A 72,089-nucleotide genomic window follows, 5' to 3' on the forward strand; every position below is an offset into this window, starting at 1 on the left:
AAGGTTAACGGCCTCGTACTTTAGGGGGCAACTGTTATAGACATTTTTGTGCCTTACAGCTCCAAGCATGAAATTTCCATAAACCAAGGGCTCCTAAGTCCCTAAAAGTGTTGTTCTAACCCCTAAAGGAACAAGGTCAACAAATTACAGCTTCTCCCAGAAGTTCTCCACCAGAAACTGCTCAGAATAAGTCAAAACAGGATCATTTCAGCTGCTCCACTGGCTAGGTGCGTTGCATAGCACCTAAACACTAGCTAGGTGCATTGCAACGCACCTAAATTCACTATGAGGGTGCGTTGGGCGAGAAATGACAAATGGCAGTGTCATTCCGCGAGGTGGAGAGACAATGGAAGCTTCCAGAATCTTCTCCTATGACACTTGCCTCACTGAATTCGACCAAGGATGAGTAAGAGGCCTTCAGTCTCCAAGTGGAACCAAGAACTGACAGAGAGAAGACACTAATCAAATCACAAGCTAACTCATCCTCCTTACACACATCTATATATGGATCCCTCATCCCAGAGATCCAGAGGCTGGAATTTTGCACATTGTAAGGAATTGTTGTTGGTTTTGAGACAAACATCAGAGTATTGGGTGATCTATGCTTTGTTGGAGGTGAAGATGGGCTTCTTTGCTAGGAGGTTGATGCTGGGTCAGGAACCATCGAATGTAACCCCTCCTGGATCTTCTTGTTTATCAATAAAAACTATTTGAGTTTTTCCTCCATGCTTTTGTATCATTGATGCTTGTTACATTTGTATGGTTAACTTAAATCTGATCCTAAGTTGTTTATGAATATAGATCTATGTCTTTGTATAGTGTTCTTCTTCTGTGATCTTACAGGTACTTGGTGAAGCTGGGCAAGTAAGGGAGCAGGTAGCTAGAGACTGTCAAAGAAGAGAAGGATTTGATCAAAGGATTAGCGCAAGACACAGGTTGGTTCTTTCTATTCCTCTCTGTCTATAGTTCATAAAGGAAATACAAAAGTAGTTTTTCTCTGTTTGTTTCTAAGGCAGTTGTCACACCTTAGTGGGATAGAGCAGTTCTAAATAGACACTTTTCCCGGTAACACTCATCACCTGGCAAGAGTAGACCATCAGGTTATAAAACTAGAACCATAGTCGAAATCAAAGTCATACCTTGGAACTCATCATCCTAACTTCATCATATAACTATCAATTATAGACATATATGGATCGAGGATCTTGATTTATGCAATGCTCTCAAACATAATTCCTTACTAAGCCAACATACTCAACCTTACATACATCAATGGTGAATCATCACATCAACAAAGTCAGCTCACCAAAGTTCAGAAGTTAGATCACAACCAATGTCAAAGCCATCAATAACATAGTATCAATTCTTTCAACCAGGAGACAGGTGGAGCTCATATAAAGTCATGACTTCATTTATTATTATGCCAACAAATTGTCATCAACTATGCATTATCAATCCAAACTTGATCAAGCCAATCTCATAATATAAGTCATTTATGTCACTAGGTGCAAATGCATATACCAAGGATGAGTCATGCGAGTTCCATTTTCATGTTGAATCACAACTATCATTACCTCAACCACTGTGCTTGGAACAAGGAGGTCTATTTCATAATACCAACATAATTCATTGTGCCCACATAGCATTGACATCAAGGCAAGTCAACAATTGTCAGATCATATCATTATACATCAGGTTAAGTCCAAATTTGCTATCGTAGATAGATCTATAGTCAAAGCATATCTCAATCATCAATTCAAAGTTATTGTCAAGAATCATGACAACACATTGTTCATCTATATCAATCATCCAAATCATGCCAACCTCTTGTAACACGAACATAGTGCATATCTATATGTATGTCCCGGTCACCTGCAAACACAAGTATGTTCATATTATGGAAAACATTAAACCTTTTCCTACTTGCAAATCTTTTTGTTATCTGCCACACATCTATAGGATTGGCATCTCCCAGGTGAACATCTAATTTCAAGTATAGTGATCAACAACTTAACCTAACAACTTCAAAAATCAAATTACAATGGTATAATATGTCAGAGACACCTTGATTCAAAGTTTAGATAGCTTCAAATGATGGTCAACTATAGTAAAACCCCTGGATGTTCCCTTTAGGTTAGCATGGGAGTGTCTTTAGCTATCTAGACGCTCTCTCAGCCTTAGCATGCATGCGTTTAGGGATGAGATCTCCCAGGTATGTGACTGCATCCATAGCATAAACCCTAGTTTCTATATGGGCTTCAGATCTAAGACTCTGTTGCAGATCAATACTGTCAGATGCACATAAATCATACTTTAGCAACACAGAATGCAAATGGTAATCTGAGTAAGATTCTTAAGAAGAGATTCTCCCTCTAACTAAGGATCTACTTCATTTATCTTCATTCATGTCATCATCCTGTCTCTACTAGATACATGCAACAACAAATCTGTTAGATCATAAAAATATATCTATCATGGCTATCAGCATCATGAAATCAATCTTTCATTAAAGGTTAGACTCAAAGAAACATATAGATGCAACATCATATCTTAAAGATTATGAACACAATATCACTTTCTATCAAGTCACTTCATCAGGTTAGGACATTCAATTTAACCATATGCCATCAAGACAAGACCACAGGTAGTAAGAGATCTAGAATATCAATCTCATAGTTATACCTCTAACATCAAGGTTACCATGCTTATCATGATCAATGAGATCAAGTAAGGTCATTCAATAAAAATTTATCAAAACAACGAGAGTGTCAATCTCTCTTTCCATATGCGTTCATCATGCTTACAAGCATTATCAACAGACTCATGTAGGAGTCAATGAGTTATCCTTCTATATGAAATCCATCATGACAAGTATCAAGAGTATCATTTACTAGAGTCAAGGTGCTAGCCTTCTTTAGGATCAAGATATCCAACATATAGATGTTAGCCAAACATCAAGTATATCAATGTATCAACATTAGATAGCCTCATAGAATTCAAGAAGATCAAAATTTTCAACACCAGGTGCATCATTTCATCATAGGAAACATATATCCAAGTCACTTTCATATGCATGAATGAGCCATCAAAGAAAGAGACATTCTCATCATGCCTTAGGGATTACCGAGCCATCCAATGTTACAGCTATAATGCAACATACCATGCATACCTTGTGGTATTCAAATACTTGTGCACCTTTTCATAGGCAGCTAGTAATGCTTATCACCTTTTCATCAAGTACCACTTTACCTCTTCTGACTCTAGCCATCCTTCCTACATTACACATGATCCTCAAGAATGATCTACTCACCCATCTCATCAAGGAGGTTAGAAAAATTGATATACACAAATACATATGTAGGAAGTATAAGCAATAAACGTAATCATCATATCCAAAGGTCTAAACAAAAGTAAGAGGCATCATAAGTCGAGAAATACTTATCTTCAATGAGAGGTGATCCCCTCCATCTTGAACCAATCTTCAAGAACCATCAATATCCATGGTCCATATACAAATGTTGCATTTAGTTATCCAACCAAGCCTGCTAGGGATTATCCCATCTAGGGCTTCATCTCCCACAAGTGCTTAAGCATCTTCACATTGACCATACTAGGTTTCATATCTCATATTGTTTCCATAAACTAGGGTTTTCTCTTCAAACCCTAGAATTCTTTTAGGCCTCCACCATCCTATTTTTTCTTCCATCAAAGGTGTCATCATTGGGGTGATCTCCATGGATTTTATTCAGCCCAGCTCTAATACCATGTTAATTTTTCATAGGGCTACATTGTTCTTTGCTTTGATAATTGCATTTCTTCATGAATACATTAAGTTCACCCCATATCATCATTACATTATTCATATATACACCATTATTAATCAGCATATGCAATCATATAGAAAGAACAACATCATCATCATCATCAATGTAACAGAACACAAAGGAACGATAAAAGAAAAGCATACACACACGTAGAGACACCAGGATTGGTCTGAGACTAGGGAAAACCCATTATGGGGAAACTCTTACAAATATTCTTCTTCTTAGATCATCATCAAATGATTCAGAAAAAGAGAGTACAATTATCCATAACTTTATCTATGCAACAAAACAACTATGATATCCATGAAACATATCTAATCATGCTTATAATCAAAACCCTGATTCTGAGGACTATAAAGTGTTTTCATTGTCTATCGTAAACTACTGGATAATGTTGAACATTGTTGTCACTAAGTGGAATCTTTGGAATACAAAAATATCATCTATGAGTCCCAGAAGTAGGGAGGATAATTTGTGCAAGCATTTATAACAAATCTGGACACTCTCTACATAACTGGATGATTGCGTCTGGAGCAGATCTGGACGCTTCCAGGTGAAGTGGATGAGGGCATCTGAGTTCAAACATACCCACATCTACTTCAAGCCTTGGACACTCTCATAATCCTACTATATAAGCATCTATGGCAGCCTAGACACTCTCAGGACCACTCTGTGAGAGTGTCCAGACGCTCCCATAACTCATTGTGCCAATGCCCAAGGCTCCCTAAGTGTTTTTAGGACCACTGTGTGCCAGAGTTTAGGGACTAAAATGTCTATTTATGTGCCAGCGTCCGAGATCCAGAAAACCCTAGATCAGAGTGAGCTTCGACCCTAAGATTTCTAACCCTTCTGCAAACTTTCCTCCGACAAACATGTGCGAACCAAGACAATAAGAGAAGAGAATATCGCTTGATAAATGTGTCCAAATGAGCTTGAGGTATATTATATTTATAGTCTTTAGTGAGGGTGCACTTGGGGTTGAGGTAGGCCTAAGTAGTTACACATGTGGTTAGGGCCAACCCATTCCATAATACATGTATGAATAAAATAATTCAAAGCTCAACTTTCACTTGTCCAAATAAGGTGATCTTTAGGTATATTTTAGTCCTCTAAAAAATAGGAATCTAATGAAATCATTATCTCAGTAATTTCAGTTTCCCAAGGTGGAATTTGACCACAGTTACAAAAATTAACAAGTTGTACCAAGAAACTATTGTGGACCCAACACTAAAAAATCCACCTGATGTACTCTTTCGCTCTGATGGACTTCCCCCAATCTGCATCTGTGAAGCCAAACATCTTCACTCTCTCTGTCCCTTTGCACCATAGTCCAAACTAGATAGTGCCTCTAAGGTACCATAGAACATGCTTAGTTTCCCTCCAAAATAGTTTTGTTGGCCTAACCATAGCTTGACTCAGCTATTTGACTGCAAATGACATATTTGGTCGTGTGTTTACAAGATACATGAGTGAACCCACCAACTGTTGGTAAATAGTAGCATCCACTTCCTCACCTGAAGTGGCATCCTCTTTCCTCGAGTTGGTCGCTAGAGAAGTCTCCATGGGTTTGCACTTGTCCATGCGAAACTTTTGAAGTATCTCATTGTCATACTTGCCTTGAGAGACAAGCAGTTCCCCATCACCTTGCCATAATTCCAATCCAAGGAATTAGTGCATGAGACCCATGTCCTTCATCTCAAACTCTATTGAAAGGTCCTCCTTACAAGATCTTATCAGCTGCTTATCACCAGTCAAAATCAAGTCATCAACATATAAGAAAATAATCAACCATTTACCTTCTACCAAAATATGATAAAGGTTTTGATCCGCTTCACTTTTGGTGAAGCCCAAAGCGGTGAGATAGATATCGATATTGATGTACCAAGCACAGGGTGCTTGCTTGAGACCGTACAATGCTCACTTGAGTCTGCACACACAAGATTCTCAATCAAAAGTCTTGAAACCTTCTGGTTGCTCAATATGCACCTCCTCCTCAATAACTCCATTGAGGAAAGTTGTATTCACATCCATCTAGTGGATCTTCCACCCCATCTGTGTAGCTAGAACAAGGATTGATATAATAGATGAGTACCTTGCTACAAGAGCAAAGGTCTCCTCGTAGTCAATCCCCTCAACCTGAGAATACACCTTGGCCACAATTTTGGCCTTGCACTTTTCTATGTTGCCATCTGCTGCATACTTCACCTTGAAGATCCATCTCGAACCTACAACTGATTTGTCTATTGGTCTTGGGACCACTTCCCAAACATTGTTGTTTACAATGGATTCGTACTCCTCCACCATTGAATCAACCCATACATGTTGCTCTATTTATTCCTCGAAAGAGGATGGCTCAGTCTATACTAGCTCAATCATTAGAGCCATGTAGCCATTGTCCCAATCTAGTGACCTTCTCTACCTACACTGATTTGAAAGAGCACCCACATTCTCCCTTGCATCTTGCACAAGTACCTCATCTTCTCTTATCCTTTTCCTTCCTTCTCTGGATGGTTCTTCTTGAGTGGTTATCTCCACTCTCTACTCCTCAACTTGTGGTTGCTCCACAACATCTTGAGGCTCCTCCTTTGGAGATAAAATCTCCTCCTCTGGTGGGATTTGAAGCTCCCTCTCAGGAGAGCACTGCATGGTTTTGTCTTCATCAAATTTTACATCCCTTCGCACAACTGTCATTCTGAGGGATGGAAAGTGCACATGGTAGTTGTGGGTAGTTTCTGTGTATCCCATAAATACCCCAAACTTTGTTTCCAACTCTATCTTCTTCCTTGGTTATTTGGAGACATGGCAGTAAACAAAGGCTCCAGAAATCTTGAAGCATGACACATTCGGCTTCCTCCCCGAGAAAGCCTCCAACGGTGTAAATCATTGCCAAGAATCCGATGAGGACTCTTGTTCTGCAAATAGACCACTTTGTTGCATGCTTCAACCCATATGTGCAGAGGTAGGCTTTGGTCATGCAACATCACCCTTGCTTCTCCCACAATGCTATGGTTCTTCCTCTCCGCCACCCCATTCTGCTGTGGATTGTGGGTTATTGTCAACTCTCATCGAATGCGTTCTTTTGTACACAAATTTTTAAACCCATTCGACACATACACACATCCATTATCGCTCTGGAGATCTTTCACCTTCTTGCCCATTTCTTTCTCAAACAGGGCCTTAAACTCCACAAACTTGGAGAACGTCTCGTCCTTCTTCCGCATGAAGAAGATCCAACACTTCCGCGATAAGTCATCAATAAAAATGACAAAGTATTTGTGACTGGAAGTGGAGGTTGTTGAGAAAGGTCCATAAACATCAGAGTGGATCCTTTCAAGGACTGCGTGTGCTATGTTGTCCTGATCATGGAAACTGGCTTTTGTGTACTTCCCCAAGGTACACCCTATGCATGTATCATGCTACTCTAGTGCTCCTTTAGGGAGGCCTGTATTTATCTACTGCGTGATCTTTAAAACGCCATGATGCAAATGGCCAAGTATTTTATTCCAAATTTCACTGACATCGCAACTATGCACCTTCTCTGCCTTTGTGCTCAATGCAGCACAATCCTCCACATCTAAGTTGTAGAGGTTCTTCACATGAACCTCAATCTACTTCACCTGCCATGTGGTTATGTATCTCAGGAATTCCTTTCTTTTACTGAAGATCACATCATAACCACGGTCTTCCAAAACTGCAATGGAGACAAGATTCTTCTTTAGACCTGAAACAAACATCACATCCCTGAGTCTAATAGGGGAGCTTGACTCTCTCTGAAATGTGACTGTACCAATCTCAAACACATTGTACCTTCCATCATTTCCCATTTTTATGTGCACTTGGAGATCTTTCTCCTCCAAATCACTGAAAAAAATCTCTAATCCATGTCATATGGAACAAGGCACTATTGTGTAAGTACCACGCACTCCCCATCACTGCGTTGACCATGCATGCAATGAGAGTAAAGTCAAGCTTGAACTGTGAAGCCAAAGCTTTAGCTCCTTCTCCTCCTAAGGTCTTCTTACTTGTCTTCTTGTGTGGAAACTTTGTGGCATAGTTCCTGAATTCATGACAGTGAATGCACTTGATTCTAGACAAGTCTTTCTTCTTTCCCCCTTGACTAGATTCTACTTTGGATTGGGATTTATTCCCTCTCCCCTTCTTTTCCTTTCCAGCTAAAGAATATTTCACCTCATCCTCTCCTTTAGATGAAGTCCCATCTCTGGTATTCCACCTTATTTCCTCCTATATCAGATTGGACGATAAGTGCTCCCAACTCGGTAGTTTCTCCCTCCCTTTCACTAAATCTTGATAGCTATGCCAACTCTTGGTAAGGCCTAGAAGGGCTAGAGCTACCAAGTCTTCTTCAGAGAAATTAACATCGACCCCGCCATGTTCATCTTGACACTATGTAAAATTGCTTAGATACCACAAAATTGTGTCACTCTTCTGCATCTTGATACTTCGAAGTTTGTCCTTGAGTGCCAGCTTCTTGTGGTCATTAGTATTCTCCAACAATTATGTTATTTCTTTCCACATTGCAAACAAAGTTTATTTTCTATGGATATTCGAGATAATATGATCTCGTACTCCCTCCAGTATGATTCTCCTCTCCTTGGACACATCTTTCTTCCACTAAGAAAGGTTTTGGGCATTAGATGCTTGAGGTTTTGCAACACATGTATTGATGTATTCTAGCAACCCATTATCATACAATATTGCCTTCATGCGATCCTTCCATGCAACAAAATTTGACGTGCCTTCCAAGGCATACTTTAGCCTTAGTCCACTGAATGCTATCTTCTCAGCTCTAAAGAAATCCTGCTACACTGATCTTGGAATTCGAACCTCCTGCAATGACAACTTGGAAATCTCTACTCTACAGTGACTCCAACTATGATACCATGTATAAATTAATGTGTAGATTTGAAACTGCTCATGAAATTTACTAAATCACAAGACTCGAAGCTACTCTATTGATCTGTAGAATTTAATTCACCATCTATAACACAAATCATATACATGCAAAAAGGAACATCACACATGCACAAAGATTTATCTAAGGGAAGCAATTGCTCAAAACCCCTTCCTATATGTATTGCATTAATTAGAGAATAGAGATGAAATACATATGTTTTCTCAAGCTTGAGCACAACCTGCAAGTGTATAGTCTATCCCTCTGCCTAACTGACTGACTCTGGCCAACACTTAGCCAATTTTCAAGCCCTCCAAGCTCCTATTTCATTTCACTGCTCCTTGAGGAAATTAGCCCCTATTATATAGGAACTTCCTACTATTGAATTGTGCAATTCCTTAGGTCCTTCCTCTTACTGCATGCACCACTTGTACACATGGTAATATGCTACAATTGATAGTACACTTCCTTCGAATCTCCATATCAACTGGGTAACTTGAATTCTCTGCATGCAACAATTATTTTGGGGTGATTGATCAGTTAACTAGTTGATCACTGAGTGTGGTTGAAGTTCCACTTCCACAACTTGACCTCCACTAGTTCTTCTGACAGTTAGAACTAGTAAAACAAAAAATAACTGAAATAGATTGTTACAAATTAGAAATCAATCATATTGAACTGAACTCAAGCTTCCCCAACTCAAATTAACTGATTTAAATGAGTGACAAGTTCCATGTCACCTCAGTTAACTACCTCCAAGATTTCTATAGAAATAGAAATTTGAATTTTCTCTAGTTTGACCAAGGCAAAGTCAAATTGAGATTTTCTTGCTGCATTTTCAACAAAAATGGTAGTATAAAGCAATGCAATTGAGGAAAATTACCCAAAATACTTACTTAAAAATGATTTATAGGGATAAAATTTTGTTGGATCATGGATTCCACGCATCTCCCCTAATCCAGTCAATGCATGTATAGCTCCCTTTAGGAAAAGACCACTACTCAACTTTGAAACTCCAAGATAGTGTCTTTGTCACCTCGTGTATGCAAGCCCAATTTTCATCCATGATAATGGGAGAGATCCAAAGGATGGGCTCATTGGGGAGGAAAGATCAAGATGACTAGCCCTGCCCCACTATGGATTATGGAAACAATAATTTAACAATGGTATTAGTTATAGGGTTGAAGCGAGCGTAAAGCAAGAGTATGAAACTAATCACAACTAGAATGGCCTTATTTGCACTTGCCTTAGACATCTCCCTATTTCCTACAAGAAAGTTCTCCCACTTACCAACTAGCATAATGAATGTGGTGTGTTGTACATCATGGTGTTGTAGATCATGAGGTTGAAAAGATAATCAAGCAGAGGGTGGGATGGTCATGCCTCCTCCCTTGATTAAGCGGGTTGATAGTAGTGGATCCATACCCTCGCACATTTCTTATGTTTGTCACCCATCTGAAGAAGGCTTATTGATCCTTATGGCACCTTGTTCTCGATCCTTGGAAAGTAAGGGAAGACAATCTTACAACAAGGGATAATATTTGATGGAGGACTAGTGGGAAGAGAGGGATAAGTTTTCCTCTAATAAACCTAGGTTTGCTAAGAAGTAAAAAACCTTATTCCCTGAGGGAGGGGGATGAGAACAGGGATATGGGAGAGGAGAGAAATTGTAACAACCCTAGTTAAAAATCCATGTAAAACTATATAAGACCATGGTCATGGGACATGTATTCCAAGCTGAAAGGAGGGACAAACATCCTAGTGGGTGTTCATTTTGGTTATTATGGCTAAAGGAATTTGGCAAAGGCAATGGAAAAGGATTTGGAAAGGAAAAATGGCATTTTTGGCACATTTATTTATGAAAATAATGGAAATTAGGAGAAAAGGAAGGTGAAAGGTCATAGGTTGCATGTGAGGAGGAAAATGAAGGAAAATAATGGAAAATGAAGAAAATAGAGGCCTCATTGATAAAAAGGCTTCTAAGGATCAATTCATGAACTTTTGTCAGTTCAGTTTTGGAGCTCTCTCATTATTCTCTCTCTCTCTCACTCTTGGACACTTGGAGTTTTCTTGGAGCACTTTGGAATTAAATCAAGAAAGGAAAAGGAGACAAGAGGAGGGAAGGAGCAAGAAAGGAAGAGCAGGATCATGCAGCTATAGCAGGATTCTTTATAGGTATCGATTTGCATGTGTGTTTTCCTTACTAGATTTGGCATGCATGGTACTGCATGTGGTTCATTTGTTGTTATGGCATGGGTTTTTCCAGGTGTGACAGTGTTTTCATCCTAGCCTTTCTATTTCCAAATAGTCATGGTGTGATGGGGTTCTCATGTTTTGGTTGAGATGGATTTTTGGATGGATTCGAAGTTAAGTGAGGTGGATCTCCGAAAATAAAAACCCATGGTCTAGTGATCCGTGAACTGGACTATGGATTACGGTAAATCCATTGGCCTAGTGACCCCTGAACCGAACTGTGGGTTTCGGTAAAGCCAGGTATTGTGTGCCTCGATGGGCCTAGGAATCCTCAACCAGTGAATGGTGGGATATATGGTAAATCCTAGAGGTGGGTGCTCTCCATCAAGCCTAGTAATCCCAAGATGGGATATATGGTAAAGCCTAGAGAGTGGGTCTCGGTTTAGGGCCTAGTGATCCGGTGTGGATTGTGGTAAAGCATAAGAGACTAGGAGACAGGAAAATTCCTCACAATGTAGGTGGAGAAATCCGTTGGCATCCATGCTTGTTTTGGCCCAATGATTTGGTGGAGATCATGGTAAAGCTTGTTATTACATGTTTATTCTGTTAGCCTAGTGATACGAGATGGATTATGGTAAAGTGTGGTTTCTATTATTGAGAGTGATGTGGTTTATCCTTGGGATGCTCTGTGTTATCTCAAAATCAAGCTCTGGAAGGCTGCAAACCAGGAAGACTTCAAGTAACTATTTCAAACCAATCTTTAGACTAAGGCTTAGCCTCCTCAGCCTGAGAGGGCTCTCTCAAAGGGTTAATGATTTAGATTAAAGATATGAATAGATGGCTAACTCTATGGTTTGTAATTGTATATGTTTATAGGTTGAAAGATGAAGGCTGGCTACCATTGGGCTATGGAGTCAAAGTATGTTTCAGTACCACAACAAGATCAGCTTAACATGAAGTCAGGGCATTCAGCATTTGAATATTCAGAACACAACACACATATGGAACCACAGCTCATAAGTGCACACAGGAAGTCAGAGCACAATCAGTGAATTCTGAGTGATTGTACACCTATGCAACTGTAAACAAAACTAAATAAAGGACAACACACATTCTGAATATAAGAAATCCTTCATGAATCCTGAGTAGTGAAGCCAAAGCATTCTACCTAGCATGGAAGTCAAGGCATTATAGAGTTCAAGTGTAGAAATGACAATACAAAACAATGAAACATAGTAAGTTTATCTATGAAAGAATTCAGAGCATCAATGATGAATTCTGAGTATCATAAGTAAACACCACTACAATGTAAGTATTGGAAGATGCCATCATAACAAGAACATACAAGAACTCTTCATGAATCTTGAGTTGTCTAAGTAGAAATCTGCATTAGGTTAAAAATATACACAGTCTGCACATAGAGCAGCAGCTGAGCCAAAAAGTCTCCAACCCTTTGCTAATTCGACCTCTTGCTCTATATAAAGCATTTACAATTAGGATTCCATCATCCCTCATCAAGAGAATTCGAATTTTCCATCAGTGACACCTATTCTAACCATAAAACAAACCATTAATTAGAACTAGCTGTTAACTAGGAGTGCTAGTGACCTAATACAACTAGGAGTGTAACTCCTTATTATGATTACAACAACCTTATCTAAACATTTAAAGCATTCTTTGACACCTAACACTCCATGAAGTCGAATTTGATGAAGCCTCCCACGTGGTCATCTGACTGCTGAAGACAAACCCTAGAAATTAGGGAACATGTTTCCCTGTTTTTAGGTTTAGGATCCCTGAAAATGGCACGTGGGACAGAGCCTTTATCTCTTCATCCATGACACATTTTACGAAACTGAAGGAGGTTTTTGTAGCCCATGTTGTCTAGAACAAAAACCTCTCCTGGTGTTTTAAAACATTCCTCCAGCTGTTCAGAATCTGTCCTTGAAAAACACGTGTCAAACAGGAAACTGTCCCTTGCTCTGTTCTGGCTGAAAAATAGGTCTTGGGACAGAGGTCATAACTTCTCGTAAAAAATGTATTTGGAAAAACTGAAGGAGGTTTTTGTGAAAAAATCCATGCTGAACAAAAACCTCTTTTGGTTTTTTGAAAAACTACTCCAGCTGCCCAGAATAAGTCTTTGAAAAAAAGTTGTCAAACAGGAGATGAAAAACTGCACCTACAGTAGTTTCGTAGCGCAACTTTGGTCACCCTTTTCTCCCATCTCATAATCAATTTGAAGAAAGTGGAAGAGTTTTTTTCACTTTAGTATCTTAGGAATGAAAACCTCTTTCACTTTTCAGAGATACGTTTTAAAATGCTCAGAAACTCTTCTAGAAGTTGACTGGTAAAAACAAGAAGACAGTTTGACTGATAATTTGACTGATAAAGTTTGGAGTTCAAAAATGTCTCTCCTTTTTTGCTTTTGGTCTCCACAAGGATCTTCTTTGATTACACAAAAATGTATTGAAGTGCCATGTTCTTCATGTGCTGTAGACCTTGTTCATGCACCCCTGTGAAAATAAAACCTCTTCAACGCTGCCTGAAGTATGATGAACAATAGTAGATGTGATCACTTTTATAACAAATGGCTTATGGTTCATATATGCTTTTCCTTTGCCCGTTTTTCCCTTGTTGGATGCTTGCATTGTGAAAATGATCATTCTTCAGAAACTCCCTTTCAAAAAAGGTTTCCCTTTTGTCCCTCAAAATTGGTTAACTACATCAAAATAGGCAGCTACAGCAAAATAGGCAGCTACAGCAGTTTCGTAGCGCAAGTTTAACCACACATTTCTCCCACCTCAAAATGAAATTGAAGAAACTGAAAGAGGTTTTTGTAATTCAACATGTTATAAAGAAAAGCCTCTTTCAGTTTGCAAAATTGAGTTCTCAACTGCGCTGGAAAGCTTCTGGAAGTTACCTAGTAAAACAGTTTTTTCTGCTGAAACAGGCTGCTACAGGGGTTTCGCAGCGCGCTGCGAAAACACTGATTTCGTAGCGCAAAACAGGATTTTTACACTGTCTGCGCTACGAAAACGTGGATTCGTAGCTAGTTTCAAAATTTCTCCGAAATTATGTGAGATATGTCTTCTAAACACATTGTGAGGCTTCTAGGACATGGAATGAGGCTATCAAACTTTATTTGAAGATGGAAATGAGACTCTAACCCTATGAATTAGACTTTAAAACATAAAAATGACTTGACCATGACTGATAGAAGAATTGAGAAACCATGTAAGTTGTCCAAACTTTTTAAGGAAGTTTTACAGTGATAACAGTGGCTCCACTAGGGATAGTGTGCCCTTGTGGTACATTAAGAACCTGTAGCTCCAGTGCCGCTATCCATCCTTTAGAAGAAAACTTTGAACTTCTGCCCAATTTGCTCCTCAAGCCTTTAATTATTTCTGAATGAAGAATTCCAACTGCACCTACTGAAACAGATGCTCAGTCAACCTACCCTGAGCTTATTTGCACATTCCTACCTACCCTATCAGCTGCAAGCTCCACGTGTAGCTCAAGCAACATGATATTTCCAATAAAGCCAATCAATTGTCCTTTCTGATATGGGAGGCTCTTGATTGCATTCAACCTCAAAATAACCATGATAGTGAGATGACCAAATCAACTTATAATGTATATGATCTTCATAATGCAAATGAAATTGAAATACTGATGTGCAAAACTTTGCCATATATTCACTTATAGGGTCAAAAAACACATGGTTATTTTGATAATCATCATAACATCCTATCTCTTCAGACAACTGATCCTCAGCCACAAAAAATTCCTTTGATGTGCTATCCAACTGCCTTTCTGCATGATTCTCATAGACAATGTAATTTTCCTCACTATTGTGATCATTATTTGAAGTAAGTTGCTGCAAGGAATTACAAAATTGAACAACCTTTTCCTCTGCCTGAGGGCTATAAAAGCTATTTTCCAGTACTTCTTCTTGCTGTTTGCAATCAATTTCATACTCATAATGATCTGAAGCCTGACAAATCTGTTGCATCTCTACATCAATCTCAGAGGATGTAATATGATTTTCATGCTGCATTTCATGAGATGTTATACTTTCTTCTTGGTGCTGAAATGCATTGTTATGAAGAGCCTCTAAAATTTCTTCATCCATAAATTCATCATCATCATAACAATCCTCCAAGTACTGAATAAGACTTAAAGAATGTATACAGCAATCTTTGAGCAACAATAAGGAAGGATGACATTCTTTATACATGTCATAGAACACATCATGGAAATCAGCGAGAGAATATAATGAACCATTTTCCAAAATTTTATACCAAGACCATGCTTTTCCTTCTAAAGTGGTCATAAACATCTTCATGAGACAATCCTCGGGAAAGTGAACCTTAAGACTGCGTACATGCATATGAAACCTAACCAAATGAAGAGCAGCATTGTCTTTCTTTTCATCTTTGAATATCGGAAGATCCTCTAACCAATCAACCTTTGGCATAGGATTTGGAAAACCAGGGATATGAGACCGATTCATAGGAGCATACCTGGCATTCATTCTTGCAGTGGAACTCATCTTGAAACTTCATCAAGCTACTGATCTTCTAGCAGTGGAGTCACCTTCCAATTTGTTATTTGATGTGTGGAGTCGCCAAGGTAGTTTTGCAGCCTCAAAAAGATGTCTAAGCTCCTGCTACCTTCAGAAGTTCAGCCTCTTAATTTCGGGAATGAATAGACTTCAGGCTCCCGGCAGACGCACCAAATCAAAGGGAAAATTCATAATCAAAGGTCCCTTATGAACTCACTCAGATGAGTAATCACTTGAGAAGGTTTGAGTGGCATTTAGAGGCCAAAATGTTATCACCAAAATAGGACCCTGATAGGCTGCTGATCAGACTATCTCGGTGTAACTATTTCAAACCAATCTTTTAGCTAAGGCTTAGCCTCCTCAGCCTGAGAGGGCTCTCTCAAAGGGTTAATGATTTAGATTAAAGATATGAATAGATGGCTAACTCTATGGTTTGTAATTGTATATGTTTATAGGTTGAAAGATGAAGGCTGGCTACCATTGGGCTATGGAGTCAAAGTATGTTTCAGTACCACAACAAGATCAACTTAACATGAAGTCAGGGCATTCAGCATTTGAATATTCAGAACACAACACACATATGGAACCACAGCTCATAAGTGCACACAGGAAGTCAGAGCACAATCTGTCTTTTCATAAGCCAAAACAGTCCTCTGTTTTATAAAATATCCAACCCTTTGTACATCAGCTCTTCCGCTATATATAGAGCTCTTTACACAACTTAGATTCCTCCTCCAGCATGAGGGAAAATCGAATTCATCCTACTATGACACCTATTGATACTCAAAACTAACTATTAAATGCAAATGACACCTAACTAGCAGTCCTAGAGACCTAATACAACTAGGAGTGTAACTCCTTATTATGATTACAACAAACTTATCTAAGCATTTAAAACATTCTTTGACACCTAACACTCCATGAAGTCAAATTTGATGAAGCCTCCCACGTGGTCATCTGACTGCTGAAGACAAACCCTAGAAATTAGGGAACATGTTTCCCTGTTTTTAGGTTTAGAATCCCTAAAAATGGCACGTGGGACAGAGCCTTTATCTCCTCATCCATGACACATTTTACGAAACTGAAGGAGGTTTTTGTAGCCCATGTTGTCTAGAACAAAAACCTCTCCTGGTTTTTTAAAACCTTCAGCATTTGAATATTCAGAACACAACACACATATGGAACCACATCTCATAAGTGCACACAGGAAGTCAGAGCACAATCAGTGAATTCTGAGTGATTGTACACCTATGCAACTGTAAACAAAACTAAATAAAGGACAACACACATTCTGAATATAAGAAATCCTTCATGAATCTTGAGTAGTGAAGCCAAAGCATTCTACCTATAAACATATACAATTGCAAACCATAGAGTTAGCCATCTATTCATATCTTTAATCTAAATCATTAACCCTTTGAGAGAGCCCTCTCAGGCTGAGGAGGCTAAGCCTTAGTCTAAAGATTGGTTTGAAATAGTTACTTGAAGTCTTCCTGGTTTGCAGCCTTCCAGAGCTTGATTTTGAGATAACACTCTGGTTGGTTCTTTTAGTTTGAGTCCCACATTCATGCTTGGAATATGGCACGGGGGTGAATGGTTGAAGAGATATTTGGCTCAGCCATTCTATGGTCGGGTGGAACGTGGTAGTCCCATACCGGGTTGGCTTTTGCATTCATTAATAATAGGTTCTTTCCTTGACATCTTATGTGTAAATGTATTGATGTATATGTGGATTTTATGGTTGATGTATCCTTGATATTTCTGTTGTTATTATGTTGGTTATAAGCATGTATTATGACAATGATGATGTATGGATCTCCTCATGTTTTGATTTGTAAATGAATGAACAATGTATCTATGACCTAATAGATGATAATGCAACTAATGATATAAGGGAACAATGTTTCTTAGCAATTCTCGGATAAGTATGAGACCCCTATGCTTAAATTTGTTATTTACACCTGTATATTACATATTTGTGATATGTTTGATGAAATGCTTGTCATGGTTAGTAGGGGTCTAGTCAAAGGCTTGTTGAAGTAATTGAATTTATATCATCATTCCCTTGTTATCCCTTTGTTTTGAAGGTGTCATTTAGTTCTGGGCAGTGACTCGGGCTCTGGGCCTGAAAAAGTGACTCAAATTTCAGGGATGTTGGCACAACACTGAGCAAAATAGTCCCTGGATGATGGCATACCATGTTGTGGGAGTGTCCAAAGCCTTATGGACACATGCATGCCCATATCAAGGGAGCATCAAGGATTTAATTGGTCTCAAAACTCAGTGGGAGCCAAGGGTTGGTTACTTGAGAGGTTGGGAAGGTTCCTGGGAGTCCTGTTGTTGATGTGGAAGGTTTGTATGTTGTGTTTCCGTCAATTCCACTTCCTTAAGGTCACATAGGAGGATGAATAACATCATAGCAGCCTCTCATCACATGTTTACCGTTGTTGGTCGGTTACTTGGGTATATGTGGGAGGAGGGTGTTAAAGACTAGTATTAGAGAATGGTTCGCCCCCCGGACCGGATGGGAATTGTGTTGGTTATGCATTCATATCAGTTTCATATGTGTTCCTTATGCTTGTAGTCCATGTGCTTGTTGCATTTGCATTGTGTTGATCATGGTTGTAGTGGTGTCGTCATGTGAAGTTTGATGGTGTTGTTGTGGGATGTGTCGTCATGAATGCATGTCAAATGTATATGCATTTGTTATGCATGTCAGTGTCTATATGTTGTTATGCATGCATTATTATGGGCATGGTTATCATGCATGAGGTCATTGTATGCAATTAAGTCATCATGATGATATTAGTATGTTATGATGTTAATGTGTTGGCTGCGATAGAGCAGGAGATGCAAATCATAAAAGTGAAGTTGAAAAAAGGGACTTCGGGGTAAAAGAAGATCATCATACAGGTTTGTATGGTGGGCATGCAGGTAGGTAGGTTAAGGATTGTTATATGCATTATGGTTATGTGTATGCCTTTCATTCTATTGATGTTATGGTTACATACATGATAGATGCTAGTTGATTAGTGTAGTCATATGCACATGTATCAGATAGTCATGAATGATAATAACATGTGGTTGTATGCATTGCTATTGTTGTTTTATGTTAGATAACTTGATGATTATGTTATATGTTGTTGATGAGTATGTTATAGGTTAACTTGTTGTTGTTATATGGTAGATAGCTCGATGATTATGTTATATGTTGTTGATGAGCATGTTAATTTATTGTTGTTATATGTTAGTTAACTTGATCATTAGGGTTATAGAATTAATATCTTGATGTTATATGTATCATGCTAAATTGGATTGGCCTATGCATATGGTTAGGGTTATGACATTTAGGTATGAGTCAACTTATTTGTGACATTTTGTTGTACTAATCTAGACTGATCATACATATGTTATTGTTATGCATGAACGAAAAATGTTTATGAGATTATGATGTGAACATGTTAGTTAGTTACTATTATGGATATCATGATCTTATTTTTGTTTGATTTGATGTGTTGTGAAGTTATATTGTGCTAACTAGCTTGATTGTGCAGACAAGATAGCCTCCCCTGAGATACATTAAGGTATGAATTTTCTTATGTCGTTTGTTTGGTGTTTGAATGTTTGACTATGTTGTTTATTTGGTGTTTGAGTGTTTGGTGTTTATTATGTCATCTATATGTTGTTTGAATGTTTGACTAATTGAGTGATACGAGTATGTGTCTATAAGATTTCATGTTGAAATGATCTTGTTTTAAGATGGTTGTACTAACACATGTGTTGAGACAATTGATATGTACTTGAGTGTAGAAGGTGATAGTTGAAGCATTATGTATTATGACTGATGAATATGATTTGATCATTGAGTAGGACATGTTTGTTATTCTGGGTAAAGGATGATTTCAAATTCATAGACATGATTCCTTGATTTGTGCAACATGTGTTTGACATGTGTAAACAGTTGCAGGAAACATGCTTGGTATTAGCGTGACAAGGTAGCAATTGATGTGTTTATATAACTAACAGTTGGGTGATGTGATAGTGCATATTAAGACTCAATTGTAGCAAGGAAAAGGTAAAAGAAAGGAGTTGGGTGAAAATTTCTTTCGCCAAGTTTGGAAATCGCAATTCCAAATGAATGAGTACTTTGCATACATGAAGTATTCTTAACCCTAAATTGTCTGAAATTATGTGGATATGTGATATATTCATGGACATGTATTTGACAGGTATAATAGTTGGTGTCTAGCTATAGCTAGATATGTCAAGGGAATTGGAGTCCCTTGAGACATGGAACAAATGTGTTCAGTTACAAGGAAACGAGCTTAGCATAACAAGGTAAGATAATTGGTTTATTGTTACATGTATTTTTGCACTGACAGTTATGTGTTTTGGTAGCATGATACAAAGATTTGCATGGAAAAGAATTTTCCATGGATTCTTGAAGAAGGCTCAGGTTGAGATTTCCCACGAAAGCACTAAGAACCCATGGGGTTGATTCATGGTGTTTTTTGGGAGTTTTGTGCCTTTGGTATTTTGTGATTTGTTTGAGCTTGATTTATGAGTTTTGATTGTGTCTAGAGCAAGGCCTTGCCACTTTGTTTGTGATGTCGTATTACTATTGGTTTTCATGGTTTTCTCTTGTTTGCTTCTTGTTCTTGCATTTTATGTTTTAATTCTTGGGAATTGGTTGGGAAAAGGGGAAAGTTAATGGAGCTCGGGAAGAGTTGAATGAAACCCAACATGTAATGAATTTTTGTGCATGTATAAGGGAAACGGAAGGCAAGAGTACGACAATCGGTTGGATTGGTTCATTCCATTAGTGTAAATGGATAGTGGCATTGCAATCATGACAAAGGTAACAGAAAGGTAAGTTGAATGGATCTGAGGAGTCATATGCCTTGGCTATGTTGGGAACAAGTTTTCTCAATGTTGTGCATGGTGTGCACAAATAAAGGGAGTTCTCTTAACCTTGACCTTATGCTATCTGGTAATTATGTTATGATCATGATTATGTTGATGTTTATATATGTATACATGTATGTATCATATGTATGTCTTATCTGACAGGGTCGTCATAGATCATGGTTGTTTAATCCTAATGTTTATATGTATATGTGTGTGTATGTATGTCATTGTCTGACAAGATCATGATTGTTTTATGCTAATGTTTATGTATATGTATGTATGTATCCATGTATCTATTTCACTATCTGATAGTAGTGTCAGGGATCATTCTTGTGGAGGAATGATTGCTTGTGCAAGTGAATGGCATGACGAGGTTCTTGGTCTTATGGGAAATTAAGTGAGGAGAGTAGTCATGACATATATACGAGGTTAGTATCATGTGGATATGAATTGATATTGTATGCTTGTATTATGCCTATGTTTATGTTATGATAGGTAACTCTGAGGGATACATCAGCTGAATGAAAGCAGTGAGATCTGCGACATGCTAGGATAAGCATGGATGGCAGAGAGACACTGGAAGCAAGGTTGCTTGGTAGAGGCAATGTGGTCTTGGATGTGCAGTGCTATTGTTGTGTATATGTTGTGCATGTCATATATTCAGTGATTGTACCTATGGTGATGTGTGATTTTGTATATGTAGTATTGTGTACATATGATTTTGTGTGCCTGTTGTATATATGGTGTTGTGTGCATATTTCATATGCAATGTTGGGTATAGATGGTGTTATGTACATGTTGTATATGTATTTCTATGTACATATGGTGTTGTGTTCATGTTGTACAAGTGGTATTATGTACATATGGTGTTGTGTACATGGCGTGCATATGGTGTTGTGTACATGTGGCATCGTGTACATGTGCATGTGGTGTTGTGTACGTTTGGCATTGTGTACACATTGTACAGGTGGTACGATGTACATGTGGCGTTTTGTACACATTGTGTGGGTGGTGCTTTATACATATGGTGCTTTGTACATCTTGTACATATGGTACTGGTGTACATGTGGTATTGTGTGCATGTCTATGTTGGGCATGCGGTACTATGTATGTGCATTGTTTAGTTGTGGTATCATGACATGTGTATTCGTTGTGGTGTACTATGTGTACGTATATGTATTGTGTTGTACTATGTGAACATATATGTATTGTGTTATACATTGGGTGTAGGTGTATTTATTGTGGTGTGGTGTACACCAGATGTAGGAGTACATATGTGTATTGTGTTGTACATTGAGTGTAGGTGTATGAGTTGTATGTCATGTGTAGGTGCATGTATTACATGGTGTTTTATGTCGTGTGTGGTTGTATGTGTGTGATGCACACTATGTGTATATGCACATGGTTGAAGAGAAGGAACTAGGTGTTTTTCGGGTGTGGCAAACGATCTGAAGTGTGTACGGAATAAGGACAAAGGTCGAAGCTAAGGATCAATTAAGGAATAAGTATCATTATTTTATTTTAGTTTTATTATGCATGTGATTTATGATTCTGGTTTATGATGATTACATGTGATTTATGACTCTGGTTTATGATGATTACATGTGATTTATGATTCTAGTTTATGATGATTACATGTGATTTATGATTTTGAGCTAAGATGGTTGTGTTTTGAGCTAACCTGATGTGATATACATGATGATTTGGTCAAAGATGTTAGTTTGACTTGTTATGACAAGAAGCGAACAGAGTTGCAAGAGTACCTTATTAACAGGCCACCAATGCGGTATGATTAAAGTTATTTTAATTTATTTTGAATCTAATGGAAATTATGTGCTTGGTACAGAAAGCATGAAATGCCTGGTTGGGTGGTTGAAACTAACCGCAAGAATTAGCAACAACAGTGAAAGGAATTGGAACAGGCATCAGTATGTTGGTAAAGCACTTCAAGAGCAAGGCCATCGTGGGACATTGGCACCCAATAGTGTCCATTGATTGTCGTGAGCATGCTATGACTGGTATGATGGTTTTAAGGCAGGGATATGCCTTGGTTTTTGTATCTTCCTGTATGAGGAAGCCTTGCCAAGGGATGGACTGCCTGGGATGGGGGTGCCAGCAGAACTTGGAAGGTGTGTGACTGCACGGAAGGGGGTGACTAGATTTCTCGAGGGATTGTGTAGCAGAGAAGGGAAGGTCAGGGATGGATTTGTTTTGGTCATTAGCATTTCTAGATGGAATCAAATGCACATTAGGAGTGTGCCCTAGAACAATGAGCCGGTAATTGTTCATTGAGAGGACAAGTGGCGCAGGATCAACGCTAGACATTAGATGCATATTTGACCTTGCAGTGGATTCTGGACTTCCTAGGAAGGTGAATCCTAGTATTACTTTGAGGGTGGAGGTGTGAGCCTCTGGATTCCCTTGTTGCAGATGCAGGCATCGTATCCTTTTATTTGTTGGTTGAGAAAATGTGCATATGTGTATATGTGTATATTATTGTAAATACTGTATCGAGCTGCATTTATAAAGCTCCATAGACAGTATGGTTATTTGATGGTTGAAGCAAATGTGCATGACTTTATGTGGTTATTATTGTAAATACCATAATGAGTTGTGTTATAAAGATCAAGTAAATGGTATGTTTGTCATGCTTTAGCAGATGGTCATTGTAAATACTACAACGAGCTATGTTATAAATCTCCAAGGGAAATATGTTTTGTTTTCAGTAGTCTTATTGGGTATAGCTATCATTGAACTCCGAGGACAGTCTTCCCCCAAGGGGGAGGGTTCTGTAACAACCCTGGTTAAAAATCCATCTAAAAATATATAAGACCATGGTCATGGGACACGTATTCCAAGTTGAATGGTGGGCAAAACATCCTAGTGGGTGTTCATTTCAGTTATTATGGCTAAATGAATTTGGCAAAGGAAATGGAAAAGGGTTTGGAAAGGCAAAATGGCATTTTTGGCACATTTGTTTACGAAAATAATGGAAATTAGGAAAAAAGGAAGTTGAAAGATCATAGGTTGCATGTGAGGAGGAAAATGAAGGAAAATAATGGAAAATGAAGAAAATAGAGACCTCATTGATAAAAATGATTTAAGGATCAGTTCATGGACTTTTGTTAGTTCAGTTTTGGAGCTCTCTCATTATTCTCTCTCTCTCTCTCACTCTTGGACACTTAGAGTTTTCTTGGAGCACTTTGGCATTGGATCAAGAAATGGAAAGGAGACACAAAGAGGGAAGGAGAAAGCAAGGAAGATCAGGATCAAGTAGCTACAATGGGATTCTTTGTAGGTATCGATTTGCATGTGTGTTTTCTTTGCTAGATTTAGCATACATGGTATTGCATGTGGTTCTTTTGTTGTTATGGCATGGGTTTTTCCAGGTGTGACAGTGTTTTTAGCCTAGCCTTTCCATTTCTGGATAGCCATCGTGTGATGGGGTTCTCATGTTTTGTTTGCGCTGGATTGCCAGATGGATTCGACGTTGAGTGAGGTGGATCTCTGAAAGGAAAACACATGGCCTAGTGATCCTTGAACTGGAATGTGGATTGTGGTAAAGCCACTGGCCTAGTGACCCCTGAACAAGATTATGGGTTGCAGTAAAGCCAGATATTGTGTGCCTCATTGGGCCTAGGAATCCTCGACTAGTGAATGGTGAGATACACAATAAATCCTAGAGGTGAGTGCTCTCCATAAGGCCTACCAATCTTGGGATAGGATATGTGGTAAATCCTGGAGAGTGGGTCTCAATTTAAGGCCTATTGATCCAGTGTGGATTAGGTAAATCCTGAGAGACTAGGAGATAGGAAAATTCCTCACGGTGTATGTGGAGAAATTCGGTGGCATCCGTGCTTGTTTTGGCCTAGTGATCTAGTGGAGATCATGGTAAAGCATGTTATTACATGTTTATTGTGTTGGCCTAGTGATCAAGGATGGATTATGGTAAATCTTTCTTTCTATTGATGAGGGTGAGGTGGTTTAGCCTCAGGATGCCCTGGTTGGTTATTTTGGTTTGAGTCCCACATTCATTCTTGGAATATGGCATGGGGGTGAATGGATAAAGAGAGATTTGGCTCAGTCATTATATGGTCAGGTGGAATGTGTTAGTCCCATACTGGGTTGTCTTTTACATTCATAAATAAGAGGTTCTTTCCTTGACATCTTATGTGTAAATGTATTCGTGTATATGTGGATTTTATGGTTGATATATCCTTGATATTTATGTTGTTATTATACTGGTTATAAGCATGAATTATGAAAGTGATGATGTATGGCTCTCCTTATGTTTTGATTTGTAAATGAATGAACATTGTATCTATGACCTAATAGATGATAATGCAACTAATGATATAAGGGAACAACGCTTCTTATCGATTCTCAAATAAGTATGAGACCCCTATGCTTAAATTTGTTATTTACACTTGTAGCTTACATATTTGTGATATGTTTGACAACATGTTTATCATGGTTAGAAGGGGTCCAGTCAAAGGCTTGTTCAAGTAATTGCATTTGTATCATCATTCCCTTATTACCTCTCTATTCTAAAGGTGTGATTTAGTTTTGGGAAGTGACCTGGGCTCTGGGCCTGAAAAAGTGGCTCAATCCCAGGGACGCTTCCACAGCACTAAGAAAAATAGTTTGTTGACAAGGTTAATACTCTCTACGGACAGAGAGGATCCCTCTAGCCCAATGAGTGGGTCTAGCGACTGAAGTGACAATCAACTAGACATCTTCCTAGATTATAATTGAAAAGTATAACGAGAGAGATGACCTACCTCACTCTGATGCTATTCCAATTTCCTTTATTGAGATCCTCAGACCGCTTGTGTCACAGACTTTTTCCTGCTTCTTTCAGCACTTATGCACCTGCACAAGTGATCAAGAGAGAAAAAATCATGCCAAAACCAATAGCAAAACCAATAATAACCTACTTAGTTAATCAAGGAATGCCAAGCTAATACATACATAAACATATATATTTTGGGAAGATTAACCAGCAGTTGTATATTATTTAAAGAATAAAGGGAAGCTTACAACCATAGCCTTGATGTTGAAAGGATCTCCTTGAGTTGTAATCCTAGTCCAAAGAAACTCTCCAAAGACTCCTTCTCCAAGTCTAATGAATAGTCTCTAAGCACAAGCTCAGCATGGGGGTGAAAATGGACATAGATCAACCATTTGGGAATGGGAGAGGAGGAATTTATAGGTTAGGAGAGGGAGTTAGGACTCCTCCAAAGATAGGATTAGGCCCACATATCAAGGAGGTATCTCATAGGGATGAGACAAATTAGGAGGATTCAACCTCATCTATGTGAAACGACCTCCAACTCGCCGCTCTGGAAGCTTCTAGATCACGAAGCTTCTAATCCTCTTTGGGAAAACTTCCTTTTTGAGACCATAGTGGGTGTGAAAGGGAACAGAGTGACGCCATCGTTGGCCTAACATGATGCAATAGGAAATCATTGTGGTTTTGAGCTTCATAAGGGCAATGACCCTCATTTTAGGGTTTTAAGAGCTATTTCTTCAGGGAAATCTCCAGAGATTTTCCAAGCAAAGTTAAAGGAGGGATATGAGATGTATACATGGATGATTATACTATATAATGATCATGTTTCGGGAACTTTAGGGTATGTCACAGGGAAGTGCAGGAGGCGTGACAAAATACTGTGTAACAGGTGCCCTTAAAGCATGAAGGCAGAACGACGAGTGATGGTTGAGATGCTTTACGAGATTTTGGCAAGGATGAGGATGCACATTGTTCGAAGACCTACAAATCAAGGACACATATACATATACATATCTTAGATCAATACATGAATGTCGGCATGGATGCAGCCATCTGGATGATGAAGACTAGATAAAATATTCATGGTATGGGCGTAGCCATCCAAATAACAAGGATCATCATAAATATAAAGTCTCACGTATGGTCACAGCCATCTGTATAGTAGAAACATGTGTACAATCATGAATGACATATAACTCCATGCAGCCTAAGTCATAACAGACAAGACTTGGGGTCTTGCACTCCATCATGACCCGATCAATGTACGAATCCTAACATGCGAATAAAAGTATTGAAGTCGAACATGCTAGAAAACCACCTGATTATCGACCAATGATGTGGACCGTTAACAGGTACGAGAGAAACCACCAATAATGAAAATGGATCTCAAGGTACAACAGTACAATCCATGAATGTGATAATGAATTTGAGGTCGAACACTCGTGGAATCACCCGATCGAAAGCCAATAATGAAGACCTGTCGTCAGATGCGAAGAACTGGCCATTAGGGCATGCCAACTCTAAGGTACTGAAAGGGAGTTCCTAAGTCATCTTCCTGGATAATGAGCTGAAGTTGACAGGAAGTGACCCGTCAAAGGAGGGAAATGATGAATCCCCCATCATCGACATGAAACAAGGAATAAAGTGGAATAATATTCAAGACTGTAGCAATGACTCAAAAAATGTATAGGTAAATAACTACAAATTAGACTTCTCTTGGACATATTGGCGACACGAATCCGGAGTGTGACAGAATCTGACTCAACATAGGACTAAAGGTCACGATGATAGTGTGGAATAGTCAAACGAGAGGCAAAATGGATCACCCAAACCTGGGAGGACAAGTGACTGAATGAGGATATCCCAAACCCAACACAAGAGTAGAAGAGTGTCATGTTTAAGAGCGACATGCTACCTATACAAAGGATGTCTCATCTTCATTTTTCCCCGCTATTTTTATCACAAGCTTGAAGGGGATAGCATATGCTTTTCATGTAAGTTAATTCTTCAAATGAATCCATCCTAGTAAGTTTTACGAGCCCTAGGAAAGAGAAGCTCAGTCTCATCATGGTGACGAGTCTTTCATTGTAAAGTTTTAACGAGCTCGACGTAAGAATAGCTCGGTATCTTTTTCATGTTTAGAGATTTTGAAAAAGAGACGAAAAAGAAAACTCCATCATGTCCCTTTTCGTAATTTGTCCCTTGAATCCAAAAAGGTAGAAAACAATATCCGAGGGAACCTCTTGACCATATCGATCAAGGTGTACCTTTTTCATAAATAGTCAATCTCAGCCCAAAAAAGGGGTAAACATATACTGAGGTGACGTCGATTCATTTAATTTAACAAGTTCAAAACGACAAGTATTTGGCAATCTTTTCAGTTTTTGAGAGTCAGAAAAGAGTTGAAAGATGACTCCAAGGGGGTTATTTTTTAGTTTGTTTAATGAGTCCGAAAAAAGAGAAAATAAAACTCCCAGAATTGGTCAATAATGATCATTGTTTACATTGAAGGCACCTGTAATTGCACAAGAAACACACCCATCACCGATATCGAGAGAAAATATTAAAATATTACGAAAAATATTGACAAAATGACTTTCAAAACTTATAAATAGGTAAAATTAATTTCACTTTTTACCATTTTACCAAATTGAGCTCTGAAAGTGATTTTTTTGCCCTAATTCTCCTAATTTTCCAATGGCCGTTGCTGGAGATCCAGGGTACCATTTCATGAACCGTCTATGACAGGTAAGAGCCTCATCCCTGCTCTTGTATTTTATTACTTTTTTATGCATTTTAAATGGTGATTTTTATGCTAGAAAGGAGGATCTTAGAAATTTCGGGCGTCGGCGACCATCGCCAGTATGGTCATCGGACCCGGTTTGGTTGCGCTCGAGCCTAAAGGCTTGTGTGATGCCATCACATTGTTTATAAAAACAGGCACGATGGCGCTGAGGGTGGTTTTTTTAGAAGTAAAACTCTCTTTTAAGAAAAAAAATGATGATTTTGATCCATGAAAAAGGCATTAATAAGTGTTTAAATGTCGATTTGTAGGAGAATATGGTCTTGGAGAAGAAAGAAAGAGGCCATGAGGCCGAATATCATCAAGCAGCTCAAGATCCTACATGCATAAATGCTTTGAGGGATTACAGGCTACTAAAATTCTTTAGGACCACAGGGTTAAGGGATCAAATGGAGTTGTTTCCCTATCTGATCGGTCTCGGGGATGTAGATCGAGATATCTTCATCATAAAATGCCAGGAACTAGAACTGGAGGAAATGGATATGTACTTCATCACAAGATTGTCCCGATGAGGGGAAGCAGTTTAACTCTTCGGATATCGCCAAGGAGGTGAGAGTACCAGAGGTTTAGTCCAGAGGTATTGTCCTAGTGCTAAAATAACCAACGAAGGTAAGGTGAAGATTGTGACAATCACCAACAACCTCGTTCTGAGAATGATTTTGTTCACTATGGCATGTGTATCCGGCATGCAAGCCTTGCATGAGGCTTCAAAATCCCAGTTCCAATATGCTATCGCATGCTTGACCCCCACCATCTTCAACTGGTGTGGAGGTATTTTGGCAAACATGAAATGTCAACTGACCAAGGGGAAGCATGGACACCTGAAGCAATTCGGGTTTGGTTCTATACTGGTGACCTTCTTTTTGGAGCGAGTGCCCCTATTCTGGTATCAGTGGGTAGAGGTACCAGATCCTGCCCCCCGAGATCCAAGACTCATGAGATGGAGCCATCTCATGCCTTGAGGAGGCACGGGTCAACATATGCATTATCCACCACAGCTCTTTGCTTGGATAAAATACCAACTACTTGTGGTGGATGACTATGCTTATGTTGGCACAGATTTCAAGTGGGATCTAGATCTACCTCTGCCACTAGGCGAACAGTGGACCGATGCAGGTAAAAACTTGTTTTTTGGATTTTTTCAAGTTTTATGATTTTTTGTAAAAATGTAAACTGAGGCTCGACTTACGATAAATGTGTCAATGTGGGACCAGAGAGACCACCAGGAATGTTTCCAATAGCATGGCGAGCTACTCATCGGATAGTGGGTGTGGACTACAAAGAAGGGGTTGACCCCTTAGCTGAGATGGAGCGCAATCTGGAGGAAATAACTCGAGGGGTTCCAGATTATGCCACTATCGATGATGTTCCACTGCATTGGCAGAGACACACTATGGGAGTCTCTGCGAGACTGCGTCGGCTACTAGGCTGAGTGATCAAGGCGGTCTCGTGCTATCATGAGCACCGTGTAGTTTGATATTTTATCTAGGTATTTTACACATTTTGTAGGCTTTGAAAGCCAAGTGTCTCAAAACACTTTATTTTTTGACATTTTGATGTAAAACACTCTAGAAAACGTGACATGTATATATATATATATATATATATATATATATATATATATATATATATATATATATATAGAGAGAGAGAGAGAGAGAGAGAGATATATATATATATATATGTCTGTATATATGCATGTTTTATTTCTACTTATGTGTTCATAACATGATTCAGTTTTATAAATGACGCAAATGTCTATCAAGAACAAAATTTTCTAATACATCGGTTAATGTATTTAAATTACGTGGAATATATTGATATGTAATGTAATCAAAATTTCTTTCCAAAAATCTAACACATAGATACATACACAATATTTGTGGATTTCTCATTGAGTAATGATTGTTTAATTGTAACACAATGAGCTACGAATCCAACTTGACAAATAAATCCCTAATGCTAAGAGCAACTGCTTCTTACAAGAGTCCAATAACTGCACTATAGTCAGCAATATTATTGGTTGTTCGACCAAGGCAGATACCTTGTAAGTTAATCAACTCACCATTAGGGACATAGAGTACCCATGTTGTGGAAGAGAGATTTTGTGTGCTACGACAAGCACCATCAAGCAAACCAACATAATTACCTGATGACATCTGCAAACCGAGTAGAACGCACAATAAGTAGAAAAACACATGTCTACAAAGCAAACAAACACACCAAAACCAAAAATGCACACTAATGAATTAACACACTAAAAAACAAAAGTTATTACATGAATTTCACACATTATACTTTTTGATATACAACACGTTACGAGGTTGTGACAATGCATTTCCCTCATAATCACATAGCTCATAGGCACCTTTCTATATGACACGCTTGAGGATGTAGGGCCCATGCCACATGGGTTCAAACTTGCCTGCCCCTAATTTATCATTGGCTTGATCATAAATAAGGACCAAGTCGCCTTTAGCAAAAGTGTGAGGAGAAACGATTTGGTCAAAATGAGATTTAACTCACTTCTTTTGAGCTTCGATGACCATCGCAGCAATGGGATGAGTCTCGTCAAGTCTCTCAAGAGACAGTAGTCGCTCCTCTTCAGGCGAGGTATTTAGAACAAGTTCGATAGCTAGATTAAGCAAAGGGATTTCGCATTTGATTGGAAGAGTTGCCTCTAAATCATACACCAGATGGAAGGGATTGAATCCAGTGGTCATCTTAGTAGAAGTCTTGTAAGCCCAAAGAGATGAGAATAGCATTAAATGCCAATCCTTTCTGTGATTCCCAATGATGCGCTGAAGCATAATAATCAAAACTTTATTAACTGCCTCAACTTAGCCATTGGCCTGCGGATAATAAGGAGTTAGGCTATTATGTCGAAGGCCCAACTGAGCAGTCATCTCTGCCATCATGTGCTGGCAAAAATTTGATCCATGGTCAGTCACAATAGCTTGAGGGACACCAAAACATGTTGTGATGTCATTAAAAATGAACTAAGCAGCAGTAATACCATCAGCATTGTATGTAGGCATCGCCTCGGCCCATTTCATAAAATAGTCGACGGCGACGATGATATAATCATGCCCCCTAGCTGAGTGAGGGTTACATGTCATGAAATCAATGCCCCATTTTGCAAATGGGCCAATGGTAATTACTGGTGTAGGGTCGCAGGTGGGACGCGTTGCTTACGGTTGAAAATCTGGCATTCATGGCATTTTTGGATAGCGAGAATGCAGCCTTTGAAGATAGAAGGCCAGAAATAACCGGCGCAAAGGATTTTCTGAGTAGTGGCATATCTAGACATATGAACACCACAAGCACCATAGTGGCAATCATTTAAGACCCACTAAGCCTCTTCAAGGGTGATACACCTGCGATGAACAGAGTCCACACTGACCCGATACAATGTATCACCGAGAATGTAATAGGGTTGGGATTGATGTTGAATGCAGCGTCAATCGGATCGGGACAACTCAGATCGAAAAGTCTGGGTTTGGAGATAAACAATAATGTCTCCATACCATGGGTCAAGAGTGTTGATCAGAAACAGAGTTTCATCAGGTATCTGCTCAGTAAAATCAGTTGGAGTGTTTGCAAATGGAAGAGCACAGATTAACTCAGCAAAGACGAGCGATTTCTTTGATTTGGCAGCAGTAAATTCCAAATCAAACTCCTGCAGGATCACGATCCATTTGGAGTATTTTCCCCCCAGTAACTGACGAGTCAATATATATGTCATGGGGTTACAATTAGAAATCATGTGGTTTTCCGTAAAAGGATATAGTGTCGAAATCTTTGGATAGCATGCACTGCCGCCAAGGCAAGCTTCTCAACATGAGCATATCGAGACTCAGTATCAAGAAGATTCTAGCTTAGATAATAAACCACGTGTTCGTTTCCATCGTCGTCATCCTGAACTAACATGATAGCAATAGTGGTATCAGTTGCAGCCAAATACAGGAAGTAATCACAACGATAATCGGGGGGTGCAGTAAAGGAGCACTAATTAGTGCATTCTTTAAAGCATCGAAGGATTCCTGGGAAACTTCATCCCAAATAAAAGGGATCCCCTTCTTAAGTAAGCGAGTAAAACCCTTGGCAAGTTCAGCGTAATTAGGGACAAATCGACGGAGAAAATTAGCTTTTCCGTGCAGGCTCTACAATTGAAATAATGATGTAAGGGGGGGTAAATTTCCTATGGCATCAACTTTCAAAGGATCAATCCTGATACCTTCACGAGACATCACAAAACCTAAGAGCCGGACAGTCTTGACGCAAAAAACACACTAGTGTGGATTGAGACAGATATTGTAATGCTGACATCATAAAAAGATGGCTCTTAAGTGATCTGGATGGTCACGACATTTAGCCGAATGAGCTGGTAAGTCGTCGAGGTATGGCTGAACAATGTGTCGAATGTCATGAAATGCATAAGACATTGCTCGTTGGAAGGTAGCTTCAACATTCCTCAAACCAAAAGGAAGCTTTTTGTAAGCAAAAGTACCCCTGGGAAAGATAAAGGTCATTTTATGCTAATCGGTGGGTGAAATGTTAATTTGGTTATAACCAAAAAAATCGTCCATGAACGAAAAAATCTCACTCCCAGTGCATTCGTCGATGATTTGGTCAATAAAGGGAGTAGGATAATTGTCCTTAGGACACACACAATTGATATCGCGATAATCAACACAAACATGTATTGTGCCCTACTTTTTGGCAACAGTGACGATATTGGATACCCAGTTTGTCAATGGAATAGGATAAATAAAACATGTCTTCAAAAGCTTCTCCACTTCTACTTTGATAGTAGCAGCGTTTCGAGGGTTCACAGGGCGAAGTCATTGCCAAATAGGCTTAGCACAAGGATAAATTGGAATCTCATGCACCACTATGGCTAGATCGATACTAGGCATTTCCTCATATGACCAAGCGCAAACATCTTAGAATTCTTTAAAAAGTCAAGTATAAATACTTATCTCAGTTGAAGAACAGGAAACCCCAATATGAATGTTCTCGACAATTCCTGGTTTAACAGAAATATCAAGAGGAATTGTAGCAGGGATGTTTCCCATATTACCCTCTGACAAGACTTCATGCACCAGGACAGGTATTTGAAGTGGAGATTTAGGAGAATGAGAAACAAACACTTCAAGATAGGAAGGCATCTCATTGAGGCTAGGAAGAAAAGAAGAACGATGATGTAAACCGTTCCATGGAATTCCATCTAGAGACATGACCTCAATGATACTCTCTGTTGTGGAGGTAAATCCCCTCTGCGGGCAGAGGCGATCCCTACTAGCCCAGACCAGGTCTAGCAACAATCAAACAATGCTATCACGCAAGTATCTAATTGAAAATTAAAGGTGGATGATGAGAACCTACTTGGATTCCAATGCTAATATCCGTAGAAGAGACGTCGCTCTCGTTCCTTTGATTCGGCCGGTCACGATCCCCACGATCTCTGTGATTAGACACCTGCACATGAAAAGAACAACACAAATACAAGCATAAAATCCAATAGATGCAATTATATATCAGTCAGAAAAGATATAACTCAACACCAATCATTACAAAGGACAATGAGAGTGGAACCATAATGATAGTCATCTATTATTGATAAACAACAAGGAAGAATACAACCATAGTTCTGACATCAAATCCTCCTTTGGCTGGGTGATCAGCTACACAAGTCTTGCAAAGCTTGTTGGGATGGGAAACAAGCCTCTCTCTCCTTGGTGACAAGAATCTCCTCACTTAGATTTGGCCTTATGGATGCAAAGAAGGCTCTTGCAACTTCAATCTCTTGAGCTCCTGGAATTCTCACTATCACTAGCACTAGCTTGCCCAAGGCATAGAGACAAGATTTTATAGATAGAGGGGAAGGAGATAAGGTCAATCACAATTTCCATGGGATTGGCTTTATCACTTAGAAGGTTCCATGAAAGGTGGCAAACCACTTCCCTTCTATGGAGATTCGAAGCCAAACCATCCTAACTCAACACAGATTCAGTTGGTGAATGGGTTAAGGAGAACCTTCGGAAGTTTGTTTATTAAAAACTCTACCCAAGTGGGTTGGCACGAGTGCGACTCTGAGACAGAGCGCCAACTGGCGCGCCCTCTTTAGAGGATTTCCCCCATTGGCGTGGGAAGTACACTGCGGACCCGCGCTAATGAAAAAAGGGTTGTTTTTATGGGTATACTGCAGGAGATGTCTTCAGGGCATATGAAGCTCACACTTAGAGGAATATAATGCAAGTGGTTTCAGGTTATGTCACTTCTCAAAAGTCCCGGAATGAGTCCTCCAATGTATGGGAGAGGGGAAACAGGGACGGTGATAAACGGTGACAAACTATTGTGTAACAGATGCCCCCTAAAGCATGAGGCCCGAGGGAAAGAGAGGGGTGAAATGCTTTTACAAGAACATGCGTAACTGAAAACACTGCCGCCGAAGAACCTGCGTAAAGAAGTACAACTGATATCTCAAGTACATGATATATGCGGTATGGGCACAGCCATCCATAACAAAGCACACAAGAATCTAGATCCAAGGTATGGGCACAGCCATCCAGTGAGGATCGATAAATAGACTCAGGCATGGTCGTAGCCATCCAGTGAATGAGTCATGTAATGATCATAATAAGCCACAAATCACAGCCTGGATTCCAACAAACAAAATCCAGGGTCTTGCGCTCCATCTCGACCCGAACAAAGTACAAGTTCAAGCATGTGAATATGAGGGTTGAAGTCGAACATGCAAGAACATCGTCTGATGACCAGTCAATGATGAAAATTGTTAACAGACGCGAGAGGTACCACCAATAATGACAATGGCCCTCAAGGTACTATAGGTACAATCTACGGCGTGCGAATGAGTGAGCTGGCGTCAAACACCCGTTGAATCATTCGATCGGAGGCCAATGATGAAAACCTCTCGTCGAACACGAAGAACCTACCATTGAGGCATGCAGGCTCCAAGGCACCGGAAGGGAGTCTCTAGATCAGATTCCTGGATAATGAGCTGAAGTCGACAGGAAGTGACCTTGATCAAAGGTGAGCCATAGTGTTTCCCACATCATTGACATGAGACAGAGGAAGAATGTTGTGGTGAATCAGAATTATGTGAGGTATCAGAGGGAGGTTGTAATTCTATAGAGGTCAACTTCTCTTGAACATATCGGCGGCACGATAGTGGACTTGGCAGTATTTTACATCAACGGATCAAAGGTCATGGTGACGAGGCATTGAGTAGATGAGAGGTCAAACAGGATCACCCAAACCCATGGAGGCTAGTGTAAAACAAGATGAGATGTCCCCACCTAGACACGAAAGCAGACAAGTGCCATGTTCAAGAGTGACATACTGCCGACACGACAATAATTATGGGTCCATTTTCCCCACCATTTCTGGCGAGTACCCCAGTTATTTTTAACAAGCTTGACGGGGATAGCATATGCTTGCGAGGCGTCATTCCAACGGGATCCAATGCCATCAGGTTTTAACGAGCCTGACAAAGGAAGAACTCGGTGTATTTTCATGTTTAGAGAGTTTGAAAAGACAGCAGAAAAGAAAACTCCAGGGGTGTCCTTTTTCGTAAAGTTGTGTCTCGCGAGCCCGAAAAAGTATAAAACAATGCTCGAAAGAACCGCCCGATCATTACGATCGAGGAGTACTTTTCATATGTAGTGACATCGACCTGAAAAAGTAAAAAAGCGATTGATATCACGTCGTTTCGCAACCATTAACGAGCGTGAAACGACAAAGACCTGACAATCTTTTTGTTTTTTACACAGTCGGAAAAGAGTTTAAAGACAACCGCCTCTTATTTCCATTTAACGAGTCAAGAGGGAACTCGGCAATCTTTTCATCTTTAAACGGTCGGAAAAGAGCTGAAAGTAGACCTTAAAGTAACTTTTTTGTGTGTTTACCGAGCCTGAAAAAGTGTAAAATACAGCTCGTTTCGTCGCCTAAGTTGTACAAACACCTGTCGCTGCACAAAAAAGGGTGTAAAATCCATTTTCGACACAAATATATTCATAAAATATTCATGAAATGACTTTTTAAACATATCGAGGGTCAAAAACAATTATAAAATGGGTGAAATAGTAAAAAAAAGAATTACTTTTCACTGTTACCCTTTGAGAGTGACATTTGGAGCTTTTGGTGTGCGATCTTCAAGCGACGATTGCGACAAATCCGGGTAACCAATCGGAGCGCCGTCAGTGTCAGGTAAGAGGCCTCTTTCTCTGCTCCATTTCCATACCTTTTTCATGCTTTTTGTTCCCTGATTGAGCCTCTGCAAGGAGGATTTCAAAATTTAGGGCCGCGCCCATTGGCGCGGGTATCCGGCACGGACCCGTGCTAATGGGGCGATTTTTCTAAAGGGGTCGCGTCCATTGGCGCGACTGTTTTGGAAACAGTCGCGCCAACCGCGCAACCTAATTTTTCCTTTGAAATTTCCCATTGCATTTTAAATTTGTCTGGATTGTAGGCTTACTAGTGTTCCAATAATGATTCATTCATCCTTGTGGGTGCAGGAAAACAGGAAAAATGGTGGTGGAATGGAAAGAAAGGGAACATGATGCCGTATATGCCTTGGCTATAGAGGACGAGGGATGCATGAACGCCTTAAGAGACTGTGGTCTCAAGAAATACTTCCTCACATCTTACCTGCAAGCTCAGCCCGAGCTATTGCAATTCATAGTTGACGCTTGGGATGTTGATGACCAAGTATTCCGCTTACGGGACCAAGCATTAGAGCTTGACGTGTCTGATGTGTATTTCATCACTGGGTTGTCACGGAGAGGGGCGAGGCCCATCTTGACCGGAAGTAGACCTTCCGGGGAGAAGATGAGTGAAGTGATGGACCGAGTGTGTCCAGGGGCACAATTTGGGAAAAACAGTGCCAAGGTGGATATCCCCACCGTTCCGGACTTGGTTCTCAGGGTGATATTGTTCACCATCACTCGTGCAGCCGGGGTACAGGCGCCCCATGAGGCAAGCAAGAATCATCTGCTACTAGCGACAGAATGCCTCAACCCCACCATTTTTGACTGGGCCACAGCGGTGACCACCAATATCAAAAGGCAGCTTACAAAGTGTAAGCGAGGAGGAGTGAAACAGTTCGGGTACGGCTCAATTGTGGTGTCGTTCTTCTTGGAACGATTACCCATTTTTCAGATTCAGGGAGCTATAGTGGCTGATCCATTGCCACGAGAGCCTAGGATGGCTCGCTGGGCAGCACTGATGCCCAGAGGAGGAGGGGGCCAGCAGATGTCCTGGCGGCCCGAGTTCTTTATATGGCTCCGCCATCAGCTAATTATGGTGGAGGATTGGCCATACGCGGGGACTGATTTCACTGAGGATCTAGATCTCCCACTGCCAGAGGGAGAGGAGTGGGACGAGGAGCTGGGTATGATCTCTTTGTTTTTTGATGTTTTATGTATTTTTTGTTTTTGTCAATACATGCATGTTCTGATGACAGTTGTATATATATGTAGATGTTGGCCCAGAGCGACCAGCTGGCTTGTCTCCCATAGCGCGGAGGGTCCAGCCCGCAGCTGACCCTCAAGCAGAGGGTGGCGTGGGGGAAGAGCTGGTTCAGAATCTCGAGGGACTCACTCGAGGGATTCCGGGTTACGCTAGACTGGCGGATGTGCCCTTTGCATACCAGAGGCACACAGTGGGGGTGCCGAGTCGTATCCATCGTCTGTTGAGACGCTTGGTGCGCGCGGTGACGTGCTATCATGAGCACCACCGCGATTAGACTTCTAGGCTTCTTTTATGCATATTTTTTGAGGGACATGTCGTCTCCGGATGTATCAGGATGAACATGTATTATTTTTTGAACTATATAATGCACGTGGTGCAAACATTGCGACACACATATATATATACATATGCCTATTTCTAGATGGATCTTTCACATGTGATGATGTGTTATATGCTATGCGAATATCTGACACAAAATGTAATCTAATGTATCAGAATGCGTAACAAATGACCCATTGTGAAATGTATTTATACACATGCATATTTTATTTTTACACAAGCTTGAAAACACACATGATAATCACATATGCAAACTATGCTTGGAGATGATTTTATTTTTTATGCAAGCTTAAAAGCACTCACACACATGCAAACTATGCTTGAAAATAAAGGAACGGGCATGCCCCCCAGCATGGTGTCTCAATTCGAGGTACATGCCCCCCAAGCTTCAGTCCATTGAAAATGGAGTGAAGGTTGACATTACTATTATTGCGCTCGAATTGCACGAGCTCTTGTTTCATTATTTTAACGAGGTTGACACAGGTAAAAGAACTATCCTCGTAACACTTTGTTTCGTTTTTTAACGAGGTCGTTACAAGATCAAAACTATCCTCGGGACACAAGCTTGAACCAGGAAGGACTCTGCTTGTTGGAAATGCGCATGCCCCCAGTGCAATGGCGCGGGATGAGGTACATGCCCCCCAAGCTTGATTGCATTTAACAAAGTGGATGGAATGAAGCTTCATGAGATCTTAATTGAAAGACGTGATTTGGAAAGGGGGAATTGTTTCATTTTTTAATGAGCTTGACACAAGATCAAGAACTATGCTCGGGACACTTTGTTTCATTTTTTAACGAGCTTGACACAGGACAAGGAACTGTGCTCCGACACCTAGTTTCATTGTTTAAGGAGCTTGACACAGGGAAACAAACTATGCTCTATTGGAATTTCACCATAATGAATAGGAAGTTGAGGCTCCCAAGAGTGCCACTCCTGATGGAAGGCCAATATCTTGGAAGTTAGGGCCCAATGCCTCCAGGACACTATGCACGACGGCGGCATCACTGGATCCAGGCACGGGATAGGTGGACACGTAGTTGATCTGTGATGGGGCATATGCAACTGGTGGATGAAAACCAGGAGGGGATGACAACTGCACAGGAGGCACCCAGGGACGGACGAACGATAATTGATCTATCGTCACGATTCTTCCATCATGTGGAAAGCAAACCACCCAGAAAAGTGAAGAGACCAGGGCCCCCATGGCATAAACATAGTCACGGACAAGGAGAAGACTGAAGTCTAAAGCACCTTGGGTAACCGATACGTCTATATAGACGGTCTTGCCTCCCAAAGTAACAGGGAATTGTGGAAGGATCCCTAATGGTTGACTAGTTCCTCTGTCAAAAGCCGTCAGATTCGGTGCGGCTGGCACAAGCTGTGGGGAACCCAAGGCTTTCCAAGTAGTGGCAGGCATAAGACTAACCGATGCTCCCTCATCCAACACAGTGCCAGGTAGCGCCTTATTATAGGCATGTACCGTGACCCAGAAAGGTACATGGGATGGAAGGGGGGAGGTAGTCAAACGACTCCAGTCGAAGGAAACGACTGAACTACTTGGTGGGGGAATCATATGATTTCCCCCCTGCTCTAAAGGAACTGAAGCAGGACTCTCAGGAGCAGCTGGGATAGGAGAGTCATTTCCGGACTCAGGAGAATCTGAGGAGACGAGAAGAACATGGGAGTGATGCTCTTCTGAAACGGAGTGATCGATGGGTGGTGAACTCGAATCAACACTCTTTCTGACCAATGGTTGGTCTGGAACAGGTTGGGCACAGCCAGGTTCGGGAAGAGGAGGTTGGATAAGAGAAGAAAATGAATCAATCTCTTTGTCAGCAGGGGAACGATCTGCGGCTACAGAGAGACGTTGATAACCATCGGGAAGTTGGGGTGAAGGAGCTATAAGACTTTCCAAGATAATAGAGGCTTTATCCATGAGTGGACAAAGGTGAAGGGGATGATTGTCTTCACAAAGTCTACAGGGGATTCGAATCTTCCCTTTTCCCTTACCATTCCCGACTGATAAGGTAGCATCCCCGTGAGCTTCAGAGGACGATGAGGGGCGGGCCGGATCACGAGACCATACTTCTAGTACCTTGGGAATGCCAGGACAATCGCGAAGAAGATGGTCTGCCTTGCATAATCGACAAGGAAACTTGACCTTCCGCGGAGGAGCGGAAGGGGGCCCGACTTTAGGTGTGCTCGAGGGGGTAGCTGCACTTGTAACCTCTCCCTTAGGAGCCTTCTTCTTCTTCGTCTTCTTCTTCTTCTTCTTAGCCACCTGGTTACCCGAATCTAGACTTTCACCAGGTGAGTAGAAGATGAGGACGTAGAAGTGGGCGTAGAAGGGGAGAGATCCACCTTAGTATCAACATGATGTTGTTCAGGTGGAGGGACAGATTGACTAGACGGTGAGACGGCAGGGACCAAATAGGTTGAGAACAACCAAACCGGCAACCCAACAGTTAACCCTTGGAGGGACAACGTTGCCATATAAGGAGCACCAACATTTCCAAAAGGAGCGAAATGACCAGGGTTCCCGTCAAAGGGGGTTCCTGGGTTGGTGAACCCTGAAAAAGTTGCCATTGAGAACGAAAAGAAGCCTACTCAAGCTAACGCAAACAAGATCTAACCGAGTAAATGTGAACGCGGCCGAATAAATTTTAAGACAAAGGAACTGAACTTGACCTTTTCATGTTTTAAGAGTCGAGAAAAGGACAAAAAGGTGACTCTAGTCTCCTTCGAATGTTTAGTGAGCCCGAAGTGTCAAATGATCAAGCGAGCCTTTTCTTTTAAGGAGTCTGAAAAGGATCAAAAGTGACTACTCTAGAGAGCTAGGCAAAAAGGCTTACCAAACAAATCCGTAAAACTGCATATACACCTTGGCAGTCATATGAAAACCAAGGACTTCCGGTACGCCAGTCAATCTTCCCGAATGCTGTGTTCGGTGCGTTACGGCTTGTAAGGCGGCAGACACGGCTTCCTGTGGATAAAGGATGATAACCTAGTGGGGTCTCCCCATATACTCGACGGTACGTGGGAGCTCAAGTCCGTGCTAGACTACTTGTTGCGTCACAGAAGGAGGAATCACCCAACCTTAAGTGAAACAAAAGTGACTAGGTTTAACGACGCCGGAGCACGTCTCTAGCCTAGACCTCTAAACAGTGAGCGTTATGTTCCAATGCGTTTTTAAGTTCATTCAGTTCATTTTACGGTTGATCTTTGACTAGGTTTTGATTTCCAAGTCCTACCTTATGTAATCTTTCACAATTCCCTAAATGCAAGCTATATGCCAAAAAGTATCATTTCATTCGATGAACACTAACTACGAGAGAGTTAAGAACTTTTCAATCAAACAAAATGACCATAAACAATCGAAAACCACTCTAATGCAGCTAATGGCAATGAAATAAACTTTTCTTTAAAGTCACTAATCAATGAAAAGCTCTAATTTCCATTAACTAATTCAACGCAAAAGAGACTGTTCGTTTTCTTTTCAATGGCAAAGTGCACTAAACAAATTTTGAGAGATAATAACACCGAGTAAAAGAGACAAATTTCACTCAATGAGAACGCAATCAAGTCCCCAAAACACCAAGGCAGTCCTTCAAACCAAAAAGAAAACACAAAGACCTCTATGAGCTATGTGATCTAAGCCCAAACGAAGCCAAGCGAAATCCAAGCGGAAAAGAAGCAAATCGCTTGAATAACAATAAAAAGCTTTGACAACCACTGAGCAAGTGCAAAAGAGTAATCACAAAGTCAACTGGACGATCAAAGAACCCAAGACTCCTATGGAAGGCTCGATGCACAAAGCCACTAGATGCCCTAGGGCTGAAATGTGAAATCGATGGAAAGAGGCAAACACCCGAAGGATGGAGGTCGAAAACTAGTCAAACAAGGATCAAACACACACCAGTAATTGAAAAAGATGTGGCAAGATACAAATCCAAGCTCAGAGGGCTTGCAAACAAGCAAACTGGAAAAGTTGACAGGTCTGGCACGACTGTCAGGCTGTAACTTGCGCTTTTAAGGGATTGGCATGGGTTGTCTTTGAGCAACATGCGCCAAATGGCGCGACTGTCAGGAAAAAAGGCGCGCTAATCAAGCTTGCTAGGTCAAAAATAAAAACAAGCAGTCCAAGGCTTGGTTAACAGTATCCAAGCAGACCAGGAAGTAAGAGACAGCAATAAATCCAACCCAGAAAGCTATCTAAGCAATCCAAACAAGAGAAAACCAAGGAGACAAGACAAACTCCAAGTTGTTTAGTCCGCAAACCAAACCGGAGATTAACTGAAGTGGCTTTGATCTACTTCGCTAATACAAAGCAATAGCGTTTCGAAGGCTATCTGGCCGTACTTCAGGCTCCGTCTAAAGTTTACAAATCAAACAACAAGCTAACTCCCCAGCGGAGTCGCCAAATTGTTGTGGAGGTAAATCCCCTCTGCGGATAGAGGCAATCCCTACTAGCCCAGACCGGGTCTAGCAACAATCAAACAATGCTATCACGCAAGTTCCTAATTGCAAATTAAAGGTGGATGATGAGAACCTACTTGGATTCCAACGCTAATATCCGTAGAAGAGAGGTCGCTCTCGTTCCTTTGCTTCGGCCGGTCACGATCCCCACGATCTCCGTGATTGGACACATGCACATTCAAAGAACAACACAAATACAAGCATAAAATCCAATAGATGCAATTATATATCAGTCAGAAAAGATATAACTCAACACCAATCATTACAAAGGACAATGAGAGTGGAACCATAATGATAGTCATCTATTATTGATAAACAACAAGGAAGAATACAACCATAGTTCTGACGTCAAATCCTCCTTTGGCTGGGTGATCAGCTACACAAGTCTTGCAAAGCTTGTTGGGATGGGAAACAAGCCTCTCTCTCCTTGGTGATAAGAATCTCCTCACTTAGATTTGGCCTTATGGATGAAAAGAAGGCTCTTGCAACTTCAATCTCTTGAGCTCCTGGAATTCTCACTATCACTAGCACTAGCTTGCCAAAGGAATAGAGACAAGCTTTTATAGATAGAGGGGAAGGAGATAAGATCAATCACAATTTCCATGGGATTGGCTTTATCACTTAGAATCTTCCATGAAAGGTGGCAAACCACTTCCCTTCTATGGAGATTCAAAGCCAAACCATCCTAACTCAACACGGATTCAGTTGGTGAATGGGTTAAGGAGAACCTTCGGAAGTTTGTTTGTTAAAAACTCTACCCAAGTGGGTTGGCTCGAGTGCGACTCTGAGACAGAGCGCCAACTGGCGCGCCCTCTTTAGAGGATTTCCCCCATTGGCGCGGGAAGTACACTGCGGACCCGCGCTAATGCAAAAAGGGTTGTTTTTATGGGTATACTGCAGGAGATGTCTTCAGGGCATATGAAGCTCACACTTAGAGGAATATAATGCAAGTGGTTTTAGGTTATGTCACTTCTCACAAGTCCCGGAATGAGTCCTCCAATGTATGGGAGAGGGGAAACAGGGACGGTGATAAACGGTGACAAATTACTGTGTAACACTCTCATTGGTGGGGAATTTCTCGTTCAAAGGATCCAGAGAATCCCAAGAACCCAGCCAGGGAGATGGCATGTAAGTGTCAAGGTTCATACTGAAGATAGTATGACTTTCTGAAGCGGCCATCGAAGCTAACACAATTTCTTGATAATTTATCTCCGAAGGACTTAAAGTCATAACATCGCCAAATGAGTCAATGTGATTGTTGGTAGGGATAATCCAAGGATTCATAGATTCTGAGATCATATTAACCGATTGAACATTTGGAGGTGGGAGAGTAAAAGTACCCATTAAGGCAAAGTCTTTCAAGAGACCTACCCCCATGCTCTCGTAAGGAATATTAGTATTTCCCACGTAAGGAACGTTTTCATTCGATGAACCAGAAGAAAAGAAGGACAGTTGATCAACCGTGACAATTTTTCCTTCATGAGGAAAACAAAGTACGTGGAACAAAGAAGACACCACACAAAACATGGCGTGAGTCTAGCTTCGCCCGAGAAGAAGGTTGTAGTTGAGATTGGCATCTACAACTTCTACTTCTAATTCAACAATCTTTCCTTCTAATGTAATCAGCAAGTTCGTGAGAATACTGTATTGACATGAACCTCTGTCGTCAAAGGCTTCCAAGGTGTTCAGAGATTGGTTAAGGGAAGGACAATTAATGGCTTTACAGCATGAAATTGACATGATGTAGGTTGAGGAACCTTCATCAATAACTATTCGATGAATTGTCTTTCCTTTAATAAGGCATGTATCAGAAATGCAGTATGATGAGGAATATGAGGCACATGATTCTCTAGATTGAAAGTAATCAAACTCGAATCAGAAGGATCAATAGCACCTATAGCAGACAATAGTGACTTATGTTGCGTTGGACAAGATTGGAGAACCTCCAAGGAAGACATCATTGAAGGTGCCTGTTATAGACATTTTTGGGCACTGCAACCCCAATCATATATGTCCATAAACCAAGGGCTTCTGAGTCCCTAAAAGTGTTGTTTCATACCCTAAAGGAACAAGGTCAGCTGATTACATCATCTCCCAAAAGTTCTCCACAGAAAACTGCTCAGAACTGGTCAAAACTGGACCATACAGGTTGCTCAATGCTAAGGGTGTGATGCATCTCACCTACCCAGTGTAAAAGGTGTGATGCATACTGGAAAGCCCTTCTGTAGGGTGCGATGGGCGAGAATGGACAAATGGCAGAGACAGTTTGCAAGGTGGATGATCATGGAATCTTCCAGAAACTTCTCCTGTGACACTTGCCTCTCTGAATTCACCCAGGAATGAGTAAGAGATCATCAATCTCCAAGTGAAATCAAGAACTATCAGAGAAAAGACATTAATCAAAATCCCAGAAGCTGACTCACCTCCCTGTAATCATCTATATATGGATCCCTCATCCCAGAGATCCAGAGGCTGGAATTTTGTATCCTGTAAGGAAGTGTTGTTGGTTTCCTGGTGGAATATCATAGTGTTGGGCGATCTAAGCTTTTCATGAGGTGAAGAAGGGCTTTCATGCTGGGAGGATGACGCTGGGTCAGATCAATGGGTTGCAATCCTCTCTTCTAATCTTCACATCAATAAAGTTATTCAAGTTTTCCTCCACATTCTTGTATGTCTGATAGTATATGCATTTGTGTGGTCAATATATATCTGGTCCTATATTGCTTATGATTGTAGATCTCTGCACTTTGAAGGTATTATGCTGCTTTGACTTTACAGGTACTCTTTGAAGCGGAGTGGTCAAGGGAGAAGCAGCAAAGACCTGTCGGTGAGGAGAAGGAACAAGCAAGGAACTGAGTGAAAAATTGAGGTTGGTATTCTTTGATCCTCTCCTATCTACTTCTCATAAAGGAAAATGAAAGTAACTTTAATCTGTTTGTTTCTAAGATAGCTACCCATCTTAGTGGGACTAGTAGCTCTGCATAGACACTAGATTTCCCGATAACAAAATGGCGACTCCACTGGGGAGTGAATATATTGTTTTCTTGTCTATATTTGTTTGTTTTATAAACTTACAGACAGAGCCTGAAGTCAAGCCAGCTAGCCTTCGAACTGCATTTGCTATGCAAGTGCAAAGTAGATCAATGTTGCTTCAGTCTATCTCCGGGTTTTGTTTATAAACTGAACAATCGATTTGAAAACATCCTAATTGCCCTGGTGGTGGCTCTAGTAAACTCATTAGATCAGCCCCTGTGATTTCTATTTACTGACTATCATTAGCTCGGCCTAAATCCCTGAACTAAGCTGCAAATTGTGACAAAAAACCAAGTTGAAGTCTCTTCCTTGAACCATCGCACTTTCTCCTCTTCGGAATCTTGATGCATCGCACCTCCCGTGTGCAGTAGGTGCATTGATTCACACTTTCCCTGTGTTGCAGGTGCGCTGATCAGATAAGATCTCTTCTGCTTCCAGATTTTGGTTTCTTTGTTCACTCTCTTCAGCTTTATTCAAGGGTTTTGTTGTCTGTGATTAGTATACCACTATGGAAACTCCCTTCCTTTGCATGATTCTGCCTCCATAGTACAAAGAATTGTGAATGTTTCTATGTATTATGCGCCATTTACAGTTCTCTTTTACAAAAAAGTAGCATAATCAAACTGTCGTCTTTTGATTTGGAAGTATTGCAAGTGTCGTTTTCAGTCAAAGAAAAGAATCCTATCATTCTTGATGGTCAATTATATAGTTACTCTTGTATTTGATTTGAATTAGTGGTTTTTCAAGTGTCGAAAGCAGTTTTCAACTCAAAATCGCAAAGTGTCGTCATTATCTTCCTTTCGTGTTTTGAAGAAAAATTGTTAGTATTGTCGCTTTGAGAAGATAATTCAAATTTGTACTTAGCATTCTTCTTGTCATTCACACATTAAGAAGGCTGAAAACAAATACATGCATGTGCATTTGCATTTAGACTGCTTGTTGATTTAGGACAGTGCATCTAGTGTGTGCTCTCTGCTCTATGTTGAAAGAATCTCATTTCTCTTTCCTTAGTAGCTAGGATTTTCATTGCAAGAAGAAGATCAAACGATTGTTTATCATCTTAGATTGCATTTTAGGAATTGTATATCTACATCACACGGTGAACCTGAAAGGAAAACTTCTTAAGAAAGATCAACTGTAAAATAAATTCAATGAACATAAAAACGCTTTGGAACCTAACGCACAACATCTAGAAGTCTAGGCTAGAGACGTATTCCGGCGTCGTAAAGCCTGGTAACTATCGCTTTCATCGTAGGTTGGGTGATTCCTCCTCTTTGAGATGACAAGTGCCAGTACGGACTTGTGCTCTCACGTACCGTTGAGTATATATTGGGAGACCACAATAGGCTATATCCTTTATCCTTAGGAAGCCGTGTCTGCCGCCCTATCAATCGCAATGCACTGAACACAGCATTCGGGAAGATTGATTGTCGTACCGTAAAAAGTATTCTGCAGTTTTGTTTGGTTTGGTAATCCCTCTGTCTAGATTTCCAGAGTAGTCTCTTTCATTCCTTTTTAGACTCCTTAAAGGAAAAGGTCCATCTGAGAACTTGTCACTTTAGGCTCATTAAAAATCGAAGGCGACTAGAGTCATCTTTTGTTTTTTCTCGACTCTTAAAAATTGAAAAAACAAGTTTTGTCAAAGCGTCTAAAATTTATTTTAACCGAAATAACATCATTGTTCCCCTCGTTGGTCTTAGGTTGGGAAAATGGAGTCCACCAACCAAGGATTTCCCCTTGGAGGAAATCCTAGTCCTTTCTCCTCTTGGGGAGATGTTGGTGCACCTCATATGGCCACGTTGTCACTTCTAGGATTGACGATTGGCTTGCCAATATGGCTCTTCTCGACCTCTATCGTTCAGAATACCGTGATTCCTGAACAATCAAGTCAGAAACTAGATGATACTAGAGTTACCCCCCAACCTTCTACTTTGTCTGTTTCTCCCTCTCCTCCTTCCTCTTCGCTTGATGAAGCTGGTAAAGCAAAAAATCTAGTAACTAAGAAGGAGAAGAAGGAAAAGAAGAAGAAGAAGCCAAAGGCAAAAAGAGGTAACCATGAATCATCTAGCGAAAATCCACACATGGCACCATCCAGACCTAAATCTCCATGTGTCATTTGCAAAGGGGACCACTATCATTGAGATTGCCCTTATATCCCCCGGATCTTAAGGGACTGGTCTCCTCGTTTGCACAATCTGGTGTCATCAACCTCTGATGATCATGTTGAAAGCACACCATCAACTAGTGAAAATGAAGTCTCTGGATAGAAAGGAAGATGTAAATTTCCTTGCAAACTGTGTGAAGGCAATCATGCCATCCACCATTGTCCCTTCCTGGATGAAGCTAAAAGAGTCTTGGATAACCGTCCCGCTTCACCACTGCGGCTTCCTCCTGGATACAAGAAACTCTTGCCGAGTCCATCGCTAGTTGAAAATCTGATCGACACAACTTTGTGGTCAGTTGAAGCATCTATCATTGAAGATAAACCCGTTGAATCCATACTAGACGAAAGTCAAAAGGTTGAGGTGGCAGTCAACCTGGTCTTGTCTTCAGAAGGTCCATCTTCAGATGATACAATCACCGAAGAGAATGAGAACGACACCGTTCAAATTCTTTTCATAAACACAGACTCCAATGAACATGGGGGCAATCTACCCGTTCCTTTACCGCAGGAAGGAAGTTCGTCAGAGTCATACCCGGCCGTTTATTCGGTCCCACCTCCGAGCAACCTAGTCGTTTCCTTCAATTGGAATCTACTAGGCAGACCCCGTTTACCGGCTAGTGTACCATTCTAAATCATTGTACAAGCTTACAGAATGGTCATGGTCGGTACCATCATAGATGAAGGGGCTTCTGTGAGTATCCTTTCCTCAACTACTTGGAAAGTGCTTGGTTCGCCATTGCTTATGCCTGAGATGAGAAATCTAACAGGCTTCGACAAAGGAACCAGTCGACCGTTAGGGATCCTTCCAAGTTTGCCCATAACTTTGAGAGGGAAAACCGTGTACATGAACGTAATGGTAGTCCAAGGACCTTTAGACTACAATCTACTCCTTGGGCGTGACTATATTTATTGCATGGGAGCCATCGTCTCCTCACTCTTTCGAGTAATGTGTTTTCCGCATGAAGGCAGAGTGGTCCAACTCGTAGACCAGCTTTCGTTCACCGGCTCACACATAGCTAATAGTCAAATACCATCCCTAAATGGTCTTTTCATGCAAGGTATGTCTCATCAATCCCCAGTCCGTCCACCTGAAAAACGCGAGTAATTCAGGGGGTCATGACTGAAACCCAGGGGGCATGCACCCTGGCCTGCTTCGGCAGGAAAACTCTAGGTATAGGGTAGGTTTCCGCGAAGGATATATGACTGGTCTGACACCCGTCCGTATAGGAAGATGGGATTAGACTGGAATAAGATACCTCCGTTAGAAGGTAGGCCTTTCCCGATAGAACAAATGTTTTGTCTGCAAATTGAAGGGTAACCTGGAAAAGGTAGGGTTTTCCCGATAAAGCAAATGTTTTGTCTGCAAATTGAAGGGTAACATCGAAACTCTACTTCACTATACCTGGTGGCATGCAAACATTTTTACATGCAAGTGAAGGACGGCCTTTTCTTAAGTTTGTAGATTCTCAACCCTTTAAACTCGTAGGATTGGTTGTCCCTAGCTTGCGTAAAGAATGCATCCGAAGCAAAGTTTCGAATGGTGCAATATCCCTAAAAATTGAACCTATCGATGAGACATCCTTATTATACGACTGGCATGAGCAGTTTTTATGTGAAGTTCAAGCTCGTTAAAAATTAAACCTAAGCAATGAGCAAACGCTCCCCCAGAGTTTAAGCTCATTAAAAAATGAACCAACCTCCAATAAATAACCATTGTGAACGCATTATCATCAGCTTTTTGAGCCCTAGTCGTGTTCTTACCATCACCTCCTCTCTGTTTTAGCCGATCATTTGCCTCCATTTGATTTTTTACCCTTTTGAGGAACAGCTGTGAAGAGTGATTCTGTTAGCCATCCTTGTGACACTGCCATGATTGGAAAATTCCAAACCTTACCTAGAATCAGATGCTACCCAAAAATATGACTCGTTCCTCAAGAAACGAGTCTCCTTTAAGCTCTTTTCATCTGACTCATAAAATATGAAAATATTTCCACGCAGTTGGCCTCTCCAGCTCGTTAAAGCTACCGGGAGTGCTATCCCTTCTCTAGATTTTAATCTTTTTGGACCTGAGGGATTATTACACAAAAATATCAAGCGCTTGTCTTGTTCGGCTCGTTAAAACTATCGAAAATTCATACCTTTCGTATTATTTTATACTTTTTCGGACTTAAGGGATTACATGACGAAAAAGGATCACTGGAGTTTCCTTTCCGTCCCTTTTCAGACCATTTAAAATTGAAAGAGGACCGAGTTGTCTTTGTCGTTAAACTCGTTAAAACCAATAGCGAAAAACTTGTCCATGCAGACAAGAACAAGTTTCATTGTCGCTAGGCTCGTTAAAACATAGCGATGGGTTTGCCCGAAGGGAAAATTATAGAACAAGCATATGTTATCCTCCTCAAGCTTGATAAAAATAAAGAGGTACTGGTCAGCAATGACTGGGGAAAATTTGGGAAGAAAACTTGAAGAAACTTTATTGGTAGCGAGTCGCTCTTGAACATGACACTTTCACTCTGTCACCATGATTGAGTCGGGTTGGGTTATTCCATTCACCGGTCATATTACCATTGGTCCACCATACCATCCATCTTTGGGGTTAACGCTACCAATCCATTTCAGTGTCGCCGATATGTTCAAGAGAAGTCGATCAGAGAATTCACCAACCCATCTTGTGTCTCATCCGCTGCAATACCTTTACGCTTCATTCTTTCATGACCGCCACCCTGAACCCTGTATCATCAGATTGTTTTCACCTCCAAAAGTCATTTACTCCATTCTGTGTCGTAGATGTGGGATTCATTAAGTCCCTCCTACGACGAGTCACTTCTTGTCGACATCATCTCATTATCCAAGAAGTCGACCTAGGAACACCCCTTTCAGTACTTTGAAGCTTGCATGCCTCAATGGCAAGTTTCTCACTTTCGGCGACAGGTTTACATCAATGGCCTTCGACCAAGAGATTTTGTGTGGTGTTCGATGCCAAGTCCCATTTTCACACCACGCGAATTGTATTGTCGTACCTTGAGGGTCATCATCATTATCGGTGATTCCTCTCACACCTATTAACAGCTTACATCATTGGCTGGTAATTAGGCGATGTCTTTCCATGTTCGACTCCAGAACATTTTTTCACATGGATCAACTTGTACTTCGGGCGAAGATTGGACGAGTTTGAAGACCCCGGATCTAGTTTCATCCATCTGGGTTGCGATATATTCAGGAAAATAAAGACATCAAATGTACATCATTGCTGCACAGATGATCATCCGAATCAAAGGATGATGGCTCTATCAGAATCATCAGTCTGCCACATAGGCGGTTGTCTATCCTATGTACATGAAAATGAATTTATAAATCTGAGCATGGGAATGCCCGCCTCAACTAGATCATTAAAATGTTATGAAGATAATGTATTGTATTGTATCTTATTACAGGTCGCCTTCCAGTTCGAAAAACCTCGGATCCTCATGATAAAGCATTTCACCCGACATCAAAAGATTAACGACCTCATGATTTAGGGGGCAATTGTTATAGACATTTTTTGGAACTGCAACCCCAATCATATATGTCCATAAAACAAGGGCTTCTGAGTCCCTAAAAGTGTTGTTTCATGCCCTAAAGGAATAAGGTCAGCTGATTACATCATCTCCCAGAAGTTCTCCATAGAAAACTGCTCAGAACTGGTCAAAACTAGACCATACAAGTTCCTCAATGCTAAGGGTGCGATGCATCTCACCTACCTAGTGTAAAAGGTGCGATGCATACTAGAAAGCCCTTATGTAGGGTGCAATGGGCGAGAATGGACAAATGGCAGAGACAGTTTGCAAGGTGGATGATCATGGAATCTTCCAAAAACTTCTCCTGTGACACTTACCTCTCTGAATTTGCCCAGGAATGAGTAAGAGATCATCAATCTCCAAGTGGAATCAAGAACTATCAAAGAGAAGACACTAATCAAAATCCCAGAAGCTGACTCACCTCCCTGCAATCATCTATATATGGATCCCTCATCCCAAAGATCCAAAGGCTGGAATTTTGTATCTTGTAAGGAAGTGTTGTTGGTTTCCTAGTGGAATATCATAGTGTTGGGCGATCTAAGCTTTTCATGAGGTGAAGAAGGGCTTTCATGCTGGGAGGATGATGTTGGGTCAGATAAATAGGTTGTAATCCTCTCTTCTAATCTTCACATCAATAAAGCTATTCAAGTTTTCCTCTGCATTCTTGTATGTCTAATAGTATATGCATTTGTGTGGTCAATATATATCTGGTCCTATATTGCTTATGATTGTAGATCTCTGCACTTTGAAGGTATTATGCTGCTTTGACTTTACAGGTACTCTTTGAAGCGGAGTGGTCAAGGGAGAAGCAGCAAAGACCTGTCGGTGAGGAGAAGGAACAAGCAAGGAACTGAGCGAAAAATCGATGTTGGTATTCTTTGATCCTCTCCTATCTACTTCTCATAAAGGAAAATGAAAGTAACTTTAATCTGTTTGTTTCTAAGATAGATACCCGTCTTAGTGGGACTAGCAGCTCTGCATAGACACTAGATTTCCCGATAACAGTGCCTGAGCTAAATTCTCAACAATATTGTAGTTTTTCACATCTCTAACATTCGGATTTAAAGATGACTTCCGAAGAGCACCTTTGGAAGGTGGTCGGACGACGAACTCACTGTTAGGGCACTCGATATGGAGTGGACCAGAACTGGACAGAGTAGAAGTGGAAGAAGTATCGGTGGCTTCTTTCTCCATCTTCTTAGACATGGCTTGATAGTCCTTAGTTCGAGTAGCGATTGAGATAGGTGATGAACCTTGCATCATGAGCACTTGGGAACCTGAGGAAGTAGAAGACTGAGGTTGGTCTGCCAACTGGGTCTATTGTGATGGAAAGGGTTCTCTTAAGACAGCCGGAGTCCCTTTCAGTAAGCAACTAACTTCATATCATCGGGGACAATCCTTTGTGTAATGGTCCTCCTCACACATGAGGCAAGGATATTTCGGCTTTCTTCTAAAAGCATCATCAGTAGAAGATTTGGGAGGGTCATGTTTTGGGGCATCGGCTTTGGCCTTACCTTTTCCCTTCTTTCTACCTTTAGAGTTTTTATCTGTTGCGGTAGACTCGACAGCATGTACCTTAAAAGTTTTACCATGGGTCAAGAGTGTTGATCAGAAACAGAGTTTCGTCGAGTATCTGCTCAATAAAATGAGTTGGAGTGCTTACAGATGTGTTATCACTAAAAAGATTTCAAAGGAAAAGGGTAAGGTAAGGAAGAATTGGTCTTGGTCATTCTCATGCTCCTTTCATGCGTAAGAAGCACTTGGAAAATTCAGGGTCAGCATACATCAGAGTTCTTTGAAGGCTCAAGCAAGGCAAGTAAGGTAATCCTAAATTTTGATATAGACTACCTTTTGAAGTTTACCTTAAAGAATGGTGTCAAGTTATTTAGTTTTGAACAGCCTCATGTCATATGGAAGAGTCATTACAAGATAAAGAAGCTCAAGACAGTCAAATTTTGGCATTAGAAACTATGTTTTGTGATTACACAGCAGTTTCGTAGCATGCTACGAAACTGCTGAAGATGATGCCTAATACACAGCAGTTTCGTAGCGTGCTACGAAACTACTGTAGCTGCATATTTTGAGGAAGATTGACCAATTTTGAGGGACAAAAGGGAAACCTTTTTGAAAAGGAGTTTCTGAAGAAATATCATTTACACAATACAAGCAATCCAGCAAGGGCAAACGAGCAAAGGAAAAGCATATATGAATCATAAACCATTTGTTATAAAAGTGATCACAGCTAGTATTGTTCATTATCCTTCAGACAGCATTAAAGAGGTTTTATCTTCACACGGGTGCATGGAAAAGGTCTACAGAACATGAAGAACATGGCACTTCAATACATTTTTGTGTAATCAAAGAAGATCCTTGTGGAGACCAAAAGCAAAAAAGGAGGAACTTTCTCTCCTTGTTTTTACCAGTGAATTTCTAGAAGTGTTTCTGAGCAGTTAAAAACTCATCTCTGAAAAGTGAAAGAGGTTTTCATTCTTAAGATACTGAAGTACAAAAACCTCTTCCACTTTCTTCAAATCCATTATGATTTGAGAGAAATGAATGATCAAACTTGCGCTACGAAACTGTTGTAGGTGCAGTTTTTCACAAGCATATTTTTACACCTATTTTTCAAAGACTCATTCTGGGCGGTAGGAAAGATGTTTCAAAAAACCAAGAGAGGTTTTTTCTCAGCGTAGATTGTTTCACAAAATCCTCCTTCATTTTTTCCAAATACATTTTTTATGAGAAGTTATGATCTTTGTCCCAAGACCTATTTTTCAGCCAGAACAGAGCAAGGGATAGTCTCCTAGTTTCTAGGAACAGGAGTCATCAAGGGCCAGCTGGAAGGTTATGAGCACCATCAAATTCGACTTCATGGAGTTATAGGTGTCAAATAATGCTTTAAATGTTTAGATAAGGTTGTTGTAATCATAATAAGGAGTTACACTCCTAGTTGTATTAGGTCTCTAGGACTCCTAGTTAGTTATCTTTTGTATTAAATAGTTAGTTTTAAGTGTCAATAGGTGTCAAATTAGGAGGAATTCAAATTCCCATCATGTTTTGAGGAAGGAATCTACATGAACTCTATATATGGGAGAAGAACTAATGTATTAAGGGTTGGAAATTTATTGAGAAAAGCTCTGATATTTGGCTTTATGTAAAAGACTTTGTTTTCTAGTAATGCAGTATTGGCTTTGCTTCTCAGGAATTAGAAGGAATTCGATGTGATGAATGTCTTGTGTTGTCTTTTCCTATTATCTACAGGGTTATGAATGTATGATTACTTAGAAATCACTAAAAGTGCTCTAATTTCCTTCATATGTTTGTAAACTATGCTGGCCTTCTATGTGTTTGGTGTGTTCTACATATGTTGGATTCTGAATGCCCTGACTTCTATGCAAAGTTAACCTTGTTGTCACTACTGAAGCATATCTGACTCTATAAGCCCAATGGATACTTTCTAATTGTGTTTCAACCTCTTATACTTCTTCATTTTGTTTCATAGAGTTAGCCATCTTATTCATTATCAATATCGTTAATCATTTGAGAGAGCCCTCTAAAGTTGAGGAGGCTAAGCCTCAGCCAAAAGCAGGTTTGAAAGAGTTACATAAGGTCTTCCTGGTCAGCAACCCATCAGGGTCTGATTTTGTGAGAAAATTTTGGTGTGTCTACCGGGAGTCTGAAGATTTTTCATTCCTGAAATCAAGAAGCTTAACTTCTGAAGGTAGCAGGAGTTCAGAAAGTTTTTGAGGCTGGAAACTACCTTGGCGACTCCACACATCGAATAAGAAATTGGAAGGTGACTCCACTGCTAGAAGATCAGTAGCTTGATGAAGTTTCAAGATGAGTTCCACTGCAAAAATGAATGCCAGGTATGCTCCTATGAATCGGTCTCATATCCCTGGTTTTCCAAATCCTATTCCAAAGGTTGATTGGTTAGAGGATCTTCCGATATTCAAAGATGAAAAGAAAGAAAATGTTGCTCTTCATTTGGTTAGGTTTCATATGCATGTACGCAATCTTAAGGTTCAGTTTCCTAAGGATTATCTCATGAGGATGTTTATGACCACTTTAGAAGGAAAAGCATGGCCTTGGTATAAAAGTTTGTAAAATGGTTCAATATATTCGCTTGCTAGTTTTCATGATGAATTCTATGAGATGTATAAAGAGTGTCATCCCTCCTTGTTGCTAGTCCAAGATTGTTGTAAACATTCTTTGAGTCTTATTCAATATTTGGAGGATTGTTATGATGATGATGAATTTATGGATGAAGAAATTTTAGAGGCTCTTCATAACAATACATTTCAACACCAAGAAGAAATTATAACATCCCATGAAATGCAACATGAAAATCAGCAGGGGCTTACTTATGAAAACCATGTTCAATCCTCTGATATTGATGTAGAGATGCAGCAGACTTCTTAGTCTTCGAATTATAATGAAGATGAAAATGATTACACACAAAAAGAAGAAATACTGAAAGAAATTTTTTATGACCCTCAGGCAGAGGAAAAGGTTGTTCATTTTTGTAATTCCTTGCAGCAGCTTGCATCAGAGAATGATCTTTATAATGAAGAAAATTACATTGTTTGTGGGTATCATTCAGAAAGGCAGTTGGATAGCATATCAAAGAAATCGTGTGTGGCTGAGAATCAATTGTCTAAAGATGTAGAATGTTATGATGATCATCAAAATAACCATGTCCTCTTTGACCCTATAAATGAATACATGGCCAAGCTTTGCACACCAATTTTTCATTTTCATTTGCATTATGAAGAGCAGGTACATTATGAGTTGATTTGGTCATCTCACTACCATTTTTATTTTGAGGTCGAATGCAGTCAAGAGCCTCCAATATAAGAAAGGACAATTGATTGGCTTTATTGGAAATATCATGTTGCTTGACCTAAAGTGGAAATTGCAGCTAGTAGGTAGGTAGGAAAATGCAAATAAGCTCAAGGATTGACTGAGCATTTTTCAGTAGATATAGATTTATTTCTCCTACAGTGATCATCAAGCTTAAGCCTGAGGTGAAGGCCCAAGAAGCTTAAAGGGGATGCTTGTCAAACAAATTTCCATTTATCATAAGAGGATAAGGCACTAGACCTGCGAGTTCTTAGTGTACCACAAGGGCACACTATCCCAAGTGGAGCCACTGTTATCACTAAAAATATTTCAAAGGAAAAGTGTAAGGTAAGGAAGAATTTGTCTTGTTCATTCTCATGCTCCTTTCATGCATAAGAAACACTTGGAAAATTCAGGGTCAGCATACATCAGAGTTCTTTGAAAGCTCAAGCAAGGCAAGTAAGGTAATCCTAAAATTTGATATAGACTACCTTTTGAAGTTTACCTTAAAGAATGGTGTCAAGTTATTTAGTTTTGAACAGCCTCATGTCATATGGAAGAGTCATTACAAGATAAAGAAGGTCAATACAGTCAAATTTTGGCATTAGAATTTGTGTTTTGTGATTACACAGCAGTTTCGTAGCGCGCTACGAAACTGCTGAAGATGATGCCTAATACACAGCAATTTCGTAGCGCGCTACGAAACTGCTGTAGCTGCATATTTTGAGGAATATTGACCAATTTTGAGGGACAAAATGGAAACCTTTTTGAAAATTAGTTTTTGAAGAAAGATCCTTTACACAATACAAGCAATCCAGCAAGGTCAAACGAGCAAAGGAAAAGCATATATGAATCATAAACCATTTGTTATAAAAGTGATCACAGCTAGTATTGTTCATTATCCTTCAAGCAGCATTAAAGAGGTTTTATCTTCACACAGGTGCATGGACAAGGTCTAAAGCACATTAAGAACATGGCACTTCAATACATTTTTGTGTAATCAAAGAAGATCCTTGTGGAGACCAAAAGAAAAAAAGGAGGAACTTTCTCTCCTTGTTTTTACTAATCAATTCCTAGAATCGTTTCTGAGCAGTTAAAAACTCATCTCTGAAAAGTGAAAGAGGTTTTCATTCTTAAGATACTGAAGTAAAAAAACCTCTTCCACTTTCTTCAAATAAATTACGATTTGAGATAAATGAATGATCAAACTTTCACTACGAAACTGCTGTAGGTGCAGTTTTTCACAAGCATATTTTTACACCTATTTTTCAAAGACTCATTATGGGCGATAGGAAAGATGTTTCAAAAAACCAAGAGAGGTTTTTGTTCAGCATGGATTGTTTCACAAAATCCTCCTTCAAGTTTTCCAAATACATTTTTTATGAGAATTTATGAGCTCTGTCCCAAGACCTATTTTTCAGCCAGAACAGAGCAAGGGACAGTCTCCTGGTTTCTAGGAACAGGAGTCATCAAGGGCCAGCTGGAAGGTTATGAGCACCATCAAATTCGACTTCATGGAGTTATAGGTGTCAAAGAATGCTTTAAATTTTTAGATAAGGTTGTTGTAATCATAATGAGTTACACTCCTAGTTGTATTAGGTCTCTAGGACTCCTAGTTAGCTGTCTTTTGTATTAAATAGTTAGTTTTAAGTGTCAATAGGTGTCAATTAGGAGTAATTCAAATTCCCCTCATGTTGGAGGAAGGAATATACATGAAATATATATATGGGAGAAGAAATAATGTATTAAGGGTTGGAAATTTATTGAGAAAAGCTCTGATATTTGGCTTTATGTAAAAGACTTTGTTTTCTAGTAATGCAGTATTGGCTTTGCTTCTCAAGAATCAGAAGGAATTCGATGTGATGAATGTCTTGTGTTGTATTTTCCTATTATCTACAGGGTTATGAATGTATGATTACTTAGAAATCACTAAAAGTTCTCTAATTTCCTTCATATATTTGTAAACTATGCTGGCCTTCTATGTGTTTGGTGTGTTCTACATATGTTGGATTCTGAATGCCCTGACTTCTATGCAAAGTTAACCTTACTGTCACTACTGAAGCATATCTGACTCCATAAGCTCAATGGATACTTTCTAATTTTGTTTCAACCTCTTATACTTATTCATTTTGTTTCATAGAGTTAGCCATCTTATTCATTATCAATATCATTAATCATTTGAGAGAGCCCTCTCAGGTTGAGGAGGCCAAGCCTCAGCCAAAAGTAGGTTTGAAAGAGTTACACAAGGTCTTCCTAGTCAGCAGCCCATCAGGGTCTGATTTTGTGATAACAAGATGGAAGAGCATAGATTAACTCAGCAAATATGAGCAATTTCTTTGATTTGGCATTAGTAAATTCCAAATCAAACTCTTGCAGGATCATGATCCATTTGGAGTATTTTCCCCCCAGTAACTAACGAGTGAATATATATGTCATGGGGTTACAATCAGAAATCATGTGGTTTTCCATAAAAGGATATAGTGTCGAAACCTTTGGACAGCATGCACTACCACCAAGGCAAGCTTCTCGACATGAGCATATTGAGATTCAATATCAAGAAGATTCTGGCTCAGATAATAAACCACGTGCTCATTTCCGTCGTCGTCATCCTAAACTAACACGATAGTAATAGTGATATCAGTTGCGGACAAATACAGGAAGTAATCATGATGATAATCGGGGGGATGCAGTAAAGGAGCACTAATTAGTGCTTTCTTTAAAGCATCGAAGGATTCATGGGAAACTTCATCCCAAATAAAAGGGATCCCCTTCTTAAGTAAGTGAGTAAAACCCTTGGCAAGTTTGACATAATTAGGGACAAATCGATGGAGGAAATTAGCTTTTCCCTACAGGCTCTGCAATTACAATAATGATGTAAGGGGGGGTAAATTGACTATGGCCTCAACTTTCAAAGGATCAATCCTGATACCTTCACAAGACATCAAAAAACCTAAGAGCCGGACAGACTCGACGCAAAAAACACACTAGTGTGGATTGAGATGAATATTGTAATGCTGACATCGTAAAAAGATGGCTCTTAAGTGATCTGGATGGTCACGACATTTAGCCAAATGAGCTGGTAAGTCATCGAGGTATGGCTAAACAATGTGTTGAATGTCATGAAATGCATAAGACATTGCTCGTTGGAAGGTAGCGCCAGCATTCTTCAAACCGAAAGGAAGCTTTTTGTAAGCGAAAGTACCCCAAGGACAGATAAAGGTCGTTTTATGCTAATCATCGAGTGAAATGTTAATTTGGTTATAACCAGAAAAATCGTCCATGAACAAAAAAATCTCACTCCCAGCGCATTCGTCGATGATTTCATCAATAAAGGGAGTAGGATAATTGTCCTTAGGACACGCACAATTGATATCGCGATAATCAACACAAACACGTATCATGCCCTACTTTTTGGCAACAAGGACGATATTGGATACCCAATCCGTCAATGGAATAGGATAAATAAAACATGTTTTCAAAAGCTTCTCCACTTCTGCTTTGATAGCAGCAGCGTTTTGAGGGTGCACAGGGCGAAATCATTGCCGAACAGGCTTAGCACAAGGATAAATCGGAATCTCATGCACCACTATGGCTAGATCGATACTAGGAATTTCCTTGTATGACCAAGCGAAAACGTCTTAGAATTCTTTAAAAAGTAGAGTATAAATCCTTATCTCTGCTGAAGAACAGGAAACCCCAATATTAATGTTCTCGACAATTCCCAGTTTAATAGAAATATCAAGAGGAATTGTAGCAGGGATGTTTCCCATATTACCATATGACAATACTTCATGCACCAGGACAGGTATTTGAAGTGGAGATTTATGAGAATGAGAAACAAACGCTTCAAGATAGGAAGGCATCTCATCGAGGCTAGGAAGAAAAGAAGAACGATGATGTAAACCATTCCATGGAATTCCATCCAGAGACATAACCTCAACGATACTCTCGTTAGTGGGGAATTTCTCGTTCAAAGGATCCAGAGAATCCCAAGAACCCAGCCAGGGAGATGGCATGTAAGTGTCAAGGTTCATACTGAAGATAGTATGACTTTCTAAAGCGGTCATCGAAGCTAACACAATTTCTTGATAATTTATCTCCAATGGACTTAAAGGAATAACATCGCCAAATGAGTCAATGTGATCGTTAGTAGGGATAATCAAAGGATTCGTAGATTCTGAGATCATATTGATCGATTGAACATTTGGAGGTGGGAGAGTAAAAGTACCCATTAAGGCAGAGTCTTTCAAGAGACCTACCACCATGCTCTCGTAAAGAATCTTAGTATTTCCCATGTAAGGAACGTTGTCGTTCGATGAACTAGAAGAAAAGAAGGACAGTTGATCAACCGTGACAATTTTTCCTTCATGAGGAAAACGAAGTACGTGGAACAAAGAAGACACCACAAAAAACATGGCGTGAGTCCAGCTTCGCCCGAGAATAAGGTTGTAGTTGAGATTGGCATCTACAACTTCTACTTGTATTTCAACAATCTTCCTTCTAATGTAATCGGCAAGTTCGTGAGAATACCGTATGGACGTGAACCTCTGCCATCAAAGGCTTCCAAGGTGTTTGGAGATTGGTTAACGGAAGGATAATTAATGGCTTTCCAACATGAAACTGACATGATGTAGGTTGAGGCACCTTCATCAATAACTATTCGATGAATAGTCTTTCCTTTAATAAGGACCTGTATCAGAAATGTAATCTGATGAGGAAGATGAGGCACATGATTCTCTAGATCAAAAGTAATCAAACTCGAATCAGAAGGATCAATAGCACCTATAGCAAACAACGATGACTTCGGTTGCGTTGGATAGGACTGGAGAACCTCCAAGGAAGACATCGTCGAAGGTGCCTAAGCTAAATCCTCAATAATATTGTAGTGTTGCGCATCTCTAACATTCGGATTGAAAGATGACTTCCGAAGAACACCTTTGGAAGGTGGTCGAATGACGAACTCACTGTTAGGGCGCTCGATATGGAGCAGACCAGAACTGGACAGAGTAGAAGTGGAAGAAGTATCAGTGGCTTCTTTCTCCATCGTCTTCTTAGACATGGCTTGATAGTCCTTAGTTCGAGTAGTGATCGAGATAGGTGATGAACCTTGCATCATGAACACTTGGGAACCTGAGGAAGTAGAAGACTGAGGTTGGTCTACCAACTGGGTCTATTGTGATGGAAAGGGTTCTTTTAAGACAGTCAGAGTCCCTTTCAGTAAGCAACTAACTTCATATCATCAGGGAAAATCCTTAGTGTAATGATCCTCCTCACACATGAGGCAAGGATATTTCGGCTTTCTTCTAGAAGCATCATCAACAGAGGATTTGGGAGGGTCATGTTTTGGGGCATCGGCTTTGGCCTTACCTTTGCCCTTCTTTCTACCTTTAGAGGTTTTATCTGCTGCGGTAGACTGGAAAGCATGTACCTTAGAGGTTTTACCAGGACTGGATGAATTTTTGGATGGATTATTGGAACCAATTTTTGAGACATATTTCTGCTTCAAAGAAGCTTTCATGGAAGTCTCAGACACGGAACCAATCACACCATCAACAGGTGGTGTTTTCAGAGACTTTGATGCTGTTAGATCCGATGACGATCTATGAGCATCAGGTAACATCTCATACAATGTGTCAAATTGCGAATAGACCAATTCTAAATACTGGGCATGGGAGATAGCTTTCTCTTCAGTAACACATACACCCATAGCTATGTCCTTAGCAATTTTGTTGATGAATGATTTTGTGAACCATTCTGTGAACAACTCATCAGCAATCTCAAACTTGATGACGCGACACCACCATCTCCATTCATGGATATGATAGGAAATGTGTGTCACAGTGTCTTTCTTAAGGGACATAAGCAAATGAGTGCCAGTTTCATACCGAACTACCAATTGGAAAGGAGTGAGGAAATCCATAGCGAGAGAATTGAAATCACCATAAGTACCTCGAGGCAATTCGATGTACCACTTAGCGGAAGCACCTATAATAGTTATTTGAAAGAGTCAAAGACAGATAGAATAGTCGACATACGAATTGGAGGAGCACCAGAGGTGATATGTCATCACGTGGGCTTATGGCTCCTCCTTCGCTTTTCCCTTGAATTTGGGGAAATCGCTTGGAATTTTTGTCGGAACTACAGGTCAGTAAGGTGAATGAAGAATGGGATCATTCATGAGCCTCGAGACATTAGGCAGCTCTAATGTAGCCAAGAAAGGAAATTGTGTGTTAAACAGCATATAGGGCCTTTGAGGAGACCCAAACTACGAAGTCCATCCTTGTTGGTAAGGATTTTTCCCCCATAGTGGAGGATTTTGTCCATATGGAACCTGGTTTTGTCCCCACTGAGGGTTACCTTGCCCGTAAGGTGGATTCGGTCTAGGGTAGGCTTGATACTGCCCTACCATAGGCCGTTGATAAGCATTGAACGCGGCGTATGGATTATAAGGCTATTGAAACTATTGACCTTAGACGTAGGGAGATTGACCCTGTTGCTGCAGGGGTTGACCTTGACCTTGAAAAGGTTGACCTTGTTGATATGCATATAAAGCTTGCTGCTGCCAAGGCTAACCTTGTTGTTGCAAAGGTTGACTTTGCTATTGTTAGTGTCGGTCTTGAAGCCCTCCATCAGTGATCAAAACTCTTTGCATTTGCATAGGTAGGTGTCTCATCAGTGTCAAGTTTTGCATCCCGTTAGGCATGCCATAACCCTGATGGAGGAGCTAGTGTATTTATACCCCTCTTGGCTTTGCTGGATCAGTCATATCAGTCATTAAGCTCTTTCAAGCTTGTCTTGTTTTGTCTTGAGGTCAAAGTCCTAGGTCTAGGGTTTTGGTCATTTATCTCTGCAAGGTCATGTCTTTGAAAGTCCATGAGTGCTCAGCAAGCCAGAGGGAGGATTGTAAACATGTTTCTTCGATATTTTTATCTTGTACAGTGAATTTTCACCTTGGATTTAAAAACTTTGTTTTTTAAACCCAAGGTCATTTTTTTTGAATTTTTGTAAAAAGTGATGAAATTTTCAAAAGACTGCAACAGACATCATGAAACCTTGGTCCCCTTGCCAAGATCCCTCAGATGATCTACCTGCAAAAAGAATCAAGAAAAAGCACTAAAAGAGTCAATTTCAGGACAAAGGAAGCCAAAAAGTCAGTTTTATAAAGTGTCAAAGATAAACTTTAGAAAGTGGGTTTGAGCATGAAATTTTTTCAAATGGAGGTTACAAAAGCTCAATTTCCCTCCTATTATTCTTATTATGCATCCAAGGCATCGTTGAGAGAGAGTGAGCAAGCATCAAGAGTGTTAGGCGAAAACTGGTCGAATTTCGGGCTCAGCACAGGCGCGCGACCCGTCAAGACAGGCGCGCGACCCGTCAGGAGGGCGCGACCCGTCAGAGGCCATCCAGCAGTTCAGTTTTTGAACGGGCGCGACCCGTCAAGCGTGCGCGACCCGTTGGGCGTGGCGCGCGACCCGTCAAGGTTTCCCCTGCAAACTCGAAATAAAATCGCTCAAACTCCCTCAAATCTTCAAGATTGTTCGAGGTAGGCCCTCTACACTTCAGTTTGGTGGTTGGTTATGATTGATGACCCTCATGCTTGTGTTTAAAAGTTAAATTGTGCAAGTGGATGAAATTTCAAATGACTGTAATGTTAATGTTTAAATGTGCTAGGGTTTGTGTTGTTTCAAGGTATTTCCCTTGGTAAATTGTTTCCTTCCTTCCCTTTGTACTCATATTTGCATTCATATCTATTTTCCCCATGCTATGTTGTAAATAATTGCAAACCCTCCCCTCTCCCTAATCACCAAAAATACAAACCCTACCCCCCTCCCAAAGCATCAAAACTCAAACCCTACTCTTGCCTCACCATATGCATGCTATAAACATAAAGATTTCTTGGTGAATATGTGAAAGGTTTTGTAAATAAGTTTCCAAATGTTCCCTTGTTACATACATGTATTCCCTTATGTTCACTGTTTATACATGTATTCCTATATGCAGTGATTTTGTAAACGATTCCCTATATCCTTGTTATGTACATGTATGCCTGTATATATGCAAATATTTGTTTGCAATGTATTCCATAAATTCCCTGTTATTCATATATTCCCAATTCCTTGTGCAAGAGGTCCCTCCCCTAACATTTCCCTCATGTCATTGTCCCCTTGAAACAGCATAGAATTCAGCACTTTTAAAGGCAGAAACAGCAGTACATTTTGTCCATTTTGCTCCTCAAACATGTCAGACACTGAAACATATGAGCAGAGTGATGACCATTCATCATCTCCAGAGATTGAGGTACAGAGGAGGCCACATAGGGGTGGAAAAGGCGGCCATCACAGGAGAGAGGAACCTACTTCTTTGGCAGGTCTACAAGCTTGTCCTATGGCAGTTTCTTGCTTCCAGTACATGTCCTGTTATGAGTTTTGTGAAAGGATCTCTCGGATTCAGCATCACCGAGAATTGGCCCGCCTCTTTGTCTTGCACTTGCATGAGGGTCATGTTAACCTTGCTGGGGTGGATTTCATTTTGACACCCGAGATCATTGCACAGGCTACAGGGATTCCAAATGTCGGGGAGATTTGGAATAAACGCAAGGTATTGGATACAGTTCACTTTGAGCCTTTTGTCCGGCCACCATTCATGAGACATTTGGCCGGTGTGTTTCCTTTCAGGTTCCTCCGGAGTCAGTATACCCCCATGATGAGACTCATTATGCTTTATTTCACCTGTGAGGGCAGATTTTCCCAGGTATACTCATATCACATTCGCCTCTTGATGCACTTCACTCGAGTGCGGATGATGAACATCCCGGTCTTCTTTTATCAGAACATTGAGAAGATGGTGTCCATGATGCAGAGGAAGAGCCCGGCACAGCAGTACAGGAGCCTTTATCATTATGGTTTGATTCAGCTAGTGGTATTGCATCAGTTGACTCAGCAGGGCATCTCTTGGGATGAGTTCATCTCTCGAGATTTTTTCACAGCACCACCTTCACCACATCATGGGGTTATTCACGAGGAGGGAGGACCATCACAGCAGCATGACATCCCTGTCACTAGACATGTCAGCTCCTCACCTCTGGTTACATATCAGAAAGGCCCGAGGGCCTTATTTGCAGCAGCTAGGCGAGTACTATCTCCACAGCAGGTGGAAGGGGTCTCGCCTTCATCATCGGCTCAGCGAGTGTTATCTCCACATCAGGTGGAAGGGGCCTCGCTTTCTTCACCAGCACAGGTACCAGAGAGGGGAAAACAGCCCATGATTGATGAGGGTCCATCAGGAGTTCCCGATATTGAGCTTGTTGATCTAGAGGCTAGTTCTCCGAGCCAAGAAGCAAAGGAGACCATTCAGCATCTCAGAGCTGAAAATGATGCTTTGCAGAGGAGATTAGAGGGGGCACAATGGACCATCACCTACCTTGAGCAGCGCAACAAATAGTTAGAAGATGAGCAGGCACTTGATGAGTTATGGAGGATTCGTAGTGACCGAGTCTTGAACCGAAGAAGACCCGGTGATCCATTGCCCGCTGACCGAGAGTCCATGCTCATCCAGGAGAACGCACACTTGGAGAGGCTGTTGGCTAAGGCCAACCAAGAGAATAAATTGCTGAGGAACATGAAAAACCATTACTGGGCGAGAATGCATGTGTGCAAGGCCAAGATGAAAATGTTTCAAAGGCGGTTGTCCGAGGCCCTAAAACGGAAAAAGAAGACCAATCCACTCCGTATCTTGGCTGAGGCTTCCCTCAAAGATCAAGGCACTAATTAGCTCAGCCACAGCACAAATCCCAAAAAAATTTGAGAATTTTGGGTGAATTTTGGCAATTTTTAGCAATTTGCAGGTTTTTCCCATTAACGGGTCTCACCCCGCGCGCGACCCTACATCATGGCAACTCAGTTTGGTAAAAACTCAGCATTTCTAGATTTTTCATGCAAAGTTACATATGCCCATGGATGGACTTGAGATTTTGTGCAGTTTTGGTCCCCCAAAAGGTCAAAAAACTACCAAAAAATGACTTTCTGGCCCTTTTTTGAGTTGCAAACACCAGTCTTGGGAGAATTACGTTTTGATAGGGAAAATGACCTCCAAATTCACAAATTCCAGTTAGGTTGGAAAGTAGACTCATAGACCTTTCCAACAAGCCCACTTTTGCTCAATTTGGACACCTGCAAGTGCTTCAAACATCGCTCCAAAGGCGCGCGACCCGTCAGGCAGTTTTTGCCAGATTGCATTGTACAGCCCAGAAAACGCAGTTTTGACCCAGTTTGACTTTTTGGGGTGGAAGATGATTATTTTTGATGTAATTATTGTAACTCAAAGACACTTTTACTCTTGTTTAACACTTCTAGAAGATTCATTCATGTAAAGGGTAAATATTTAATGAATGGATTGGTTTCCTAGCTTATAGAGGCAAGTTGCTTTGACTGCCTAGTTTGTAGTGCTTAGTTTAGAAGTGGTTGAAACAGCTCCTAGGATAGTGAGCTCGACCCATGGAGGCAGGGAAAGAGGTTAGATCATCTATATTATGGACTTTCTTGCTCATTTTCATGGTTGGACTCTTGAGGGAGAAGCTATCATTGTATTATTTCACTGTATCTCTGCAATTTTTGGCTAAGGAAGACCAGGGTTTTGCAGTCCTCTTTGGGATTCTTGTGGACTCATGTGTTGATGGTGTGTTTCTCAATGTGCTTGTAAGCTTGTTATGTCACTCATTTCCTTTCTTTTACTTCTGCACATTAAACAAATGAAGTGTTAAAGTAAGAATTCATGCCTGCCATGCTCTGCTTTTAAATTTGTTTAATTTCTATGTTTTCTACTGTTTAAGGAGAATTCAAAGTATTATTTTCTCTCCTTAGCTCCTCACCGGTCTTTTCCATCCACTCATCTCAATCAAAGGCATCAATACTGTCTCCTACCTCGCCCCAAGGAACCCCCTGCAGAAACTGTGTCCAATCCCCGCACCCAAAATTGCCCTCTCCTCAATTTGCCACCAAAAACCCAAAAAACCCCAAATCAAACTCTTTGATCAGTTTACTAGCCTAATATCAGTGTTACCTTATTGGTCATCTCATCTATTGAAGATTTTACCGAGATAGACCGGAGAGATCCTTCTCCTGCCGCGTAGGGCTAGCTACGAGGCTAAATGGTTTGATGTTGCCTTGAGGTTTACCTTTCTCAGCCTGAGGTGAAATTTCAAGCGCTAACAGCTGCTATAGAGGTTGACCTTGCTACTGCAAAGGTTGGCCTTGCGAGGACAAAGGTTGGGAGGACTGCTGAACAAACTGAGTTTGTGGCTACAAAGGTTGTTGTGAGTGTGGCAAAGGTTGTCCTTGTTGTTGTAGCACTTGCCCTTGCTACTATAAATATTTCCCTTTCTACTGTGAAGGTTTCCCTTACTGCTGCAAATGTTTTCCTTATTGATGCAAGGGTATCTGGACAGTTCCTAGGGTTATACCCTAAGGGTATTGATAGTTGTCTAATTGGATCTAGCCAATCCACCACGAATAGCGGATTGACTAGGCTGAACATAAGGTCCAGCTTGAGGAATGTAAGGTGTATTAACCAAGGCTTGTGAACCATATGGGACATAATCCTGTTGGAATGGGGCCTGATCCATATACGGTTGCTGATACTGGACGCTACCTGACCCGGATGGACCAGCAGGGTTAGGAATAGTGTCATAAAAAGGTTGATTCATTCCAACCATGTGATTTTGTAATCCATTCACATTGGTTTCGCCTAACATAAGAGGAATATTTGAATCTTGCCCCCCAGGCAGTGGCACAGACTGTCCACTTGATGGAGGGATAAAATAACTTATCGAGACTTGACTTGAGATAGTCAGTTGAACAGAAAGAGTCGGTTGAAATGATGAAACAGGTTGAGACGGAATGGTAGGTTAAACAGGGACTGAAGTGACTGCGGTTTGTACAGTGGTTCGAGAGGTCATGTTTGGAATCAACGAACCTAATGTAGGCATAGCATTGGAAGACTAGATGGGGTTTTGATACAATGACGAGGCACTAGGAGTACCCGAGACTAACAAAGCTAAAGTGATATAACCATGGGCCAACATGGGTCATAGGAGAGAGACGGGACACTTCATGTATAAGGAAAGACTTCTGGAGGGAATTCACATCCCTGCTCATCATCCACGTGAGTATGGGTAGCGGAAAATTCTAAATGACCCGAAGAAGAGACTGGGATTTCACCTTTTGACTCCATATATGGAAACAATTGGTGACAAGGAACCCAAGATGTATGAGGAGATAACTCCAAAGGAATACCAAGTCGATCGTACGGACTGTAAGGGCGTTGAGGAGATATCACAATAGGATCGAACAATGGATTCGACGAATAGACAACAAGCCTTTGCAAACTTTCAGGAGTCTGCGGACTCTCAGGGGTCTGAATAGGATTATCAAAGGAATATGGATTAGATTCTTGAGGTGACCAGGAATCTGATGGAGGCGGACAAGAAGACAAAGGTTGGATACTTGGAACAATTCCAAGTTCAAAACCTTGATCCTCAAGTGACTGAGGAAGTTCCGGATGAACTCCTTGGGAGGACCCTTTAGTATCAGACAATGAAGGGGAACTATGAGATGGACTCAATGGTTCAGCCACAATGACTTCCTCTCAACAGCAAAAAGGAAAGGAAAAATTCGTTTAGGGCTTTAACAATCTTGAAATTAACAGGAAATTACTCAATATTGGTCTAAGAAGCAACTGCTTTGGTTCTACATGTTGATCGTGGGCAGTTATTTTTAAGAAACAATAAACATTGCCTTTTCATCTTTTAAGATTCAAGAAAAGGGTGAAAAGGTGACTCTAGTCACTTTCAATAGTTTTGCGAGCTTGAAAGGACAAGGTGCTCCATGATCTTTTCAAAGTTAATGAGTCAGAAAAGATAAAATGACTGCTCAAGTGAATCTAGATAAAAGGAGTACCAAGTAATTGTGAACTGCAATATACACCTCAGCAAATAAATTTACCAAGGACTTGATGTACATGCAGGAAATCTCCCTGAATGTTGTGTTCAATGTATCACATTTACAGGGCGGCAGACTCAGCTTCCTATGGATAAAGGTTTGCAAACTATGGGGGTGTCCCTTTATATACGCGATGATACGGGGAGCACAAATCTGTGCTAGCGTTTTCTAATGCCGAAGCGAACAACAGCTACTAAGTTTTAAAGACGTCGTAACATGTCTCTAACCTATACCTCTAAATATGAACGTTAATGTTTCAAATTCTCCTTAGATTAATTGATAGATTTTAAAGTTGATCTTGTAATTATATTTCAATTTCAAGGCCTTAACAATGTTACCTGTTCCTAAGATGTAAACTAGATGATGAAATGAAATTCTTCAATTCAATGAAAGCTATCTATGTAGGGAAAAAGATCACTTAAATTGTGCACCAAACCAAATGCAAAAATGCATCCATGACAGTCTCCAAAAACTAAATACAAAATATGAAATCTAATCTTTCATATGATAAGCAAATGCAATTCCAAAACAAATCTTAAAGCAAAATTTCCTTAAGATATAATGACGATTTTTTCTCTTTCTCAAAATGCAACTAATGTGATCTAGTGCAAAGTAAAAAAGAATGCAAGCAAGCCAACAAATATGAAAATCTTTTTCACATGAATGATTTGAATGCAACTCAAAATGCCTCGAAAACTATGAAAAGAATAGCACTTTCACTTTCACTTCGAAACACAAAAAACTTCAAAGAAAACAGTTCCTTTTGATTCCAATGAGACAATTGATTTGTAATCTATCGTTCGTCAAATGAAGCTTAAGTAACTTTCACAATATCCACTAATGAAAACAACTTAAGGCACAAGAACCAAAAAGTGATCTGCAAAGTATGTCTGAACACACAAAGACTCTTTAACACATGCAATGGATCTCTGATCTCTGATGGGAAGACCAACCAGTGGACGAAGGTTGACCTAGAAGACCTAGAACCCTAAAAGGCTAATCAAACTTCAAGCGCACTGAAACCAAGTTAAAAGACAATTTCAATCAGACAATGACAGAGTCAATGAAGAGAACACTGGTAAATCACTGGGAGAAGGAAAATAGAACTGAAAATAAGAAAGAAAACCCTAAATTTCTTAATTTTCTGCAATCATCGCACCTGTCAGAAGGAAAGTAGCGATCATCACTACTATAACTAGAAAACCCGCGATATCATCGCAACTATCAGGGTCAAACCCGCAATGGTCAAGGAAAACAAAAAAGAAACTCAAAATCTTCAAGAATAGTTCAAATTAACAACCTTCAGACATCTACCAGAAAGTGACACTAACTCTAGACAAGCAATGAAGTCCAAAAATGAATGGTTGATCAAACTCGTCAAAAGACAAGGTGAAGAAAGGGAAGGAAAGGGTCATAGGCTCCCCAGTGGAGTCGCCATTTTGTTGACAAGGTTAATCCTCTCTACGAATAGAGACGATCCCTCTAGCCCAATGAGTTGGTCTAGCAACTGATGTGATAATCAACTAGACATCTTCCTAGATTATAATTGAAAAGTAGAATGAGAGATGACCTACCTCGCTCTGATGCTATTCCGATTTCCTTTATTGAGATCCTCGAACCGCTTGTGTCACGGACTTGTTCCTGCTTCTTTCAACGCTTATGTACCTGCACAAGTGATCAAGAGACAACAAAGCATGCCAAAACCAATAGCAAAACCAATAATAACCTACTTAGTTGATCAAGGAATTCCAAGCTAATACATACATAAACATATATATTTTGGGAAGATGAACCAGCAGTTGTATATTATTTAAAGAATAAAGGGAAGCTTACAACCATAGCCTTGATGTTTAAAGGCTCTCCTTGAGTGGTAATCCAAGTCCAAGCCAAGAAACTCTCCAAACACTCCTTCTCCAAGTCTAATGAATAGCCTCTAAGCACAAGCTCAGCATAGGGGTGCAAATGGACATAGATCAACCATTTTGGAATGGGAGAGGAGGAATTTATAGGCTGGGAGAGGGAGTTAGGACTCCTCCAAAGATAGGATTAGGCCCACATCTCAAGGAGGTAGCTCATAGGGATAAGACAAAGAGGTCAAATTAGGAGGATTCAACCTCATCTATGCGAAACCACCTCCAGCTCGCTGCTCTGGAAGCTTCTAGATCACGAAGCTTCTCATCCTCTTTGGGAAAACTTCCTTTTTGAGACCATCGCAGGTATGAAAGGGAACAAAGCGATGCCATCATTGTCCTAACATGGTGCAACAAGCGATCATCGCGGTTTTGAGCTTCATAAGGGAAATGACCCTCATTTTAGGGTTTTAAGAGCTATTTCTTCAAGGAACGCTCTAGATATTTTCCAAGCAAAGTTAAACGAGGGATCTGAGTTGTATACACGGATGAGTATACTATATAATGATCATGTTTCGGGCACTTTAGGGTATGTCATAGGGAAGTGCAGGAGACGTGACAAAATACTATGTAACCTAGTCCTTGGACGTTGGCACAACACTAAGAAAAATAGTCCCTGGATGGTGGCATACCCTGCTGTGGGAGCATCCAGAGCCTTATGAATGCATGCATTCCCATATCAAGGGATCGTCCATGAGTTAATTAGTCTAAAAACTCAATGGAACCCAAGGGCTAGTTACCTGGTAGGTTGGGAAGGTTGCTGGGAGTCCTCTTGCTGATGTGGAAGGTTTGTATGTTGTGTTTCTGTCAATTCCACTTCCTTAAGTTGACATAGGAGGTTGAATCCAATCATAGTAGCCTCTCGTCACATGTTGACCCTGGTTGGTCGGTTACTTGGGTAGATGTGGGAGGAGGTTGTTATAGAAACAATACGAGAGAGGTAGTTTTCAAGTTTTTAATTTTGGGACAACCTATCCAGACCTATACTATTGAGGAGCCTCTTTAGGGTGGATATTACTAGGTGAGACTTTCTCGCGACCAAGAGTCTGTTGTTCAACAACATTATTGGTGTTGAATCCCATGTAACCTTCTAGGATGTAAGTTGGGTGACCCTCAATGTCTCTATAAAGGCCACCGTATCCAATGATTCCTAGATTCCTTTAGATGCTCCATCAAAGTTGAATTTGAGGAAGCCTGATAGGGGAGGGGACCAACCAACAAGTGAAGGACGAGGGAGGGATGGGAGAGAGAGTTTTCTTAAGATAAGGGATTCTTTTGGGG

The sequence above is a fragment of the Pinus tabuliformis genome, chromosome J, assembly GCF_031772625.1.
Source record: "Pinus tabuliformis cultivar Carrire ecotype Pingquan chromosome J, CPIR1, whole genome shotgun sequence".
NCBI classification, from domain to species: domain Eukaryota; kingdom Viridiplantae; phylum Streptophyta; class Pinopsida; order Pinales; family Pinaceae; genus Pinus; species Pinus tabuliformis.